We start from the raw sequence: 71,795 nt of genomic DNA, 5'->3' as shown, positions 1-71,795 counted from the left end.
CCACATAGTTCCAAAGGGTAGACAGCCCATGATCAAAGTGGTGTGTTGGTATAAGACCTTATTCACACACTGACGATAGTTCAAGCAATGAAACTATTTGTAAAGATACAAAAGCTGCAACCTCCCAAGGTCAGCACCTTAATTCCAAGGGGTTAAACAAAAACACCCAATTGTTGTATATTCAATTTAGCTCAAGATTCTGGGACCAAGTGGGTTATGTTAGAATCATATATCACCATACAATTCATGCACTTACGAAATTACAAAGAATCATGTGGCCTTAAAATATATATCTCATAATCAATATATTTATGAATAGCAGATAATACAAAATCCAAATACTATGCTCAGAGCGGTAATCCGCATAAGGAGAACTAATTTAGAGCCATGTTCACATATTCACGACTATATATATAGCTTTTTTGGCTTTTACACTTTATCTCATAGCCAATATATTCATGAAAAATAAATAGCACAAGGTCCAAATACTATATCTAAAACAATACATCAGAAGACTAGTCTAGAGCCATGTTCACATATTTGCGATTATATATATATATATATAATTTTGACTTTTAAGTTTTAATGAATTAAATAGCTCCCAATAATTCTCTATGTCTAAATAAAACCCTCTAAAGGTGTTAACATTATTTTAGGATATTTATTTTAGCAATGGTATGCACCATTGCTTTTTTTACTTTTAGCAAAGCAAAAAAAAAAAAAAAAAATAATAATTCTATTTTCCCTTTCTTTTTATTTCTTTACTTTTTTTAGGAAGCTAATAAATTAAAGCCAAATCATATTTGGAATTCATTCCTGCAGGATGTCTACTGCCGAATCTGAGGATCCAGAGGGCTTCTTTTTTGTGTAAAACTTTCTTAATATCCCCTCCTCTATGTCCTGCTTCTATTTTTTCAATTCCCCAAAATCGAAATGAATCTGTGCAGCCCTTGTGAACACTGGCAAAGTGCCTAGACGCACCTGAGATGTTGTCAGTAACTAACTTGGAACTATCCCTCACATGTTCCTGGATTCTGGTCTTAAGTAATCGGGTAGTGCTACCCACATATATTTATATTTATCTACCAGTTTTCCCTCATTTCCCAAAATATACACCAGGGCCATAATAGGACTTATTTCAGGTTTTATCAAAGATATTAAATCCATCAAGGTTGCACTGGACAATTTAGGATGGCATGAAACTATTTGTGGGTCTCTCTTACATCATAGTTTTAGAACATGTTCAGCAATTACACTAATACTAATACTGTCACCACTGTAAGGTCCATCTGTCTAGTGTAAATGTGAGCAGCACTTTCCATGAGATGCAGGTGGGTGCACAATTTCCATAGGTGGCTGATACCAACCCGGATAACTTCAATGTCTATAAATAAAGATGTACAGCACTCCAAACAGAAATTTGAGCTTTCTTATTAAGTTTATTAATAGAATACACATTCCTTGATTTGACACGTGGTTAAGTCTGCATTATAGGTCATAGAAATGTGTGTTTTGAGCGCAATGTTTTGGGCTTAGAAGCACTTCCTCAAGCTAGAAAAATACATAATATGCGTGTTAGTCTAATTGTATCAATGAACCAAAAACAAATAACACAAATAGTAAGGGGAAGGCCAATCAAAAGAAAAAAGAGTGTGTGTGTGTGTGTGGGGGGGGGGGGGTAGGGGAAGAAAACCGGGGACATATACAGGGAGTACATTCATACGAATAGGATATGTCTAGCAAAATGACTGCCAACAGATGGAAATTGATGAAGGGCCCAGGATAGATTTTTTGTTTGCATTTTTTGCAGGTCATTTGGTGTTCTGGATACACTATAACTTGTTAATTCAGGGTGGTGCAAATAATTGTAGTGGAACGTTATATCTGTTGCTGCTTTACAGTTGACATGTTAACATAGGGAAGCTTCTAGTGTGTATTTTTTTTTTGCCTCTTTAAGGCTGCCATGCCAACATAAGGATGCTTCCTCAGCAGGCCTTTATAAACAACTCCCTTATCATACAGCTTTATTGGCTAATTAGTTTGCAAATTGCTGGGCTCCTGACATTGATCAGACTGCTCTAATACTGACCTTTGGCTACGTTCTTTGATTCCTCTTTGCCTAGCAATTTTGTTGTGGCGATCCTGATTGGATTGACCTTGGCTTGTCTTTGGTCCCATCTTTGTCTCATGATTTGGTTTTGTTGCTCTCTTCAGTTCTTGACTTGTGATTAGACAATCACTCTGTGATCTTATCAACACAAGTACTCTTTGCTCCTTGCCTCTTCTATATGACCATCGAGCGCGGATCCCTGACTCCACTCCCTGTCCTAAGTGTGAGAAGGAACACTATTAGAAGTCTTTTCTCCCCACTGAAGTTAGGCTGTACATCCAACACCGAGCTAAGTGTAGATCATTCCATACAGAGAACTGAAAGATCTTTAAGTTGTGATATCCCTTCTACTACCTTTTTTTACCTTTACTTATTTTTTTTTATCTGTACCTACTGTTTCTGCAATGCCTCTATGTCGGAGCTTTTGTATTTGTATGCTGTTTTATCTATGCTGCTGTAACATACTGAATTTCCCCATGGTGGGACTTCTCTTACCAGGATTAGTTTTCATGGATGTTGAAGTAAACAGAGTTTTATGTTAGAGTTCCAGGAGCAAAATTCACAAAATAGCAGTATTTACCAGATAACAGAGAGAAGTTGAACAGATTCTCAGGAACCGAAACAACTTCACCAGCGGTAAGGTCAGATGGACTTTGCTGACTTTGGGGTTTGAGATATTACCACCAGAAACTGTATGAGATATAAACGCTCTACTAACTGAAATTAAACCAGAATCTACAATAAATTTACATAGCAGATCTGAAACAAGAGAATAGATGTCCAGGGACGCAATATACACCTGGTAAGGAATATTCTCTGGTTATTTCTTCAATATATTTCTTTGTCTGATCTGATGTTTTTGGCAACAAGTTAGGCCCGGTTCAGATCTGCATTTAATATTCCATTCAGGAAATCCACATGGGGACCCCCCGAACAGAATATCAAACGCATTAACAAGCGGTGAGCACTGAAAGCACACGGACCCCATAGACTATAATGGGCTCCGTGTGTTTTCCACACGCTGTCCACATGAGTCAAGTGGAAAGAAGAGTACTTCATGAAAGACTTTCCGCTCTGCATGACTCATGCGGACAGTGCGCGGAAAACACATGAACCCCATTACAGTCTATGGTGTCCGTGTGCTTTCAGTGCTCACTGTTTGTCAATGCGTTTGGTATTCTGTTTGGGGGTCCCCATGCGAATTTCACAAACGGAATATCGAATGTAGATGTGAATTGAGCCTTACTTTATTTTCTCCTTATTATGTTTATACTATGAATCATTACTTATTTATTACCTGCATTTGGTAATCATAATTATTATTATATCTGCTTTATGGGGACAACTGTTTATATATCTCTTCCTGCCATTTAGTCATCGGTTCTGAATATTGTTTATTCCATAGCCTAACATTATAGACAATTGGGATTTCCTCCAGGTATATAATTTAACTTGTGTGGATATATTTGTCTCCATATATGTCTTTTGGTGTACTTTTCAGTTTGGACATGGTTCCTCAGTAAATTTTCTACTTTTATAAATTTTGATTGTTGTTGTGGTATTTGCCTTTAGTAGCTTGTATTATATAAGGTATTACAAATGGTAAGGCCCCAGGCCCCGACCTATCTGTACAATAAGACTTTTCAGGCTACCCTCTACCTTCATCTATGGAACCTGTTTAACTCCTTTCTTGATGGTGCTCCACTCCCACATTACGTTAGTCCCCAAACCGAATAAAGATTGCTCCAACTACCTTCCAAGATTGTTCCAACTACTGACCAATAGCCCTACTCAATTCTGACCTTAAACTGTTTATGAAAATACTAGTTACCAGGTTAAATGCTTGGCTTCCTTCTCTCATTCACAAGGACCAGGTGCACTTAGTCCCTTGTCGTCAAGGAGGCAACAACAGCAGGACTGTGGACTCAATAGACGTCGCCAACCATACTGTCACCCGACTCTTCTCCTGAGCCTTGATGCTTAGAATGCCTTTGACCTCCTTGATTGGTCAATCATGTTTGTCACTCTTAAGAAATTTGGTTTCTTGGGGCCTTCCTCATGGTGGTCTCAGCACTTTACTCTGTCCCTTCTGCAGTGGTCAAGCTCCCGCACAGGACTTACTCAGCTTTCTCCACTTGCAATGGAACACTTCAGGGTTGTCTGTCCCCTCTTATTTTTGTCCTTTGTATCGAACCTTTGGCATCCCATCATACTCCAACCCTGATATTACGGGAGGCCCTGTCCGGGATCAGGATTTCAAAGTCAGCCTTTTTGCTGATGATGTCCTCCTGACCCTCTCTAATCCTCATATCTCACGTCCGAATCTTATGCTAACCCTGTGGGATTATGGTCATTTCTCCAGGTACAAAGTTAACCCCTCAAAAACGGAGGCTCTCCCTCTTAACATCCCCCATCCTGCCTTCCAACTCCTCCATCAGAACTATGACTTCTAGTGGAAAGACTGTTCTCTTCTCAACTTAATTATGGGGATAACGTCTATCCTTAGGGAGAGACTACCTATTCAGGTGTGTGGAGACTTATACAGCCATAGTCGCTCCACTGCAAGGGATCATGGGAGGAATATGCAAATCTGTCTCCCAAGATGTAAACAGGGAGACAGTGCCTCTGTTATGCTGCCCTCTATGGGAAGCACCCTGAACATCATGCCCGACTTTCCCAGAAGCCTTTATGCAGTAAAGGATCTTGGAAAGTTGGGCATGATGTTCAGGGTGCTTCCCATAGAGGGCAGCATAACAGAGGCACTGTCTCCCTGTTTACATCTTCTCAACTTAGGCATTCAGCTGTCCTCCTCCTATGCAACCTTGTACTCAGTCAATTACTCTAAGCTGTAGTATAGTACTTCAGCACACCAAAATTTAATGTATGAAAAACTTTATTCCATAATCTTCATATAAAAAATTAAACACACAGCCAATCAAAAATAGAGCATCTGGATATTTGATGTCAAAGTCCGAACGTTTCGGTCTCAAGGACCTTCATCTGCATGACATCTGATATGTGGTATATCATATAGAGCAAAAATGCTGTTTGGCTCATACAGTGTTTTTGCCATGCAGATGAAGGTCCTTGAGACCGAAACGTTCGGACTTTGACATCGAATATCCAGATGCTCTATTTTTGATTGGCTGTGTGTTTAATTTTTTTATATGAAGATTTTGGAGTAAATTTTTTCATACATTGAATTTTGGTGTGCTGAAGTATTATGCTACAATTTGTGACGGGACTCTCCAAATACTTTTTGGCACCCATTTACGGGAATAATTTATTCCCTTGTAAGGAGTGCATATCTTTTATATATACTTATGCTAAGCTGTTCTATGATCTTTGGGCTCTCTTGGATAAATGGCATCCTTCTCCATATCTCTTTGATAGGGCGGATCACTGCTGTTAAAATGACACTCCTCCCTAAAGTCCAATACTTTTTTGAAATGCTATGGGTAGCTATTCCTTGATCTGAACGTTCTCCAAAAGTTCATCTTTCAATTTATTTGGAATGGTAGGTGACAATGCATTCCATGTTCTGTTATGTTAGCTGGTATGGCGGAAGGGGTCTGGAGGTTCTTCACTTACTCCACAATTACTGCATTGTCCATTTACATTGTATTAATTATTGAGTGTCAGCCTGGGCTCACACTAAGTGGGTGGAGATAGAAAAGCGCTGGCTGACTCATATACATTCTAATGCCTTCTTGTGGGCCTGACTAATCCCCCCACCCCTCTTTTGGGTCCTATTCGCCTCACTAGCCATTCCTCTATGATCTCCTCTCTCAATAAACCTCTCCACCCTGGAGGAATGCACCCTGATATGGTGCAACCTTGGAGCAGATTAGGTCTGTTCCACATTTCTGACCTGATTGACCCGTTGCCCCTGGAGCTCAGGCCTTTTTACTACTTCACATCTAATCTGCACTTGCCATCCTCTGAGTGGTTCAGAGAAAAACATTGAAATCCCCAGCAAGCAGCCAAGCCAAGACTTTTCAGCTCTCTGATTTGCTTAGCAGCGCTCAGACATACCCCATCTTTTTCTCTTTATTGTTCTATGTGGTCCCAGGGCTGAGCTGCAGCTTCAATCAACATTAACTAGTGTACCCCTCTGGCTCGGGTTACACCACTCAGCAATACAATCCACGTCCAGTTGGGGCGCCACTGTCTTCCTACCATTTTCTCTGTTATTCTACATACAACAGGCAGCACAAAAGTGTTTGAGGCTCCACAGCATTAGGGACTCTGTGTGCCTCCATAAGTATCTATGCCCACTTCTTCCCTAGCATGCCAAATGCATATTGCCTAAAAGCACCTAAATTTTCTAAGAAATTAACTTTTCATTGCAAAAGTTATAGAAAAAGTATAAATATTTTATTTATACACGATAAAACGTCAGCAACATCAATATACTTTGAAGAAAAACGTAAGCAAAGGCAATAAATTTTATCATACATTGATTTCAGCAATTCCAAGGTTCAGCCTTCCATTGACTAAGTGTACCTTTTGTCAAAGAATAAAAAATCAATATCTTTCCGTTATCAGATTTAGTAAGTATGTTAAATTTAAAAATAATATATATGTTAATATGACTATTTAATTATATATTAACTAGATTTTTTAATTATTAAAACATTTTTCAAGAAAATATATTTACCATGCCAAGTTTATCATGATGACAACAAGGTACCATTGGAACTTGATTCTTAATGGTTTATGTATTCTGCCACTTACTAACCAAATACAGTAATAGCAAAACTTTCTATTTTTTTTTATCTTAAATTTAAATTACTATGTTACTATAAATGAACAATGTACAAACTCACTTCATATGAGTGGCTGAGTATTATTATTATTTATTTATAGAGCACTAGTAACATTATGGTTCTGTATATTTGAGGGTTTACATACAGTACACAAAATATAAAAAAACAAATATAATACTAACAATGACCAACTGGCACAGTGGGATAGAGGGCCCTGCCTGCAAGGACTTACAATCTATGAGGGAAGAGGGATAAAGACTGAAGGTGAGGGGAGAGGATGTTCAGATGCTGGTTTGGTGGTGGTAGTGTTGTAGGCCTTCCTGAATAGGTGAGTCTAAAGGGCCTTGTTGTGATTGTGGGATCAGTCTTATGTGTCTTGGAAATGATTTCCAGAGTATGGGGGATGCACAAGAGAAATCTTAGAGACGGTAGTGTGAAGAGTGGATAAGAGCAGAGCGGAGTAGGAGGTCTTTGGAGTATCAGAGGTTGCGTGTTGTCAGGTAGCTGGAGATTAGGTCAGAGATATATGGAGGGGACAGGTTGTGGATGACTTTGTATGTTAGCGTTAATATTTTTAACTCTATTAGCTGGCAAAAGGTAGCCAGTGAAGGGATTGGCAGAGGGTAGCGGCTGATGAAGAATGGGGCAATAGGTGAATTAAGCGAGCAGCATGGTTTAAGGTGGACTGGAAAGGGTCGAGAGTATTTTCTGGAGGCCATGGAAAAGGGTGTTACAGTAATCTAAGTGGGAGATTATGAAGATATGGACTAGCATCTTTGTAGTTTCAGGGGTGAGGAAGGAGCAAATTTGATGGATGTTCTTGAGTTTGAGGTGGCAGAAGGTGTTGAGGATTTGGATGTGTGAATTGAAGGATAGGTCAGAATCCAAGGTTAACTCAAGGCAACAAACCCGTGGGACTGGGGTAAATGTGATTCCATTAACTTTGATAGATGGTCAGGTAGTGGGGCCGTGCAAGATGGGGTGAAGATGATGAACTCTGTTTTCGCCATGTTGAGTTTGAGAAAGTGGGAGAAGTGAAAGGATGCTATGGCTGCTAGACACTCTGGAACTCTGAACAACAGAGATGCATTGTCTGGTCCAGAGAGATATATTTGAGTGTCGTCAGCATAGCAATGGTATTGAAAACCATGAGCCTCAATGAGTTGGCCAAGGCCAAAGGTGTTGATGGAGAACAGGAGGGATCCTAGCACAGAGCCTTTCAGGACACCTACAGAAAGAGGGTGTGGCGAGGAGGTGGTGTGCGAGTGACAGACTCTGAATGTGCGGTTGGTGAGGTATGAGGAGATCCAGGAAAGGGCCAAGTCTGTTATGCCAAGCGATGAGAGCACTTCTAATAAGAAGGAATGGTTGACTGTATCAAAGGCAGAGGAGAGATCGAGGAGGAGGAGGACAGAGTAGTGACACTTGGCTTTGGCTGTTAGAAGATCATTAGTGACTTTGGTTAGGGCAGTTTATATGGAGTGATGGGGTCTGAAGCCTGACTATAGTCTGTCAAAGAGTAAGTTGGACAAGAGATAGCAGGATAGTTCAGAGTGGACGTGTTGTTCAAGCAATTTTGAGGCATACGGGAGCAGTGAGATGGGGGGTCAAGTGATGGTTTGTTAAGTATAGGTGTGATGGTAGCATGTTTGAAAGCAGAAGGAAAGGATCCTCTGGTTACAGATAGGTTGAAGAGATGGGTTAGGGCAGGAGTAAAGACTTCAGTGAGGTTGGGGATGAGATGTGACTGGATCTGTTCAAGCGTGCAGGAGGTGAGGTGGGATTGAGAGGTTAGGGCAGAGAGCTTTTCATCAGTGATGGTGGAGAAACAGGTTAAAGATGAAGGGCAGTGAATAGTTGGGTAGAGTGTTTTTTGGAGGTGTAGGGTGGGATTGTCTCTGATGGTGTCAATTTTGCTTTTGAAATAAGAGGCAAAGTAATCAGGTGAGATAAGTGATGTTGCAGGGAGCATGGAAGGATAGAGAAGGGAGTTGAAGGTAATAAAAAGCTGTTTGGGGTTGCAGGATAGAGAAGATATGAGTGTGGTGAAATAGACCTTCTTTGCACAGTTGAGTGCGTTATCGAAGGTGAGAACTGCCTCTTTATACCTGATGAAGTCCTCTTGGGAGTAGCTTTACTTCCAGAGGTGTTCTGCAAAACATGAGTTATGTCTCAATGTCTCAGTTTTTTAGTCAGGCGAGTGTGCCAGGATTGCTTGTTGATCAGTTGAGCTCTGGTGTTTGTAAAGGAGGCCACTTAGTCAAGCTGAAGGTGGGAATAATGTCAGAATTCTGGTATATTTTGCTAAGGGCTCGTTCACATCTGCGTCGTCGGTCCTTATTGCAGGTTTCCGTTTCCTGCATAAAACAGATGCAGGAGACGGAAGCCTGCAGGAGACTATCTCACCCATTCATTTGAATGGGTGAGAAAGCTGTCTGGCCGTGCGCGGCAGTGAGCGTTTTGCGCTCTCCGCCGCGAAACCGGGTTTTATAATCCGGACACAGAGTCGGACATGCAGTACTCTGTGTCCGGATAAAAAAATCCGGTTTCGCGGCGGAGAGCCTAAAACGCTCACCGCCACGCACGGCCGGACCCGATCTATGGTTTCCGTCTTCTGCCATGCAGAAGACGGAAACCATAGTACGGAGACCCCAGACGCAGGTGTGAACCCAGCGTAATCTACCAAAAGTGGCTGCTGTTTCTCTCACTCTGAACTATTGTGTTGCTCTTGCACTCCTCACCACTGGAGGCTGCTGTGTTTATCCTATGAATTGCCTTTAACAAAGATGACCGATCCTTGAAGCCTACTTGTTTGCTGTTTGGGCCTATTTATACATATGAGGCAGTTCAGTCATTTCTTGAGTATTGTGACTTGTTTCAGTCTCCTGCTCCTGAGAACTGTCTTTCCCAGACTGTTCTACTCTACACAAAATTATCAGCTTGCGATCCACACTTAAAGCTGCAGCCCAGACTTCAACTTTAGTATTCCTAACTGTGCCTGGCCTATTCCATCTGGCTACTGGATTCCAGCTGTGTCTATTAGAATCGTAACACACATATTATGACCCCCTGCTGGTAGGCACTCCAGGAACGAGTCATGCTAAAACATTCCTTTTCACTCACTGCTCTTGAGTCCCTGTCCTTTCTTTGCTCCAGAGACAGCACATGACCTTGTCAGCATTGGCACTAAAGAATGGAGGAGTTGCAGAGTCCAAAATGGTGAGTAATCCTGTGGCACTACTTGCTCACCGGGCTGTTCACAAAGACAGTAAATACTTCCATCTGTACTGAAGAAACAGGTCAACACCAGGAGACCTTGAACAATCATAGGGAACAAAATGATGGGAAAATGTGTAAGTTAGCAAGCTAGATGCTTAGGAAAAAAGTGAAAACTAAGGTAAAAAAGACATTTGATCAATCAATTTCTTCTTAAAGGGATTCTACCATTGGCTATAGTGATTTTTAACTAAGCATAAATTTGCATAGCCTTTAGAAAGGCTATTATAGACATGCCTTTTATTCAGTAATCCTCTCAGCCATTTTTGAATTAGCCCACTTTTATTGATATGCTAATTAGCCTCCACGGTGCACCCGGAAGTGTCTGTGATGCTCTCTGAACATTGCTTGTGTGATCTGTGTAAATGGGGGGGGGGGGGGGGGGTTGAGAGCAGGGAGGCTGATGAGTCATCAGAAGCAGCAGCAGCCTTGCCTGCTCTCACCTCCCCCCTGTTTACACAGATCACACAGTTCTCAGAGAGCATCACAGAGAATTCCGGGTGCACCGTGGAGGCTAATTAGCATATCAATAAAAGTGGGCTAATTCAAAAATGGCTGAGGGGATTAATGAATAAAAGGTATGTCCGGAATAGCCTTTCTAAAGGCTATGCAAATATATGCTTAGTTAAAATTCACTATAGCCAATAATAAAATCCCTTTAAAATGGCAGCCACCGCTCTTCTGCTTCTTCTTCATTGAGGAAGCTAGTTTGAATTGAATGATGGCCTGGAACACCAAAATACCTTGTCCTGTCCTTGGAGATTGAAACATCTGATTTCTCAGATAAGATGAAAGAGACCACACACCTCTGAAAAAAGTAGCAATCAGTATGATAATAGAATGCAACCAAACACCTTGATTACCCCACTTTGCTGCAAGATGCAAAATTATGATTCTTGTAATGTAGTGAAGGTTTTACTGTACAAAAAATCTATGCATACAATATCTGGTATAGACATAAACATAAAACACCACAGTAAAAAGTTAAAATGTTATTTTCATTATACAATGAATGCTATAAAATAACACATATGACCATCTTAACTCTTGGTTAGTCTGGAAGAAGCTTAATCAAGTGTTGATTCAGTCGTATGGTAATTTGTCATACAGTTAGTTCTTGGTCTTCGTTAAGCTTTATGAGTTTGATGCACAGTAAGCAACTACAGTTCATAATGTAAAACAGGGGTGCTCACACTTTTTCAGTGTGTGAGCTATTTTGTTAGCTGACCAAGGCAAAAGATCTACTAGGGCGGTGCCAGGGTGGGCATGTGGGCGGGGCCGGGCGGGCTTATGGACAGGGCGGGCGTATCTGTGGGCGGGGCCGGGCATGTGGGCGGGGCCGGATGGATCGTGAGAGCAGGAGACAGCGGCGTTCTGTGGCCGCCCAGGGATCCCAGCTGTCTGCTTGCTCACAGTGCAGGCTGAGAGTTATCTCTGGACACTGGCAGGCTGGGGCTGATGCTGCCCCGCCTGCCAGTGTCAGGAGATGACTCTCAGCCTGCACTGTGAGCAAGCAGACACCGGGATCCCTGCATCCCGCGATCGGCCCAGTAGATCGCGATCGACGTATTGGGCACCCCTGATGTAAAATATGCAAGCAAATAAAATTTGAAAGACAATCAAATCCAGTTTCGCTGGGGCTTCCCCTTTGCTTTGCAGGTAGGAGCTGAAATGACCCTATCCTATTTCAATCTTCCTTCGGTACTCCCAGACTCCGTGTACATTCTAATCTCTGACTCCAGGCCACCTCCCCATACTGGGGGCTCCTTTTGGTTTTAGTACCAGTTATGTGGATATACCCTTCTTACTGGTGCATATTGTTCACCAGACTTTGCCTGGCCTGTGCGAAGTCTCTTGCTGGTTTTCATGGTTATGGGTAAGCCTGCTATTACAGACGCTGTTTCTTTCATTTGTAATTCCCAATGGATAGGATGTGTGACTAAATGTGAAAAGCAGAGCTCCAACTCCAATCGTCACCTAGTCTTGAAGGAACTTCGTTCCTTATATGCGAACATCATATTTCTTCAGGAATCCCAATATAACCACTTGGGGATGTTTAATTTTGCTAAGCACTGTTATCTTGCCTCCTACTCAGTTTTCCATGATCATCGGGTGTTGTCATCCTCCTCTCCTGTACCTGTCTGATTTCTGTCACTGCCTAACACCTAGACCCAAACGGCTGGGCACTCTAGACCCAAAAGCTGAGGCTCTTCTCCACAGTTGACCTATCGTGTTAGGTAATGTATGCACTCGTAAAACTTCGCTGATTTCATTTTTTGTTTTGAGCCACCTCCTCTCTTACTCCTTGACAGTGACTTTAAAATGATTTTCTTAGAACACAGCTGTCAGTCCCAGATAAGCCTCTTTACCCAGCACAGATCTGCCCGGCACGAGAGTTCCTACGCCTTCCTCAGCCTTCCAGGCCTATTACACTAATTTGTACAAACTAAGACTCCTCCCTGAGCTCTGTACCCCTTGGGTAACCATCCCTAACTATTTCCGGCGATCTATCTCCAGAATTGCCATTTACCTCAGCTTTCTTCAGAATCCCAATCCTCCATCAATGTTCTGGTTACAGATTATGGAATTGGAGGAGTTCTGAAGGACCTCCTCAATGGCAAAGCAAGCTGTGAGGCCACCTTAAAGGCCTATATAACTTTTTCCTCAACTGCTCCTTCATCACCCTTGTCCCCAAACCAAATAAGGCTCTCCAAGATTACTCCAACTATCACCCTATTGCCCTCCTGAACACTGACCTGAAACAATTTATGAAGATATTAGCTAAACGCCTGAATGCTTGTCTCTCTACACTTATCAACAAGAACTAGGTGGATTTTGTTCCTTGCCATCAAGGAAGCAACAACACCAAAAGGAAGTAGTTGAGGTCGCCAGCCAACAGTTTATACCTGTACTCCTCCTTAGCTTGGATGCCGAGAAGGCTTTTGACTGCCTTGACCGGTCTTTTTTATGGTAACTACGTTGAAAATCTTTGGGAGCCTTTCTTGCGGCATTCTGAGCCCACATAGCAGTGGTAATGATGACATTCCTTCTAAAATTACTCTATTTTTTTGAGATGCTTCTGGTGATGGTCCCCCATGCAGAACTCCAAGGCCTTCAGAAAGCTATCTTTCAGTTTATAAGTAAAGTGAAACATCATTGCATCCCTCGATTGGTAATGTTGGCTGGGAGGCGTTTGAGGGGTTGGTGTCGCACACATCTTACATTACTATTGGGCAACCCAATTGAGATGCATCTCATTTTGGAGCAACCCAGCCTGCCTTTACTTTGGGTGGAAATAGAGAAGTTGTGGTTTGCCCCTGTACATCCTAATGCCAGCCAGCCTCCCTTCTTCGTCGCCCCCCCCCCCAAAAAAAAAAACAAAAAAACAAAACACCACCACCACCACACACTTTTAGATCCTGTGAGCTTTTGCTTCCCAATGCTCCTCAATGGCATGGTCCACATATGGTCTACGGCAGGTTTACTCTGGACAGCCGGTGTGGTTAACCCCACTACCTTGGAGCTCAGACCCTTTGATTATCCCAACTCTACCCTTGGTCTCCCCAGAATGGAATGGCTACATTACCAGCAGGTCACACATTTTGTCCACTCCCTACATGGTTCCCTAACAAACTCTCTCTCCACCTCATTTGAGAAACTTGTCCAGACCCATCCACGCATAAGTATATGTTGTGATGGGAAGAGGCACCAGACAGACTAATTTCACCTGGGCAGTGGAAAATTGTGAGTCATCAAGGGTTATGAAATCCTCCACATCAGTGACATTCAAGTAAACCCAGTACAAACTATTGATGAACTGGTACCATACTCCTGCCCCACTCCACTCCCTGAATAGAGCACTCCCCTCTGAGTACTGGCTCTTTCATAATGCTGTAGGCTCTTTGTTTCATATTTTTTGGGAGTGTCCTATCATTCAGAATTTCTAGGAGGAGGGGAAGTTCTAACTGACGCCCTCTTCATTCAAGGAGTCCATCTAGACCCATTGATCTATTTCTTAAACTTGCCCCCCAGATACTTTGGTAAAAAGGGTTCCTGACTTTTCCTCTGTCTTTGCACTGCTTCGAAGACCCTCATCACCAAACACTGAAGGAGTGTGGCTCCTCCTTTTAGTCCCAACCTACTTGCTAGAATAAAAGACGATTGTAGCCTTGAACACCTTTAGGCTACTTGAATAATACTCTTAAGGCGTTTCTTTCTAAAAATCCTGTGTGATACTTCTGCATATTGCAGGGCTTTCTGATCTTAGCCAACTCCCCCCCTTTTTCCTTCACCTTTGTTTTTTTTTCCTTTGCTGTCTGTCTCCTCCCCCTACAGATTTAACTTTTCACTTGATTGTATACTTTTTAGTTACACCTACTGTTCATATGTCTGATGCTGTTCCAATAATATTTGTTTGTTATTTCTTCAATTAAAATTAAGTTTAATTGAACAAACTGTAACAGGTTGTAGACCCACTTTGCCACCTTACTAGGTTGGTTAAGATCACTTCCAAGGACCTTATTTAACCCTCCTGTTCTGATCGCATTTACTATACACTTGTACTGTTTAGGATCAATATGACCCAATCTATTAAAATGTTGAATTAGCTACTGTGTCTTTTTTTTTGAATACCTATGTAATTATTAAACTGTATGTGAACATGGTTGATCATTGAAAAATGAAATTAAAACTAGAGATGAGCGAACAGTGAAATATTCAATATTCGATATTTGTTTCGAATAGCCCCTCAATATTCGACTATTCGAACGAATATCAAACCCCATTATAGTCTATGGGGAAAAATACAGAGTACAGCATTTGGCCAATCAACGCTGGGTCTGCTGGAGGCTCGTCTGTGAGGAGGCGGAGTCTAAGAACGGTCCACAGCAGTCTCCATTGTGGTCCGATCTCAGGTATAGCAGATTTGACACAGCTCTGCTCCATCTGAGATGCAGCAGAGCTGACTGTGTGCTGAACCCTGTTGCATCTAAGATGTAGCAGTGCTGACTGTGCGATGAACCCTGCTACATCTGAGATGCAACAGGGTTCAGCACACAGTCAGCTCTGCTGCATCTCAGATGGAGCAGAGCTGTGTGCTACCTGAGATCGGACCACAATGGAGACTGCTGTGGACCGTTCTTAGACTCCGCCTCCAAACAGACGAGCCTCCGGCAGAACCAGTGTTGATTGGAAAAATGCTGTACTCTTTATGGCAGGGTTTAGCACACAGTCAGCACTGCTACATATGAGATGGAGCAGGGTCGGGGCACAGTCAGCACTGCTAGATCTGAGATGCAACAGGGTGGAGCACACAGTCAGCTCTGCTGCATCTCAGATGGAGCAGGGTTCAGCACACAGTCAGCTCTGCTGCATCTGAGATGCAACAGGGTTCAGCACACAGTCAGCTCTGCTGCATTTCAGGTGTAGCAGAGCTCAGCGCATGGCCAGCTCTGCTACATCTGAGATCGGACAACAATGGAGACTGCTGTGGACCGATCTTAGACTCCACCTCCTCCGGCAGAACCAGCGTTGATTGGCCGAATGCTGTACATTGTATGGCATTCGGCCAATCAATGCTGGTTAATGCATTCCTATGAGAAAAAGTCAGCTCTCGCATAACGCAAGCTGACAGGGATCCCGACGAGATAGAGCCTCAAAGAGCTGTTTGAGTAACATTCTCACCTAAATAAAGCTAATCCCTAGCTAACCCTGCCAGTACATGTATCCCTGTCTCACAGTCACATAGTTCACAGTCTCAGATGACCCGGATATTAAATCCACTATTCGTATAAATTGGAGGTCACCTGATTTAGCCAGCCAATTACTTTTTCTGATTTTTTTCGATGCCTCCGTTGTCATAGTTCCTGTCCCACCTCCCCTGCGCAGCTATTTGTGCAAAAAAAGCACCAGGGAAGGTGGGAGGGGAATCAAATTTTTAGTGAGTTTGCCACGTGGTGTTTGACTGGAATCGAACATCTCGAACAGCCTGATATCCGATTGAACATGTACTTGGTCGAATGCTGTTCACTCATCTCTAATGACATGTCATTGTAGCTGCACAGTGAACGCCGTAAAAACAAAGCCTGTAGGAAAGAGATGCAGAGATGTAGCATAACGGAGTATGCAGAGATGTATCAGGGCTGGGTATGCTGTGCATATGTAGAGATGTAGCAGAGCTGGGTATACTGTGCATATGTAGAGCTGTAGCAGAGCTGGGTATGCTGTCCATATGCAGAGATGTAGCAGAGCTGGGTATACTGTGCATATGTAGAGCTGTAGCAGAGCTCGGTATGCTGTCCATATGCAGAGATGTAGATGGAGCTGGGTATGCTGTGCATATGCAGAGATGTAGCAGAGCCGGAGCAGGTGGATCATCGACAGCAGCAATTTGCTGAATATAGGTGGATCATCAACACCAACAACACGCAGACGAAGTTGTAGGCAGAGGCTAGTATATATATATATAGGGGTCAAGTGCATAGAGAAGTGAGGAGTCAAAGATGTCTGTGTTGCAAACTTTACACAGTCATATCACGCTGAAAGAAGTGGTCGTGGCGGTCCAAAGGGAAGAGATGGGAAATTTCATAGTTCACAGTCTCATATGACCTGGATCTGAAATCCACTATTCGTATAAATTGGAGGTCACCTGATTTAGCCAGCCAATTACTTTTTCCAATTTTTTTTTCGATGCCTACATTGTTTTAGTTCCTGTCCCACCTTCTCTGCATAGTTATTGGTGCAAAAAAAGCGCTAGGGAAGGTGAGAGGGGATACAAATTTTTAGTGTGTTTGCCGCGTGGTATTCGATTGGAATTGAATATCTTGAGCAGCCTGATATTCGATCGAATATCAATTCGATCGAACGCCGTTCTCTCATCTCTAATTAAAACTTAATTTTTATTTATTTTTTTCAGATAAAGGTGACAGGGGCTGTTTGCAATTCTGTTCGCTTTATAGCATTCTGCGCACAAATAACAAACATGCTTTAGATTTCTATTACTATAACATGAAATCTAAAAATAACTTTGTGTTAACATTTTATAAAACAACAAATGAAAAATAATGAAATCTTCAGTTTTTCTTAGATATTTTGCACACCCAGCACATGTCAGATTTGTTTTATTGTTACAAGAAGACGGACAGAAGCTTCATCTCTTCCTTTTTTGGCTGGTTGCTGTTCCGGTGGAGGCTGCAGTCTCTTTCTTGAGCTGCTGGACACTGTTCACAATGGCTGCACCTCCTGCTGCTCTTCCATGCAGCTTATTTCCATTCCAATTGGGGTTGATTTATCTCCATAAAACAAATGCGTTGTATGCCGAAAACATCCAGAGTGTTGTAAAATATTTTCATTGGCCAACGATTTGTTTTGCGTTTGCGTGTGTATGTTGATATTGCTTGATCTAGTAGTGTATCAACTGCCCCTTTTGTGGCATCATAATCTAATATCATGTCCGGCTTTCTGTCTTCTCGATTACTTATTGCATTGTCATGGTGCATTGTGCTCATTAGAATTACATGTTTATTTTTGGGGGGAAGGTAAGACACAACTGTTGTATCTCCAGTAAAGTAAAAAGTAGAATTATACACATCTCTTTTACTAAGGATACCTTGTGGCAATTCTGGCTTGTTTTTCCTTATAGTACCCAGCAGGGTAAGTTATCTTTTTCACAACATCTGGCCCAGTTGGTAGGATGTGAAAAAGTTGTCACATCTGAGATTTTGTCCTTTTAGTCCATGAGTCAAATCGAGAACAGCTCGCATACCCTGATTTTTTTCAGCTCTTTCTCCGGGGTTTCTTCCTCTATACACTTTAGCATTTGAAAGAGAAATGACTGGATGAGTACCTGCTCACTGGTAAGAACAGAGAAACCTCCATCCTTTTGAATAATGAAATGAATTTCACAGGAAAACAAATACATTTAGCAGGCAGAAATAATTAGTGACCTGTTGAACAGTATAAAATATTATTGGCTTGGGGTAAGATGGTGGCTCAGTGGTTAGCACTGCAGCCTTGCAGCTCTGGAGTCCTGGGTTTGTATTCCGCAAGGAACAACATGTTTTCGTGGATTTCCTCCTATTCTACAAAAATCAAAAAATAAGTACATTGTGAACCCTATATGAGGCTCACAATCTACATTTACAAAAAAAAAAAAGTTATTGGGTCATATTGACCCGAACAGTTCAAGTGTAACAATCAAATAAAGTAAACAAAAAAAAAAACACAACACTCATAATAAGAACCCCTCAAATGAGGAAAAGTCAATTAATCTGAAATTTCAGATCTGCATAATACAGTAAATAATCTGCAGGATCTCAAATTTCATTTCAGGTCATATGAAGCCGAGCAGAACAGCAGGGTTAAGTAGTCTTACCGATTTTTCAACCTTTAACCCCATATGGGGATCTAGTGTTCACTGTGGGGAGACTACAAGTCGTTACCTCTCAGACAAGTCCCGGTATTAGTGACTGCTATCTACAGGCCAGAGAGATGCTGATAGGAAGCAGGCAAAAAGCAGTCAAGCACAGGCTGTGCCAGGCAGCAAGAGAGCAAGATCATAAACAAGCCTAAAGGTCATAGAACGGCAGCTCAGGTTCACAGGGTAAGGACATGCAGAGGTTATACACAGGAAGACAGTGGAACAGGATCTGAATCAATAGCAAAGTTATTAAACAGACCAAGGTCAGTAAACGAGAATCAAGCAGAAATGTAGTTGCACTTTGATACATCAGGGATACATCAGTGTGAAAGGCATTAAAGACAATGTATCATCAGGATGGAGCACATTAAACCAGCAACAACGTTAAATAGATCAAGCATACCTTTTTCTCCAAGAAAATTTTCACCTTTGTTGCCAGATATAAATTTTTTTCACGATACAAATTAACAATCTGGAACACAGACGGCGGCTTCATTGCTCCAAGCTGTTATTCCCCACACTGCTATAATACACCAGGGTGAATGGCAAATACAGGGTTGGGCAAGGTTTCAGGATAGCTCCATGTCACTGTCTTTCAAAGAAGATAGAGGGGCCAGAGGGTGTTCAAGAACAGAGTGGGGCATAGCAGGTTGGAGCAACTGAGCCGTCCTCTGTCTTCCAGGCTAATTTGCATATTGTGAAATAAATTAATATTTCTGCAACAGAGACACAGGAAAAAGTGTTTCATTCAGGTTAACCTGAACTATCTAACTGTGTTGCTGATTTAATATCATTCACCTTGCTGACAGTCATTTAAGCAGAGCCGCTTTCCCATCTACTTTTCAAAATTGACATAAGTAGAGTAAAAATGTAAAATATTTGTGAAAATAAGCCCAAAAATTAGCAAGCGGAATGGAATACCGAACGCAGATGTGAACTGGGTCTTAGGCTTACAGGATAGATAACAGGCTACCAGTGTACAAAATTGGGCACTAAATCTACAGCACCCTCCTACATCCTAAATCTGCAGCACCCTCCAGCCCCTCCTTGTCCATAGTGAGTATGTGAGGCCAAATAAAGACCCAGAATCTTATGTAAACAGTCTGATTATAGATATGGAGTAGGAGAATAGCTTATACAGTGTTGGCCAAAAGTATTGGCACCCCTGCAATTCTGTCAGATAATACTCCTTTTCTTCCAGAAAATGATTGCAAGCACAAACTCTTTGGTATTAATATCTTCATTTATTTTGCTTGCAATGAAAAAACACAAAAGTGAATGAAAAAAAGTCAAATCATCGATCATTTTACACAAAACTCCAAAAATGGGCCAGACAAAAGTATTGGCACCCTCAGCCTAATACTTGGTAGCACAACCTTTAGACACAATAACTGTGAACAACCGCTTCCGGTAACCATCAATGAGTTTCTTACAATGCTCTGCTGGAATTTTAGACCATTCTTCTTTGGCAAACTGCTCCAGGTCCCTGAGATTTGAAGGGTGCCTTCTCCAAACTGCCATTTTGAGATCTCTCCACAGGTGTTCTATGGGATTCAGGTCTGGACTCATTGCTGGCCACTTTAGAAGTCTCCAGTGCTTTCTCTCAAACCATTTTCTAGTGCTTTTTGAAGTGTGTTTTGGGTCACTGTCCTGCTGGAAGACCCATGACCTCTGAGGGAGACCCAGCTTTCTCACACTGGGCCCTACATTATGCTGCAAAATTTGTTGGTAGTCTTCAGACTTCATAATGCCATGCACTCGGTCAAGCAGTCCAGTGTCAGAGACAGCAAAGCAACGCCAAAACATCAGGGAACCTCTGCCATGTTTGACTGTAGGGACCGTGTTCTTTTCTTTGAAGGCCTCTTTTTTTTCCCTGTAAACTCTATGTTGATGCCTTTTCCCAAAAAGCTCTACTTTTGTCTCATCTGACCAGAGAACATTCTTCCAAAACGTTTTTGGCTTTCTCAGTTAAGTTTTGGCAAACTCCAGCCTGGCTTTTTTATGTTCCTGGGTAAGAAGTGGGGTCTTCCTGGGTATCCTACCATACAGTCCCTTTTCATTCAGACGCCGACAGATAGTACGGGTTGACACTGTTGTACCCTCGGATATCAGGGCAGCTTGAACTTGTTTGGATGTTAGTTGAGGTTCTTTATCCACCATCCGCACAATCTTGCGTTGAAATCTCTCATCAATTTTTCTTTTCCATCCACATCTAGGGAGGTTATCCACAGTGCCATGGGCTTTAAACTTCTTGACCACTGCGCACGGTAGACACAGGAACATTCAGGTCTTTGGAGATGGTCTTGTAGCCTTGAGATTGCTCATGCTTCCTCACAATTTTGCTTCTCAGGTCCTCAGACAGTTCTTTGGTCTTCTTTCTTTTCTCCATACTCAATGTGGTACACACAAGGACACAGGACAGAGGTTGAGTCAACTTTAACTGTTAGGTGCCTCAGGTAAGTAACAGGTGCTGTAAATTACACAAATTAGAGAAGCATCACATGAGTTTTCAAACAGTGCCAATACTTTTGTCCACCCCCTTTTTATGTTTGGTGTTGAATTATATCCAATTTGGCTTTTTGACAATTCTTTTTGTGGTTTTCCATTGAAGACAAATTAAATGAAGATAATAATACCAAAGAATTTGTGATTGCAATCATTTTCTGAAAGAAAATTAGTATTATCTGACCTCATTCATGTGAAGCTTTTTAGAGTTTCTAAACATGACTCTAAGTTACCTCCAGTATATATATAAAAGGTGACCTGTCTTGTATGTCACTTGAAAAATAATAATACCATGAGCACTTCAGTTGGCCAGACAGTTCGGTCATCATGACCATGCATAAAGTGATCCTTGGGAGCAAAAATAGCTAGGCCGTGTTATTTAAACAGCTGTATTCCAAACTGCAGTAAATGAACTGTTAGTCAACACGTAACTAATCCAGTGCATTGTGATTATTTTCATTCACATATACCACGTCCATAGATTGCACAATACTGAGGATGGATATGAAATCCAAGTCGGATATTAACTCTACTGTGCTCAGCTGTAGCATGCACGAGGAAAATCTAGACAAGAAGGAATCCTGCACTTGGCAGTGGGATGACTTAACAGTAGAAAGCAGACCAAGAGACAGGTGAGAAATGTGGATAATGTAATGTGTTTGTAAATGAATATTTATATCATACTTCCAGTATTAATGTAGTGCATATTATTATATAATTTGTTATGAATGCAAATAAGGCAATTATATTTACAAATGTTATTTATTGTCTGAATTTAACGTGCATAAAAATACCTATAAAAAATAAAGGCACTAGCAATTATAACATTAACAGAAGACCTTTCAGGACTACGCGTCATTGATGCCACAATGTTTAGCACTTTTGTATACCTTGCTTTACACAGCAATATTTTTAATGTCTGGATATCTCAATGATATTTGCCAAGTTTTTTTTTCAGGACAAATGTGAAAATAATATAAATTATGCTTCTTTTACCTAAAACAAAATTGGTTTTATATATACACATGGCTGGTTTTAGACAAACTGGGGCCCTGGGCAAAATTAAAAGCGGGGGCCTCAAATGCTGATATGCGAACAACACTAACATGTTGCCAGTGGCAGCCCATTAATAATGCCCCCTCTCTGCCCCTAAAACAGTAACAACCATCCCCCTTATAATCACACACAATTCAAATAACCACTTTTCCCTGTCATCATACCAGCAGCACAATATGGGGTATTTCTGCCCCTGTGTGCTGGTTGGACAGGAATTTTTAATCAACAATTCATTAATATGCATGACTAGGCCATATAAGAGGGCACAGAGACCTCCCCCCGCGTGTTTTTTTCTGTCCTGTGGACGGATCAGTTGAGTTAAGGTATTACCATATCAGGAAAATGGTCTCTCAGTCCAGAGGTGTTCCAACAAATTGTCCAGAAATTAGGCCTTCCAGAAGTCGACCTCATGGCAGCCCGACTCAACACCAAGGTAGAGAAGTTCTGCTCTCTATATCAGGAGGACAATCCCTTGGCAGTGGATGCGCTGTCCATCCCTTGGAGGTTCAGGTTGGTATACATATTCCCTCCATTTCCCATCATACCCAAGATATTGATGAAAATAAAACAGGACCTAGTACAGGCGATTGCCATAATCCCGTTCTGGCCCGAAAAGGACTTGGTTCGCCCAGCTCATACAGATGAATCAAGGCATATACTGGAGGCTTCCCCCTCCCAGATCCTGGTCACTCAAGGAGGAAAGACGTGCCAGGATCTGGTGAGATTCAATCTGACAGCCTGGAGGTTGACCAGTCCCTATTACTGAATAGGCAGAGGCCATCCTGAGGACCCTTGCCTGTGCCAGGGCAGATTCTACAAACAGGAATTATTGAAGAATTTGGAAAATATTCAAGTCTTGGTGCCTTGGACGCAATATGTTTTTTTCTAACCCTTCGGTGGGGACAGTGTTGGATTTCCTACAGGACGGCCTAGACAAGGGGCTGTCTCCTTCTCCTCTGAAGATACATGTTGCCACCCTGTCCGCCTATCTGAGGAGGCGTTTGACTCAACACCTTTTGGTCAGTGGATTCTTAAAAGGTGCAACGAGGATTAGACCCTCTGTATCAGCTCCAATACAGCAGTGGGATCTTGGTACGGTCCTGTCAGGACTCTGCAACTCCCCATTTGAGCAGTTAGAAGAAGTGGACCTAAAGTTAATGACCTATAAAACAACTTTTCTTTTGGCCATCACTTCGGCCAAAAGAGTGGGGGAATGTCAGGCTCTATCTTCGGAAGAGCCTTACATCTCCTTCTTAGAAGATAGGGTGCATTTCCTACCAGAGTTTAGGCCTAAAGTGCCTTCCCTGGCAAACCTAAATCAGCTGATTTCATTGCCAGTCTTCTTTCCTGCTCCCTCCTCCTCGGAGGAAGTAATCCTTCATACACTGAACTTAGGTAGATTTCTGCGAATGTATATGGAGTGTACAAGAACTGACAGTCTTCTGATTAACTTGGCTGCAAGGCTTAGAGGCCAAAAAGCCTCTAAAGCATCTATTTCTCGGTGGGTCAGGGAAGTCATTAAGGTGGATTTTTCTTCTCAAGGTTTTTCTCCTCCAGCTTGCCTTAGGGCGCACTCTACGAGGGCAGTCTCGATTTCATGGGCAGAGAGGAGGGCAGTGCCATTGGAACAAATCTGCGCGGCAGCTTCTTGGTCCTCTCATAACACATGTGTGAGGCACTACAGACTAAGCTCTCGTGCTTTGTACACTACTGCTTTCTGGTGGTCGGTTTTGAGCTCTGTAAGTCGAGGAAACCCTCCCTAAGGGGATTACTTGACATCTCCCCATATTGTGCTGCTGGTATGATGACAGGGAATGGTGGATTATGTAGATAATCTGTTTTTCCTTAGTCATAACAACAGCACAAGGCTTCCCTCCCTATTGTATTATTATTGTACTTTTGTATTAATACGCAAGTTCACACTGGGTTTTTCGGTCAGGATTTTGAGGCCGTATTCAATTTGATTTGATTCCATATGGAATCAATGGGAGCCGGTCAGGAGTTTTTTCCAGTAGCCGTTTCTCCAGGAAAAAAAGAAGCGAGGTGTTCATTCTTCAGGCCGAGTCGCCTTGCGATTCGGCCTGAAGACACTCCCTCTTCTGGACTAGGCCCATTCATTGGGCCTAATCCGGAGCGGAGTGTGCAACTGAATGTTGGTGTAGTGCACCGGCATTCAGTCGCGCCAACCTTTATTTGATCTGGAACCTGAGGCAGCCTCCACCTCAGGTTCCGGACCAAAAAACCCCGTGTGAACCCAGCCTGATAGTTCCCCATTGACAGTAACAGCCCCTCTCATAAATGATAGCCCTCTTTCCCTTATAGAAAAAAGCAACCACATTATAATAGCTGCCTTTATACAGTACTGTTGCCCCCCTCCCCCCTTATTATAGGCCAATTATAAATAGTTCTTCCCTTATAAATAGGAGATTATATATAGGGGGAGCTATTATTTATAACAGCCCTCTTATATTTAAGTCTCCCTCTTATAACAAGCCACCTTATAGTTTTTTTCCTATAATAACCCCCTTATAAATAATAGTTTGTCTCCTATAATAGCTTCCTTATATATACTTTCTATCCTATAATAGCTTCCTTATATATAATAGTTTCTCTTATATAATATTGCTCTTATATATAATAGTCACCCCTTAAAAATAACAGTTCCCCATTTATATATAACATACTCCTCCTTAAGAATAATTGTTCCTCCCTTATATATAATAGACCCTTATATATAAGGGTTTTCCTCTTATAACAGCCCCCCCTTATAAGTGCCCACACATAGTATTATATGCCCAGCAGTGCCACCCACACAAGGTATTACATGCCCAGCAGTGTCCCCCACACAGTATTGTATGCCCGGCAGTGCCCCCCACAGTATTACTTACCCAGCAGTGTCCCCCCCACAGTATTACTTACTCAGCAGTGCCCCCCCCCATACAGAAATATATGGCCAGCAGTGCCCCCATCCCACAGTATTTCTTACCCAGCAGTGTCCCCCCATACAGAAATATATGCCCAGCAGTGCCACCCATCCCACAGTATTACTTACCCAGTAGTGTCCCCCCATACAGAAATATATGTCTAGCAGTGCCCTCCCCCCGTCCCACAGTATTACATGCTCCCAACAGCCCCCTCTGCTCCGGTGCTGTTATTATACTCTGGGTTCTCTTCAGACCCCAGAGTATAATAACACTACACAACAAAAAAAAAACTTGCGGATATCTTGCGAAACAATAATCGATCTTAGTCGATTTCTACATGCTGATTTCGAATATATAAACCATTTTTATTTACCATTTTATATTTCAGTTAATTACTTCAAAACATAAGAAATGTAATTTTTGCACAAAAACTTGTATTTTAAAAGTTATTGCTACATGAATTTCAAACATAAACATGAACGTGGCTATAGCTACTGAAATTATATATAACATACATAATTATATGATAAACAAAAATTCAGTTTGAAGTCTAATATCTGTAAAATATGTGCAAAAATTCGGTAAAAATGTTCATGGTTTAAATTTCTTGTCTGTGGACTTCCACTTATACTTATGAGTTGACAAATCACGCTGAAGCATCCAACAGTAGTCTGCCAACATCGCTACACTCCACCGACTCTGATAGCGTGACTCCATCACCGAAATGTCCTGGTGGAAGCGCTCGCCATGTTCATTGCTGACTGCGCCTAGGTTCTTTGCCTTTCTGATCCAACCATGTAAGTTGCACAAAGACGTCAAACAGATGAACTTCGGTGCCCACGACATATCACAATCCACTTTCGAATCAAAGTACAGTTCGTATGCTTTTTATAGTAACGGCGTGAAAGTCTTCTCATGTGACTTGTCTGTTACAAAGCCGCACACATCGCAAAAATGATCAGGTGAATTTATGCATCCTCTGGTCGTCATATTTTTAACGACTCACCACATTAAAAGGGTTTTGTCATATGTTAATGAGCCTTCTCCATGCACCCTGGAAGTCTCTTCGTGCACTGTTTCCTGTATATACAGCACAGGCTGCTGCTGACTCCTCCTCCCTGCTCTCACACATAGTACACAGCAAGGAGAGGAGAGCTGTCTGACAACTTCCTGTGCACCGAGAAGCTAATTAGCATATGAATAAAAATGGGCTCATTCAAACAATAATGAGGCGATTTACATACAGAAGGTATGTGTGGAATAGTCATTCTAAAGGCTATGCAAGGATGTGATTAGTTAAAAATTACTGTTGATAGATGATAGAGCCCCTGTCAGAAACTTGTAGTCCTATTTAACCACTTCAGTACCGCGCCAATTTGTGGTCCAGGACCAGACACATTTTAGGTTTATTTTGTATGTGCGGTTTTGAGGTCTGTAACATTTTTCCCGTATGTCTCAGTCAACTAATTTTTGCGTCTTTTTTCGGGGACACATAGGGCTTTATTTTTATGTTATCTTTATTTTCGAATGTGTTTTAATTTTTTTTATATCTGGGAAAATATAAACAAAATAGGAGGGAAATTGTGTCTGGTTTTCAAATTTTTTTTTTTTAAAATTTAATAACACAAAGTGTCACTGAAAAACTTTATAAAATAGTTTTTCCTCTCCGTTACGGTAATTTTTATTTTGTATGGTGTCGTCAGGGGTGGGGCTATAACCTTTAATAACGGCGTTTTATTAGCGTATTATTTATTTATTTTTTATTATTATTTTATTTACATTTTTTTTAAAACTTTTTTATTATATTTTTATTTTATTTTTTTTCCAGATTGTGTCCCCATAAAGTCATAAGAGACCTTTGGGGACATCTGATCACTTTTTTTTTTTTTGTACTGGAGGCTGATTTCTCCTATAACTGGGGCTGGTACATTTAACCTCAGATACAGGAGAAATCCAACCTCTTGCACACTGCTACATGGTAAACAGAGCTGATCTGAGTCCTGTAGGACCCAGCAGCTCTGGTAAGACTCTGCTCCCGGCGGATCACGTGTCCACCGGGTCAGAGGGCAGCTGAATTATGGCTGCGTCCATAGCTCACAGCGATCGAGAAGGCAGGGGAGGTAATAAATCTGCCCTGTCTTCTCTCTGGGAGCTCCGGCTGAAGTTACAGCCGGCTCCTATTGAAAGCAGCTACACGATCTCTGTGCAGCTGCTGGGTTCTGCTGGACGTACAGGTACGTCCTGGCAGAACTAGGCAACCACTTCCCGGACGTATATAGTCTATGGGCGGTCCGGAAGTGGTTAAGCAAAATAAAAACATTTATTCGACAATATCTTAACAATTTGACCTGATAGAGCAAAACGGTTTTCAGATTTGAAATCGGCATAAAAACTGGTTAAGAAACACTTAATGACATTTAAGATATCTACAGCGTGTTTTCCACTGTAATTGGAGGCCCAGGGAAGGTGAATAAAAATAACAAACACTGATACTGACCTTGCCTCACCTTTCCTGGGCATTGTGGCTCTGGCTGTCTGCAGCATCCTCAACATCTTCGGCCATCTTCCCGACTTCTCTGCTGATGCCTATGATTGGTCCTCAGTGGTCACGTGGGTACACACTGACGTCATTACAATGCTGCATCCCATGTGACCAGTGGGGCCTGATCACAGACCTCAGTCACATGACGGAAGCCGTCGGAGAGGACTGTGAGGTTGAATAGAAGTGAGAAATTTTGGGCCTATTGCAACATTTTTTGGGAAAAAAATAATTTTGTATTTTCACATCCCATTGGCAGCAAATTCAATGAAGCAGCTGTGGGTTCAAAATGCTGAAGATACATCTTGTGTGGAAGGTAGTAGACGCAACCAGCCAGAGACAGGGGCACAAATCTTGCAGCAAAACAGGTTTATTTAAGAAAAACGGCAAAATAAATAAACCTTCACGTCAGGCACAAAAAAATGAGCAAAATAAAATACAGCTTTAACTTTAGGCAAAACAAAAGGAAACAAAATCCTGCTTGTGTGAAAGCTAATTAAACAAATAAATATTAACTGTACATGTGGCTTATGACCAGCCACATGGTTCAACCAAAAACACAATACCTTCTCATGAGATATACAATGTCAGGACAGACCCGGTCACTTCCTCTCCTCCGAGGATCTGCCCTGAACTGTAAGCTCTTCAGCCTTTTATGGGCCAATAATGGGCCCAGGATCTACACCTAGGCTGAGGCCTACTCCAGATCTGCCCTGGACCACACATATATCAGAAACCTGGGGCTGATATATCTGGACTCCAGCACTCTTCCTGTCACCTTCTCACACCATCAATAATAGATTCCAAAATGTGGTCATTTGTTAGGGCTTTCCACAGTGCTAGTACTTCTAGGTCTGCAAATGTTACATGGCACCTGAAACCAATTCCAGCAAAATCTGCCCCCAAAAAACCTTCAATAAAGAAATTTATATCCACATGTGGAGCATTTCCATAGTCAGGAGAAATTGCTTAACAAATCGTGGGGTGCATTTTCTCATTTAACCCCTTGTAAAAATGAAATATTTTTGGCTGTAGCAAAATTTTAATGATAAAAATGTAATTTTCCATTTTCATGGCTGTCAAACACCTGAAAGGTCAAAGTACTCACTATACTCCTTCATAAATTCCTTGCTGTGTCTGGTTTCTAAAATGGTTTCCAATGTTTTGGCATGTCAGGGTCTCTGCAAATGGAACATGGTGCCTGAAAACTATACCAGGAAAATCTGTCTTTCAGAAGCCAATTAGTGCTCTTTTCGTTTCAAGCTCTGCCATTTGCCACCGAGGTACCAGGGGTATTGTTGTTTTTAGGAGAAAAATGTTAGTTGGTTATTCTTCTTCAACCCTTTGTAAAGCAACATTTTATTTGAAAAAAAGGAATTTTTCATTTTCACGTCAAAATGGTAATAAATACAGTGAAAAACCTTTAGGATCAAAATACCTTGATAAATTCCTTCAGGGGTTAGATTCCAAAATGGGGCCACTTTCTGGGTGTTTCCACTGTTTCAGCCCTAAGGAGCTCTGCAAATGTGACATGATGCCTGAATGACAGCAAAACCTGCCCCCCCAAAATCTCATTAGTGCTCCTTCCCTTCAGTGTCTTGCCCATATATCAGTTTACTTTCACGTGGGGTATCAGGGTAAGTTCACACAGAGTTTTTTGGTCAGGGTTTTGGCATTGTCAAAACTGGACATGAAAACACGTGACGAGTTTCCTGAGTTTCCATTTTTGCCATTTGAAGCGTTTCCTGAAGCGGTTTTTGAGGCGTTTTTCGAGGGGCTTCCTGAAAAGCTGCCTGGTGTTTCCTGATCAGGTTTTTGCCAAAAACACTTCAGGTTCCGCTTCAGGTTTCTGACCAAAAAACATGAGCAGGAAAAACCGTCTCACATTGACTTACATTTGAAGCTGTCAGCTGGAAAACTCTCAGGCTTCAAAAAAGAATGAACATCTTGCTTCTTTTTGCCGCTAGTGGAAAAAAACGCTAGCGGAAAAGACTCAGAAGCGTTTTGTATATTTTGAATGGTGAGGCGTTTTTTGGTTCAGGGTTTGGAGGCGGATTTCTGTCAAAACCCTGAACAAAAAATTCAGTGTGAACTTACCCTTATGGTAGTTGGGAGACCTTGTATAACAAATTATGTGATGCATTTTTTCCTTTAACCCCTTGTGAATATATTCATTTAGACCTAGAATTTTCACATTAGTAAAAAAAATGAAATGTGCAAATTTCAACTCTATTTTCTCTTACTTCCTGTTAAACACTTATAGGTTTAAAATACTTTATATATGCTAGTTTGACTTGGGTGCAGTTTTGAAAATGGGGTGATTTATGAGGGTTTCTAATACAAAGGCCTTTCAAAACTACTTCCAAATTGAATTAGTCCCTTGAAAAATAGGTTTTGGAAATTAAAATCTGTAAAAAATTAAAGGGTGATTAAAGTTTCATGCCAAAATAAAGCAGAAATATGATAATTTAGATCTATTCACTAATTTGGGTGTTATGGCTGTGTGAAAAGTACTAACAGACATTTTTTGAAAAATGATTTTTTTTACCGAAAAACCTCTTTAAGGGGTTAAGAAGCACTTATGACACTTATGTCCCAAGTTTACTCACATGAGACGCAAATTTCGGATCTACAATAAAAGTGACACTTTCGGGAAGGCTTTTCTATATTTTAACCACTTCAGTACCAAGTCAATTTCTGGTCCAGGACCAGGCACATTTTAGTTTTTTTGTAAATGTGGTTTTGAGGGCTCTAACATTTTTTTTTTCAATGTAGATTGTGAGCCCCATCTATATACGATCACAATGTACATTTTTCCCTATCAGTATGTCTTTGGAGTATGGGAGGAAACCCACGCAAACATGGGGAGAACATACAAACTCCTTGCAGATGTTGTTCCTAACCACTGAGCCACCGCATCCCCCGGGCTATAACATTTTTATTATATGTTTTATTCAACTAATTTCTGCCTCTTTTTTTCGGTGACACATAGGGCCTTATTTTTATGTTATTTTTATTTCTGCATGTGTTTTAATTTTTTTATATTTGTGAAAATATAAACAAAATAGGAGGGAAATTCAGTCCGTTTTTCACTTTTAATTTTTTATTTTATTTACTAACACAAAGTGCTACTAAAAAAACTTTGCAAAATAGTTTGTCCTCTCCGTTACAGTAATTTTTATTTTGCATGGTGTCCTTGGAGGTGGAGCTATGACCTTTAATAGCCTTTAATATTTTTTATATATATATATTTTTTATGTTGTGTCCCCATAAGGTCACCTGATCACTTTTTTTTTGTAGGGGAGGCTGATTTCCTATATAACTGGGGCTGGTACCTTTAGGCCCAGTTGCCAGTTACCCCCAGCCAAATGTTAGTATAAGACTAATAGAGCTGATCTGGGTCTTATAGGACCCAGCAGCTCTTACAAGATGCTGATCCCGGTGGATCATGTGACCGCCAGGTCAGAGGGGACCCGCAACATGGCAGTGCCCATAGTGCTGTATACAGCATTCATTGAGCACTGTATACACAGTGACTGGGGATGGCAGGGAAGGTAATAAACCTTCCCTGCCTTCTCTCTGAGACCTCTGGCTGAAGTTACAGCCGGCTCCCTGTTTCAGTAGCTGCATGATTTTGTGCAGCTGCTGAGTTCTGCTTGGCCATATCGGTATGTCTTTGCAGAACTAGACAACCATCTAACAGATGTATATAGTTTATGAGCGGTCCAGAAGTGGTTAATAACTGTTAGGAGTTTAAAAGAAAAACAAAGTATAAATAACTTTAGTATACCTTTAATAAGTAGCTTAATTATAATATAGAAAGCTAATATTATTATCAATATCTAAAGCAATAACTGTACATTTCCAAAAAACTAACTTCCAATACCCATAAACCAATTTGTAGGTAACCCGGGGAAAAATGAAAAGAAACCATCATCAAGTGCATGTATCTTATGCCATTCTTGCTTAATCTGCTCTGCTTAGCCAATAGCTATTCTTACCTGCATTTTTCTTGTGACATTTATATTGTGGCAACCAATTATATTGGGACCAATTTGACACATAATCCTTTAGTGATGAACCACAGGGTGTTGATTTAAGACTAAAATGTGTTGTTCCTGTATCATTGATGTCTTGTTAAAGGGAGTCTATCCCAGCTACTTTAAACAGCTCCCATAGTGCTGTAGATGCTGTTAGTAGAATATATTGATACTTATGTTGATGCTCAGAAGCATAGAAAACCTCCACCTCAGGTTCCGGACCAAAAAACTCTGTGTGAACCCGGCCTAAGAGTAAAATTCTAACAACTAGATACTAACAAGTCCTGTTCAGCAAGAATCTGAACTAACTGGAGCTTGTGTGCACACCAACAATCTGTCAAACTTTGCCCCCTACTATTGCCTCATGGTGTTTGACAAATTTGTTATGCCACTCATCTTTGTTAAGACTTAATGCCAGACCCAAATTTATCAATAACTGTATCAAACTATGAGAGTAGATGAACATGCCATTTTCTAGACGGCATGTTTCAGCTCCTTTCAGAGATGCTCAATAGGATTTAGGTCATAGCTTATTGAAGGCCATTTCAGAATAGTCCAATGTTTCCCTCTTAACCATTCTTCGGTGTTTTTAGCTGTTTTTTGGCTCATTATCCTGTTGACCTGCGACTGAGACCAAGCTTTCTGACACTGGGCAGCACATTTCTCTCTAGAATCCCTTGATAGTCTTGAGATTTCATTGTACCCTGCACAGATTCAAGACACCCTGTGCCAGATGCAGCAAAGCAGCCACAGAACATAACAGAGCCTCCTCCATGTTTCACAGTAGGGACAGTGTTCTTTTCAAGATATGCTTCATTTTTCCGTCTGTGAACATTGAGCTGATGTGCCTTGTCAAAAAGTTTGATTTCTTTCTCATCTGTCCATAGGACATTCTTCCAGAAGTTTTGTGGCTTGTCAACATGTAGTTTGGTTATTATTACTTCTGTCAAATTCAATTTATTCCTGTGACTATTGTGGGTTTTTCTTTCATTAAACAAGGGGTACCAACAAGTTTGTCCACGTGTGTATATAGTCACTTTATTTGTTCAAAGGGGTGTCTTCATGGTGCTTCAAAACATGCATAGGGTATATAAGGAGTATGTAACATGTACGAAAGAACTAACCACAGTTTATATAAAAGCTAAATACTACTAAGGCTAGGTTCACACAAGGGCCTGTTTTCCGTATGGGGTTTCTGTCCCCGAAACTGGTTAAAAAATGTGGAGAGAGAGAGAGCTTTATATCTTCTGGCCAGAATACGCCTTTAAGCTGAGGCCCCATGTTGCGGAAACACAGCTTTTTTTGTTGCAGATTTTGTTGCGTTTTTTTAAGCCAAAACTAAGAATGGCTACAAAAGGAAAACAAATATATAGGAAGTTCTTATACTTCTATCTTCTGCTCAATCCACTTCTGGCTTTGGCTAAAAAAAAACTGCAACAAAAAAGCTGCGTTTCTGCAACGTGGGGTTTTAGCCTTAATGTCCAAGAAGGTTTGGAACTCTACAGTTATTGAGTCAAAAAAGAGTTGGTGACTTTTATAGATTGTGCTTCTCAGCACTCTGTGACCCGGATCTGTAACTTTTTGCCTGAAAATAAATGTTTTAGCACACTCAGATCAATTTTTTTATTTTTTATTTTTTAATTTTGAAATTGCTCCTCATTGTGACATAATGAAGTACAATTTGTCCTGCAAAAAATTGAGGTCTCATGTGAATGGGTACACAGTTGTAGCAGTTGGATAAACTTTTAAATTGTGAAATCTTATCACAAAATACATAGAAAAAACATTTTTTGAAGAACTTTTCATTTTTTTTGTTGTCTTCTGTGATAAGATATTACACTGGCTGCAGTCATTTTTCCAGTTACAGAAGGTTGGGTTAACTCTGCTACATCTATATTTACTACCTAATAAATTTGCAAATAGATGAATATCTAATAACAGTACTATTTTTTTTTTTCAGGAAAACCATATCTGAATTTGATGCTGTGAATAAAGAAGGATATAAACAAGCACAGCAAACTGTTTTTCTAGTTCAAAGATCTCCTCTACAGACCATCAAGGGAGGTATACTTGGTGGTTATATGCAGAGTTATAAATTGCCCTACAAAAATCTGTTGTCTGTCCCTCTGTTTGTGCCAAGCAGACTGCACGCAGCAGATAATCTGTCTCCAGCAGATCTCAGCTCCAAGCAGAAGATGACTCATACAAATGGACTGTATACTAACAAGCAAGATATTACTCGTCTTATTAATAGTTTACCAACGGTTATAAAACCAACTAAACTTCAGGTTGTAAGTTTAATAACGCCCCCACCAAGCTTATATAATGCAAACACACATTAATACATAGATTGGATTTTCAAAACTTACTATACAATTCTACCAAGTGGTACATGAGAATACTATAAGGAGACTTCAAGAGAGAAATATAATACCTTGGTCTAGGATCAGTAGTTGATTTTTAGTGTTTGTGACAGCTTTTTTTTCCCATTCATTCATTTTCTTTGTATTGCTTAGGGATTATGTCTTCCTAGTGAAGTTGTACATCAAAGCCTTAAAAACTTGTACATTATTATATTCTTCTAATGTTATTTGCTATGGATCTGCCGAAACTGATGTCAGACAATGTTAGTTTGAGATATTCGCATGGAATATTTAAAATATAGTTACATAACAGAATAGTCTTTCATTGTTATGCCTGGTTCACATCTGCGTTTGGTAATCCGTTCGGGGAGTCCACATAGGGACCCACCAAATGGACTATCAAACGCATTGGTAAGCGGTGTGCAGTGAGAGCACACGGACCCCATAGATGATAATGGGGTCTGTGTGCTCTCCGCGCGCTGCCCGCACGAGTCATGCGGACATGAAAGTTGATCACGAAGTACTTTTTTGTCTGTCTGTTCCGTGCAGACACTGCACGGAAAGCAAACGGACCCCATTATAGTCTATGGGGTCCATGTGTTCTCATACGCGCTCTGCTTGCCAATGCGTTCGGTATTCCGTTCGGGGGGATCCCCATGCGAATTCCCCAAATGAATTACCAAATGCAGATGTGAACCAGGCATTAGTCACTATGTTGATTGCTACAAAGCAAAATAACTTTAGGCTAAGGCCCCACTTTGCAGACACGCAGCCTTTTTTTGTTGCTTTCTTCTTTTTTTTTTTTAGCCAAAGCCAGAAGTGGATTGAGCAACAAAAATGTTGTGTTTCCGCAATGTGGGGCCTTAGCCTTAAACAGTAAATCATCATTTGTTATAATGATTGTCAGCTTTCCTGTATCATTATATGTACAAAGGCGGCTGTAAATCAGCTTGTATGGATGAAGGAAGTATTTGAGACTCTTACTGGAATCTTGTACTAATTTACTCTTTTTAATAATTCTACTTTAAATCCTATTTTAAAGAAAAGTATCTGACAGAACATTCTTCTTTTATCAGATAGGACAGCATAAATCACCTGACAGATGATGAAAAAAATAACTGCTCCTAAATCCTGACCCCAAGGGTGGGACCTACAGGGATAGCCAAAAAGCACTATTGCTTTAAAGCTGAGTGGACCCTATAGAAACAGGGTAACTCAACTGTGCTATGCTGTTTCCATAGCTTCACAGTTATGGAAACAACATAAATAAACATGAGGCACTGCTTCCATGAAGGTTATGGGTATATTGTAGAGCAGCACTGCTTTCTTTCAGCTTATGATCAGTTAAAAACATCTTAGTGGCCATTTGCCAAAATGGAAAGAATCTTTCAAAAGTGCCTTTGTATCTATAATAGTGCATATTCGGCATTTTGTTTGTTTTGGTACTTTAGTACAGTCAGTATATTTCCATTTGCTTGGTTGGAAATAATATCTTACCTTTCCTTATATTATTTTTTTTGCCTTTGACTTTAAACTTGCTAATTTGAACAATCTTTTGTCAGTAAATGCCTGACATGAGTGAAGCAAAACCAGGTACAAAGAACAAAAGTGGTGCGGATTCTGGAAGAATTGATGTGTTTCAAATTCATAAAATCCCTTAAGGGTAAGTTCACTAGGAGATTTTTGGTCAGGATTTTGAGGCTGTATCCACCTCAAAATCCTGACCAAAAGACATCTCCCATTGAAATCGATGGGAGCCACTCAGGTCTTTTTTCCAGGAGCTGTTTCTTCCGGCTCCCGGAAAAAAGAAGCGAGATGCTCATTCGCCGTTTTGCCTTGTGATTCGGCCTGAAGACACACCCTTCTCCAGACTAGGTCCATTCATTGGGCCTAATCGGGAGTGGAGAGTGTGGCTGGATGCCAGTGCAGTGCACCGGCTTTCAGTCGCGGCTACCCGGTTTTTGGTCTGGATCCTGAGGCAGCCTCCGCCTCAGGTTCTGGACCAAAAAACTCTGTGTGAACTTACCCTCAGTTGATGCCCCACATTGTGGAAATGCAGTGTTTTTGGGTGCTGCGGAAACACAGTGGGAAAGAGCATCGCATCTCATCCACACATTGAGATAAAAAGAGCCTCAAACACATTCACTTTATTGAAAGACATAGCATGTTCATTTTAGTTGCGGAATCACATTTTTGTGATATAATTCAAAAGGAGAAGAAGAAAAAAAAGCACAGAAAAATGTAGCAAAAAAATTGAAGAAAAAAAACACCTTAGACTAAGGGAAATATTGCAGGGAGTATGTGATGCATGTTAAAAAGCGGGTAAAAAAAGGTTTAGTTTTCAGAACCTGTCACCGGGAAAATGCAGTTATAAAGCAGTAGGAGCTGAGCAGCTCAATGTGTAGAGATTCAATTTAACCTGTTATTTATAGATTTCAATCTCTGCATTTTGCTTGCTACATAATCGAGTTGACAGATCTAATCGTGAATACCAGGCTACTCTCTATAACTGTTGTGGGGAAGTAAGCTCAGTAGAAGCAGTGGTGCGGACCCAAACAATCAAGACAGGGACACTAAATATGCAGCAAACTGGTTTATTTAGAAAAAAAAAACAGGAAAACAAATAAATCTCGACTTCAGGAACAAATAAGCAAAACAAAATACAGTACTTCAGGCCAAAACAAAATAAAAACCTGCTCGTCTGAGCAACTAACTAAACAGAACTGATAACCTACCTATATGTGTGACTTACTTCCAGTCACACGAACAAAACAGGAGTAACAGGGACTCAGGGTTACAGGATAGAACCATACGCCTCCTTTCACTCCATGGAACTGCCCTGCAATGCAAGAGCAGCAGCCTTTTCTGGCCCAGTAATGAGCCAAGGACCTACACCTGGGCTGAGGCCTACTCCAGATCCGCCCTGGACTACACATATGTCAGAGAACTAGGGCTGATATATCGGGACTCCAGCACTCTGCCTGTCACCTTCTCACACTTTGCATACAGAGATTGCTGTCAATCACTGATCTGATCTGACTTAGTTAATAAACATTATCTGAGTTTTAAAAAAAGTAAAAAAAAACAAACAAACCACAAGACAGGTTATACTGAATCTTTTCCATCAATCCCCATTAATCTGCTCAGTTACTCCTGCACTTTACTATGCTGCCTGCAGATTGCGCTGCACTTTCCTGGCGACTTGTTCTCTTTAAAAGTTACAGATGTAGCAGATCACGTTTTACATATTAACAATCTGGTTGCAGTGCTAACACTATTTTATCAAATACTTTCCATTGGAATTTTTGTTCTTCTGTGAAAAGATATGACAGTGAAACAAGTTATCACACTGCAGAAAGTGAAGTTAAAGGTGGTATTCCCACCTTAAAATTTCAAATTTGTAGATAATTAAAAGTTAAACATTTTTGTAAATATAAGTAATTAAACATTTTGCAGAGTTTTAAAGATTTTCTCTAACTTTCTTAGTGGTGACAGTCTGTTGTCTTGATCGGTTGCCAGTGGATACGACCATGAATGCAGGACCTTTCTAAGATCAGAAAATCAGCCATGATATCCTTATTGTGGCCAGGATATCTTCTGATACATGTAGTGTCCCTGCCTGATAACCCAGCTCCAATAATAAATTCATAGAAACTGAGTTCCTTACAAGTCCTAGAACATAAAAAGTTTCTGCATTAGTGGTCGTAACCATTGGAAACCGATCAAGACAACAGACTGTCAGGACTAAGAAAGTTAGAGAAACTCTTTAAATCTTTGCAGAATTTTAATTACTTATATTTTAAAAAATGTTTAACTTTTAATTATCTACCAATATAGATATGATTATGTACATGGGAATACCCCTTTAACTTACATCTGTAGAAATGGAATGTTACATGCTATGTGGGTTATTGTATGTGGACAATATAAAGCACCTGAAATGAGCTGTATGGTATTTGGCAATAGAAACAATGTAATAAACAGCATTTGTTTAGGCTCTATATGTTTCACGTTATTTATGAGTCATTGCTATTTTATTGTTTGTTAATGATTTTCTCATTATTATATTTATGGATGAAATTACATTCTCTACAAAGTCATCATCATACCAGCATAATTATTCAACACCCTTTCCAATTATTTCTAATTTAACCTTTGTCCATTTGTGACCTTGAAGTGGTTTTGTGGGCTAGAAACATGGAAGCCTTATACAAATGATAGGTCATTAATATGAGATTGGTGGTGGGGTTCAGCACCTGGCACCCCTCTTCATCAGCTATTGTCAGCAGAAAATACACAAAGAATGGGAGAATGAAAGTCAAGACAAAAAGCACAGCTCCTTGTATAGTGGCTGAACAGTTGTTCAGTGGGGTGCCAGGGGCCAGACCCTCATGATCTGATATTGATAATCTATCCTTAGGAATTAGTTATCAATATTTTTAGGATGGAGAATCTCTTCAAGGACCATGAGAACTTATGGTAAACATACCACAGTCCTACTCAGTAGTGGGCATCATTTGTGCTAGAAGCAGAGGCATTGCTATGATGAGGGATGGCAAACACATGCAACACTTTCAACTATACAATACAATGGTGCAGTGGCGTAACTAGGAGTAGCGAGACCCAAGGTGAGTATTTGACATTAAAAGACCCCAGAGTATAATGTTATCAGTATTTTTGGGGTTCGTGGGCCCACAGCCTTACTTACCGATCCCAGCTCCTGCTCACAGCCACCTCTACAGAAGGAGAAGCGCAGGCGGCCATGAGCTGGAGTGAGGATCAGTAAGTAAATACGGCCTATTACCTGCTGGAGTTACTTCAGCAGGTAACAGCCCATTTAAAAAAAAAACAAAAAAAACAACACACACATCAGGGGCCCGCCAGGCCCTGTGGCTACCGCTGCTACCCCGGTAGTTACGCCCATGCAATGGTGAATACAATGGTGAAGCAGGAGATCATTAGCTTCCTGCTCCACAATTCAGATTTGTATCTGCAAGTGTTGTCTGCAGCTCAGTGCAGACCTGCTGCACAAAAATGTGATCTAAAGCTCCAGGGCCTATGGCAAAATTTGTGCTATGTATAATTTCATACCTCCCAACCGTCCCGATTTCCGCGGGACATTCACGATTTGGGTGACATGTCCCGCGTTCTCGGTTGGAGGGAGGTATGTCCCGATTTCAACTCAGATCTGCGTCCAGAGGACGCAGATCTGAGTTGAACACATATGCGGCTGAAGCAAGGAGCTGACACAGGTCAGCTCCTCGCTTCGCCACTGCCGCTGGCTACTGGCTTGTAGACGCGATCATCACATCGCGTCTACAAGCCAGTAGCCGGCGGCAGCGGCGAAGCGAGGAGCTGACACAGGTCAGCTCCTCGCTTCAGCCGCATATGTGTCAGCGAGAGAGGCGCGCAGTGGCGAAGCGAGGAGCTGACCTGTGTCAGCTCCTCATATGTGTCAGCAAGAGAGGCGCGCAGAGAGCGGCGAGGGAGCGGAGGAGAAGGTAAGTTTAATGTGGAGGTGGAACGTGAAACTGGGGGCAGATGAAGGAGAGGACGGCATGACACTGGGGGCAGAGATGGAGAGGACGGCATGACACTGGGGGCAGAGATGGAGAGGACATGAATCTGGGGGCAGAGATGGAGGGACATGAATCTGGGGGCAGAGATGGGGGGGGACATGAAACTGGGGGCAGAGATGGAGAGGACATGAAACTGGGGGCAGAGATGGGGGACATGAATCTGGGGGCAGAGATGGAGGGGACATGAATCTGGGGGTAGATGAAGGGTGTATATGAAACTGGGGAGAGATAGAGGGGGGACATATAATTTACGGGTGACTGTAGGAGGATTATACTGTGTGCAGGCACATGAAAAATTAACGAGTGGGCGGAGTCAACACAAAAGTGGGTGGGGCAAAATTTGCCGCGGTGCGCTCCAGGGCTTGGTAGCAATGGCTACAACTGCACTCCTTATAGCTACACCCCTGCTTCTGCAATGAGCTGCAGAGAAGAAGAGAACAAAAGAGAGCACCAGGGAGGAAGACCTGGCAAGTCTTTATTATTTATATGGCGCAACTACTGTGTGGAGGGGCCATTGGGGTATGTCATACTCTGTGGAGCAATGAAAGATCAGTGGAAGTCTGGCTCCTGGTATAGCTGCAGATCAGCTGTTTGAAGGGGCTACAGTGCCATGGCCCTCTTCAACATTTTATCAACAAGGGCAACCCCTTTAATTAGGAGGCAATATTAATGAAATGGGGACACGAGGCATTATTTTAATGAAACACACAAGAGGTATTAATGGGGAGCCATGCAGGGGCATTATTAATTTAAAGATGCCTACAGGGGTTATTAGAATAAAAAACAAAAGAGACACCAAGCACACTATGTACACTCACCGGCCACTTTATTAGGTACACCATGCTAGTAACGGGTTGGACCCCCTTTTTCCTTCAGAACTGCCTCAATTCTTCATGGCATAGATTCAACAAGGTGCTGGAAGCATTCTTCAGAGATTTTGGTCCATATTGAAATGATGGCATCACACAGTTGCCGCAGATTTGTCGGCTGCACATCCATGATGCGAATCTCCCGTTCCACCACATCCCAAAGATGCTCTATTGGATTGAGATCTGGTGACTGTGGAGGCCATTGGAGTACAGTGAACTCATTGTCATGTTCAAGAAACCAGTCTGAGATGATTCCAGCTTTATGACATGGCGCATTATCCTGCTGAAAGTAGCCATCAGATGTTGGGTACATTGTGGTCATAAAGGGATGGACATGGTCAGCAACAATACTCAGGTAGGCTTTGGCGTTGCAACGATGCTCAATTGGTACCAAGGGGCCCAAAGAGTGCCAAGAAAATATTCCCCACACCATGACACCACCACCACCAGCCTGAACCGTTGATACAAGGCAGGATGGATCCATGCTTTCATGTTGTTGACGCCAAATTCTGACCCTACCATCCGAATGTCGCAGCAGAAATCGAGACTCATCAGACCAGGCAACGTTTTTCCAATCTTCAATTGTCCAATTTCGATGAGCTTGTGCAAATTGTAGCCTCAGTTTCCTGTTCTTAGCTGAAAGGAGTGGCACCCGGTGTGGTCTTCTGCTGCTGTAGCCCATCTGCCTCAAAGTTCGACGTACTGTGCGTTCAGAGATGCTCTTCTGGCTACCTTGGTTGTAACGGGTGGCTATTTGAGTCACTGTTGCCTTTCTATCAACTCGAACCAGTCTGGCCATTCTCCTCTGACCTCTGGCATCAACAACGCATTTCCGCCCACAGAACTGCCGCTCACTGGATGTTTTTTCTTTTTCAGACCATTTTCTGTAAACCCTAGAGATGGTTGTGCGTGAAAATCCCAGTAGATCAGCAGTTTCTGAAATACTCAGACCAGCCCTTCTGGCACCAACAACCATGCCACGTTCAAAGGCACTCAAATCACCTTTCTTCCCCATACTGATGCTCGGTTTGAACTGCAGGAGATTGTCTTGACCATGTCTACATGCCTAAATGCACTGAGTTGCCGCCATGTGATTGGCTGATTAGAAATTAAGTGTTAACGAGCAGTTGGACAGGTGTACCTAATAAAGTGGCCGGTGAGTGTAGTGTAGAATGTCTGATAAATTTTGGTGGAAATAACCAGAAGATTTAAAAGGACCAAATGGCCTCTCACCTGATGAGGTTGTGACAATCGCTCACAACTACGTTTGGGGTTTACCGTCAGGTGGAGGAGGCAGCACGTCTGATGGACACCGGCCAAGGCCGGGGAAGATAGCGTTTTCAATGAAATGGAAAGACGGCGCTCTCAGGTCACAACAGGATTTTATTCAATAAGACAATGATGCACAACGCTAAAAAATCGCCGCGTTTCGGGCACACCTGCCCTTTCTCAAGTGCGTAACTTCACACAAAGCTCGGTCAGTCTGGAAGATGTATACAAATTGTATACATCTTCCAGACTGACCGAGCTTTGTGTGAAGTTACGCACTTGAGAAAGGGCAGGTGTGCCCGAAACGCGGCGATTTTTTAGCGTTGTGCATCATTGTCTTATTGAATAAAATCCTGTTGTGACCTGAGAGCGCCGTCTTTCCATTTCATTGAAAACGCTACAGGGGTTATTATTCGTTTCTAGGGTATATAGTACTGTATTATAATTGTGGGTAGCAGCAGGACTAGAGATGGACAAACTAATTCACCACAAGCCACATTGTACCCAAATATTCCAAATTGTTAAATTTTTAATGAAACCGAACAAACGGTGACTCATTTCAGAAAAACTAAAATCATACCTTCCAACTTTCAAAGGACAGAAAGATGGATGGAATGTGCGGTGGCTACGCGTGCTGCAATAGCTCCAATTGCCCCACAGTATGCAGTCCCTCTCCTGGTACCCCAGTTTAAACTGCGGGAAACTAGAGGAGGACATTGAACTGTTATAAAGAGGGAGCCCTAACCAAAGTTTCGAATGACCTAACTGCTAAAGACAGGCGTCTCTACTCTGTCCTCCTCCTTGACCTCTCCTCTGCCTTTGACACAGTTGAACACTCTAGTTTAGAAACACTCTCATTCCCTGGCATCTCAGACCCGACCCTTTCCTGGATCTCCTCATACCTCACATTCACCATCTCCAACTCACGTACCACCTCCTCCTCACAATGCCCTCTTTCTGTAGGTGTCCCCCAAGGCTCTGTCCTAGGACCCCTCCTGTTCTCTATCAACACCCTCAGCCTGGGCCAATTCATAGAATTTTATGGTTTTCATTACCATTGCTATGCTGACGACACTCAAATATATCTCTCTGGACTAGATGCTACCTCTGTTGGCCAGAGTTCCAAAGTGTTTAGCGGCTGTAGCCTCCTTCCTCTACTCCCGCTTTCTCAAACTCAACATGGAAAAAAAAAACTGAGTTTATCATCTTCGCCCCACCTTGTACGGCACTTCTACCCGATCCACCTTTAAAAGTTAATGGAACCACACTTACCCCTGTCCCATGGGTCCATTGCCTTGAGATAACCTTGGACTCTAACCTATCCTTCAAGTCCTTTTTTTTTTGGAGGCCGATTTTGAGGCAGAGTCAGCGCCAAAAAACTTTGTGTGCACTGACCCTTATATTTGTGTGTTGTATATAAACCCACACATTTACAGAACCATGGCATTGATGGTACTATATAAATAAATAATAATGACAGTTTGCAGGCTTAAATAGTGGCCTCTGCTTTTTTTTTTTTTTTTCTGAGGCCGAGACTGGAATGATTACCTGCAGGCCCAGCAGCTTGTCAGTGACTATAAACTTTGAAGGTGGATCTGCTGAAAATTCTACCCTGTGACCAAGATGAACTGTATTCAAAATGCACTTGTTTGGGGTTATTTTCCGCCACTCCTGCAAGTCACCTCTTGTCCTGGCTCTCAACTAGGGGTAACAAAGATATTACCTACTCGTATCCCCTTGGAATCTCTCCAACTTCCTGTCCTCCCTTTTCCTGGTTTTGAAACAGTAAAGGATGACAGAAACTAAACTTTTTAATAGTTTAAGGGTGCATTCACACTTTGGATACGCTGACTGATTCTGAACATGAAAACACATTCAGAATCAGCGCGTATAATGCAGATTCCATTCCTTTCAATGGGAGCCGGTATACGAGCGCTCCCCATTGAAATGAATGTGCTGCTTTTTTTCTCTATGGGCCCCTTCATACCGCGTAAACGCTCGGCTCATTCCGAGCTGTACACGCGAGCGCTTCTAAACACTTCCCATTCACTTCAATGGGAGCGCGCTCGTATGCCGGCTCCCATTGAAATGAATGGGATCAGCTTTATATCAGAATCAGTCAGCGTATCCGAAGTATGAATGCACCCTATGGCTAAGTGTTCAAGGACCGGTTCTAAAGTTGGACAAAATATATTGTCTCCTAAAAATGGGATAGCTCAGAGTCTGTCCTTAGACTGCTTGTCCATTGTTGGAATAATGTTTATTATTGCCTGTATTGCAACAACTACTGTGTATATGTTTATTACTGCATGAGCTTCTGTCTCCAAGGATAGTGTTTATATTGTTAATAAAGCACTGTTAAAAATGTGGGGCCACAGGAGCAGAGTAGGAAGTTCCTGTTTGTAGAGCAGAGCACAAAGATCACAGACAAGATGCTGAGATACTAAGCTACTGAATACAACTTGTAAAGTGTATTATCCTAGTTCCTGAATAAATAGATGTGTACTGTTGAATGCCTGGACAGTGCAAAGATTAATCCGCTGCAAACATCCATGAAGTCAGAAGGAGGAAAAAAAAAATACCAAAAAAACCCTCAAAAACATTTAGCTTGATTGTGTGATGAATGTGCAATTTTACTTTTCTCTAGGTCCACCTTAACTCCAGACGTCCAAGGAGTGTTTTTTTTTAAATATAAAAATATATATATATACACACACACACACACACACACACACACACACACACACACACACACACACACACACACACACACACACACACACACACACACACACACACTGCAGGAGAGGGTACAGGGACAACTAAGAAATCGTAAAGACCAACAAACCAACTGGAGAATCAGTGCCTTGATGTCATCCATTAAGGATGGCTGCTCCTCTAAGACTCTTTCAATGCAGCCTTGACATGACTATAACATTAGAGACCAATTTTGATGCAAATACACTAGACCAGCTGTGATCTCCCTTTGGGTTTATGGGTTTCCTGTCTCCCCGAAATAAAGGGACAGAGGGGGAACTTAGACATGCATTTTTACACCTCTACCAGGTGCTCACTTCACAGTGCCAGGGTTCATGTCAGGCTCAACAGACACCTTCGACACCTCTGGCAGCATGGTTACAATCCTACCCTAAGGAGGAGGCTCTCCAGGTTGGGCACCATTTTATAAACCTTGGAACCATAATGACGTAACTTCTTCCTCTAATAGGAAGGTATTTTCCTGTACTTGCAAAAGTAAGGCTCCGTTCCCACAGAGTAACGTGCCGCGCATTCAGACATGTATACACGTGTCAGTGTGAGCGCTTAAAACAGATCCCATTCACTTCAATGTGTGCCAGTTTACGGGTGCTACACATTGAAATCAATGGGAGGCTTTTTAACCCATTGATTTCAATGTGTAGCACGTGTGAGCCGGCACACATTGAAGTGAATGGGATCTGTTTTGAGCGCTCACACTCTGACACATTTATACGTGTCTGAATGCGCGGCGCATTACTCTGTGGGAATGGAGCCTTACTTTAAACTCAAAAAAAAAAATTTTTTTAAATGTTTTTTTCCACTTCATCTTATTTTGTCAAATCAGTTGCACTGTCTCACTCCACTCACTGGCCCTTGTAGAAATCCATGCATCTGCTGCAGAAACAATGCTATTTAAGAGGTATGGAACAAATTTGTAGTTGCAGAACTACCTGTAACAAATCTGCCATGTATGAACAGACCACTCAGAATAAAGGGGCTATACCCTAGTGAAAGGGTCTCTTATTTTCCTACTATGTATAGTGATGCTCTCGAACAATTTTGTAATTTACTTTATTAAACTTTTTTTTTTTTTTTTTAAATAGAAAGGGAGTCTGTCAGTAGGAAAATAGTAGCGAGAGACAAGTTTGATTACTTATGTTGTTGAAATCAAAATACAGTGTGCTTATACAGCACTTAAGGAGCAACACATGCTTAGTTTGGATAAAGGCTTTACTCACATTTTGACAAAGCAATAAAAGGCACTTAAGCCAAAAAGTGAGCATTGTGCAACACCATATTGATCTGAATAGGCCGCTTACTTTCCACATTTATTTTAATTGTTCTTTACAATGAAAGGTAGACAAAGAAAACAGACTACAGAGTTTACTATATAGAGCTTACATGTCAGCTAGGCTAGGTTCACACTAGCATCGGTTTCCGTTCTTTGGGTCCACTTGGGGACCCAAAAACCGGAAACTCAATCCACTTAAACAGTTACCCACAGAAACCCAGACTATAATGGGGTCTGCCAGGTTTCCACCCCAAAAATGCAGAGAGAAAAGTCCTGCTTGTTCCTGTGAAGACAGAGCACTAGTGTGAACCAAGCCTTACCCAGGAAACACCTTTACTTTCCTATCATATCTTCCAATCTTTTAAATTTCTTTAAGTCTACAATCAGTTCCCAGTATTTTAGGTAGATCCACATTAGTTTGCCATTTTCATACTTATTGGAGTTTGTCAGAACAGCACAATGGTTGTCATGTTTAAAGATGTCAATCAAACCATCCGTCATTCCCACCTCCACAGCTATTGGATTGCTGGCAGCTTTGATGAGCATATTTTTTTCTATTTTAAATCTATTTTTTCTATTTGTTGTCCAACTACAATAAATGTTCTGTCTCTCTTTTAGTGCATCTTCAAATTCTTTTAACAAGCTTTTAGCATTTGTCTGCCATTCTTCTTCCCTCTGCAGGTGACTTGTATACAAGGCCTGCACATTGCTACTCTTCCGAGCTTCCTTTATTTCCTGCTGCAACTGGTCTCGCTCACGTTCCATCTGCCTTCTCTCTTCAACAAGCTTCTTGCTTTGAGCAATGAGGGCTTGGCGATAACTAAGAGTTCGGTTTTGTTCTTTGTCAAGTTCAATTTCCAAGTGAGCCACTGCCCGTCTATTTTCCACAATAATATCGCGATACTTTGTTTCCAGTTCCTTCTCAGCCAGGTTCACTTTCTGAAGGTATTCAGATTTGGCTTTTGTAATTTCTTTCTCAGATTCCTTTGACCAAATCCATCCTAGAGAGAAGAACATTACATTTCAAATAAATAATGCTATATCATGCTTTCTAGGACAGCATAAAAAAGCGGATTAATGAATTATAACAATGAAACATAATTGGGGAAGAATCTAGTAAATTATTAATGAACTGTATACGTGACTCATACATTTACTAAAACAGTCTCAAGCATTGATCTTGGTTTTCCCAATTGCCCTCTCTCAGCAGCTTTGCCGGTTGTCTCTTCTTCTCAAAACCTATTAGTCAACAAGCTGGTGGATGAGTTTTGTTTGATGAACAGGACACTATGAATTACCTCATGGCAGTCTATGGCAGATTTCCTATGTAACTATTGAAATCGGCTACACACAGGCTTCAGTAGGTAGACTCCAGGCTGGACACATAAGAATAGAATTTTAGGTAGGAGGGTAGAAGGTTATTGGTAACAAGTAAACAATTCATCAGTTCCCAAGGTCCTTATCAGTTCAAAGAGTGGTCTTTTATGGCTGCTTCAGATCAAGGATTCCTGTAAGATGCCATAAACCCATGTGACAGCGATGCCTCCGCTCTGTGTTACTCACTACACTGACTGCCTATTCAATACAGGATACAATATAAACTTATCACCTTCATCCACAAGTCTCTCCATAATGTTGCACCTCCTTGCATTTCCTTCTCCATCCCAGTCTTTTGCCCAACACAAACAAACATTCTCTGTTATATACCTCCCATACCCGTATCCAAAATATCACCCGAGTTGTACTACTTCTCTGGAATGCACTACCCTAGACAACCAGGTTAACTCACAATTTTAACAGCTTCAAGTACAAACTAAATACACATCTTTTCAGACAAGCCTATCGCAATTCCTAATATAAACTTTTCCTCCTCTCCGGACATTTTCCTGCTTACAACTTCACCAGGGCAAGAAGTTGCTTCCACTGCTACTCCCATGGTTGTAAGGTGCTGCCATGCGGTTTTACAGCTAATAAGACTGCTATCAGAGGTTACACTACTTGTATACTACATCAAGCATCACGCTGGATAGGTCCTCTCCAAGTACAACAGGGCAGTTGCCAGGGACTTTTACACGAATATGGTTGCTGTGCTGTAGTTGGGTTGAACAAACACACTGTTCCTTCATTGTGTTCTTTCAGCAATTTATTTTTTATTTTTGCCTCTACAAGACCCCAAACCCAATAAACTATATATTAGCATAAAAGATATAACCACAAACGCTATAAAGCCCCAACTACCCAACCAGGTACCAGCATGATGTTGTCCACTTGTACCATAAGTGATTATATGCAGAAACCTATGGACTCCATAGATTTTAATAGGGTCCCCCCATTACAGGCTATGGAGTCCATGTGTTTTCATTGCTCACCGCTTTTTAAAACGGTCGGTATTCCATTCAGGGGGTCCCCAAGCGGACTCCCCAAAAGGAATACTAAACGCAACTGTGACCAGGCCTAAGATGTGAATGGAATTTAAGACATTTATTGTACTGTAATTCATTAAATTCGTTCCATGACAAAATTAACATTTGGACAATCTTACTGTATTATCTATTACATAAATCAAAATGTATTTCACTTTGTACATGCAGAGAGTATCCTGCACACAAAGTCAAAATTTACTAATTTTATTCTATTAATACAAAAATAAGTTTACCACATAATAAACAATTTTAACTTACGAAAAGCAGCAAGTGCCAACATCGGTACCAGCAAAGCATAGTTCCATTTATTCCCATCTCCGTCACCTCCATTTGGACGAATATTCCATTGGGGTGGATTGTTTAAATTATTCATTGGTGTTCACCTTAAAACCTTGAAGCAATAGGAGAGGAAAAATTAAAAGTTGTACCATACTAAGTTTACTACTTTTGCACTTTTTTCAGTTGATCTTAAAAGGGATTCTATCACTAGAATACCCTTTTTAAACTAAATACACATAGGAATAGCGTTTCTTCTCTTACCATTATCATTCTGATCCACGCCACCATTCCTTAAAAAACTAAATAAATAAAAATCTTCTCTCTTCCTTCTGCAAATGAGTTCTCTCGCCACACTGGGGGCGTCCCGTGTGCTGCTTAAAGACTCTCCAGTCACAGCCTCTGTTTCCTTCTCTGCCTCTTTTCTCCAAAAAGCGTTTGACTGCGCATGTCCCTCAGCTATTTTCCTGTGCCCTCTCCCATTCAACCACAAGGAAAATGGCCAACGGACATGCGCAGTTGGTGGAGGAGCGCGATAGAAGGGGCAGAGAAGAAGATAGGGGCAGTCACTGGAGAGTCTTCAAGCAGCACTAGAGCATTGGGAATGCCCCCAGTCCTGTGAGAAAATTTGCATAAGGAAGAAAGAAGATATTTCTAATGAACATAAGCATAGCCTTTCTTAAGGCTATCCCTACGTGTATTTAGTATAAAATGGTATTTTAGTGATAGAATCCCTTTAACTTAAAGAGGATCTTTATGTTAATCCCCACCAACTCGAGTAAAGGATGTGAGATTCAGAACTACAACCATAAAGTGTACAGTGTCAGAACTCCGAATAACATCCCTTTTCTGCTACTGCTTTACACCGCCTAACAATGCAGACCCTACAATGCATAAAAAGCACCACAACTTACAGAGATAATTGCTTGGTGGGTGCTTAAGAAAAAATTTCAGCTGTGCTGTTATAAATAAAAATATTTAAGTTGAACTTTGTGGAACTAGTGAAAGGTTCTCTTTAACCCCTTAAAGACACATCCTAAAAGTAACTTAAGGACCAGGCCTCATACCTTGCTAACGCCCCCTCTGTAGCTTGTGCTCCAAGTAGTCCTCCTCCTCTGTTCTAGTAACCGCCTCCAGCGTCTGTATTCTCGAGCATACGCAATGGAAATCGCAGGCATGCGCAGTAACTCTCCCTTCCTGAGCGCTTCTGCACATGCTCGAGCGCCATTTTCTTGTGGAGAACTGTGGAGTTCTCCACAAGCTAGAGGGGGCGAGAGCAAGGTATGACACAGGGGGGTGCACGGAGGCTTGTGGGAACGCTCAGGGTGCACTGAGGGGCTCATTTACAGATCGGTTTTACTGATATATAATAAAAATGGGTGGGTTTCTTTGGAAAAAAAAAAAAAAAAAGGGCAGCAGCACCTGAATAGGCTTTTTTATGGCTATTCAGTCATATGAATCTCTCAAATGACGAAATTATTTTGGAGCACAGTTTGGTTTTTAAACTTCAAGCCACTTTTGCAAAGCCCCTCAAATTGCCAGTAAAGTGAAATCCGTAGATTGACCCCCATTTTGGAAAGTACACCACTGAATGAATTTATCAAGTGGCAGAGCAAACATTTTTAACCCTTACGTGTTGCATTAATTTAGTTTTCACACATTACGGAAAAAGTGAAAATTGCGATTTTTCCAGAAATACGCAGTTTCAGTACCAGATATGTTGCGTCCACCTTGTGTCAGCAGAGACACACTCAAAACTTAAGCAGGTATCCTGGGCACAGCAGATTTTGGAACGTTCATCTCTGATACATATTACACATTGAAATGGAGTCTTTCTGGAAAAATTACCAATTTTCACCTTTCACTTTCAGCTGCATATTGATTTCTGGAAAATAAATAAATGCAACACTTGGTAGTTAAAATGCTCACTGTTCTCTGGGTAAATGCAGGGGTGTAGTCTCCAAAATGAGGTCACAAGGCATGGATTTGCACTTTATGAGAATTTCAGGGCTCTGAAAAAGTAGAATGATGTCCAAACACCAAACCATCTAAATCTGGGCTTCAAAAACCACATGATTTTCCTATGACATTAAGTAGGTTATCCTGGGTACTAGATATGAGCGAGTCTATTCGAAACGGCCGTTTCGAATAGCACGCACCCATACGAATGAATGAACAAAGCCATTTCATTCATTCCTATGGGTGCGTGCTATTTGAAACGGCCGTTTCGAATAGTACTCTCATCTCTACTGGGTACATCAATGTTATTCACGTGGTCATAAACTGCAGTTTGAGTTCACAGATGTGAAGGAGAACTATGACTTTTGGAGTGCAGATTTAGAGGTTTGGCATCTGGATGCCTTATTAGGTTTGCAGAGCCTCTAAGATATCAGAAAATTGAAATTCCCGTAGGGAGTGACCCCAATTTGAAAACTACACCCCTCAAAGAATTTACCAGATGGTGTAACGAGTATAAGTATCCTGGAACATGAATATACAGCAGATTGTGAAAAGTGAATATGTAAGTTGTGCAGAGTACATTGGGAACACCAAATTCCCTACTATTTCCCGGGTAGCTCCTATGATTTGGAAAGGGGGGAGGGGGTGTCACTTCTCCCTTGTAAGCTAAATTTAGGGTATACCCCGATATACGCTCACACAGTTTATGTATTCCCTTCCTGCCACAGCCAGTTGTGTTCAATGGTTTGTCTGGCAATTTTGGGGGTTATTGCCTTTACATTGTACAAGCTATTTGTATAGATTTTTACCTTTTAATGTTTTTCTGCATAGCATAAGTAACGAGTTACCTTTATTCTGAGGGTCAGTGCAATCCTGGCGATAACTGGGTCATATCCTACTAATATTATAAAGGTGAAAGTTTGTGTGTTTTGATGCTTGTTCCTCAATCAAGCAAAAACTGCTCAACGGATTTGGATGAAATTTGGCACATAGATATTTTGTAAACTCGATTAAAACATAGGCTACTTTTTATCCCGGTAAATGATATGGCTTCACGACTTATGCATTTTTGTTCACATACTATATTACACTCCTCTTATCTCACCTTTGAGAAAGTCACGCCGTTCCTTAAAAATACGATGCGCGAGTGAACTCATCCAGGCGTCAGAGGGCTGTACGGACCTTACTGACCATGCGCAGTACACTCTGTTTGGTGAAGACGTGAGTGTACTGCACATGCGCGCAATTGCAGCCTTGGAAATATGGCCGCCATGCGCAGTCTGCTCTAACAGAGTCTCGCTGTCAGAGCCGACTGCGCAGGCGTCAGACATGGCGAAGAAAGAAGACGACAGACAAGGGGAGGAGGCAGATGAAGAAGAAGGACGCCCCCATTGCTGCAGAGACCTCATTAGCATACCGGTAAGTACCGGTATTTCTAAGGAACAGCGTGACAGAGACCACATCTAAAGGTAGGAGACAAATAGCCTTTCTTAAGGCTATTCCGACGTGGTAATTAGAAAAAAATAAGTTTCTTTAATGGTAGAATCCCTTTAATCCAAATCGGCAGTTTGCCAATTTTCAACATGCCTGGAAAAAGAAAATCTAATTTGTTGCAAACAACAACAGCTATGAACATAGCCAGAAGTCACAGAGGTCTCCTCAATTGGAGCTGATGGGGATCATTGGTGCCAACAACACACTCATTATATGGTGTCCCAGCAAGCTGCTGAGATGCCAGAACAATCACAGGCATGGTGTGAGGAACAAGTTCAGCAGCAGGACAGCTGCTGAAATGCTGGAGCAGGCAAACCATCGACAGCAGCAATTTGCTAAATATAGGCAGATCATTGGCGCCAACAACCCGCAGACAATAGATAATGTTTTTGGGTTTTTTTTTGGTCTGGACAACTTCTTTAACCCTTTCCTGACATCCGCTGTAGTAGTATGGCACTGTCGAGAAGGACATCCCGCAAACCACCATAATACTGTGTGCGCATCCTGCCTTGCGAGTGTCATCCATATCTTATAAAGTCAATGCAATAGAAAAATCACAGCCCAGATTGGCCTAAAAATTGGTATAAACTAAAGCATCCAAGAGCATATTCATATCAAATTCAAATGCAATGTCCAAAAACACATATATATATATATATATATATATATATGGGTCACTCACTCTTCAAGGCGTGTAAGAAAATCGCAGCGAGACTTCTTGGTTCCTCCGGCTTGGAACACAGATACAAACAACATGGAAAGAGACGTGAAGTCCAGCGAAATCCTTATCGGTAAAAATTGTTCACTTTATTTAATCCATGATAAAAAATACATGCATCTCCATATATAGTGCGTGGCTCAAGGCGTATGGATGACTGAGACCACAGCAGATGTCAGTAACAGACTGTACGTTTCTTTGATAAATTGAGATATGCAATCTACTCAGTTTAGATTTCAGCTGCTTTTTTGTACAACCCTTTCCGCCATATAAGGGTGTGGGCCGATTAGACATACCAAGCTATGAGTAAGAAACGATCTGTTTCGAAACGCGTCAGCTGGTCAGTCTAAGTCTGTTACTGACATCTGCTGTGGTCTCAGTCATCCATACGCCTTGAGCCACGCACTATATATGGAGATGCATGTATTTTTTATCATGGATTAAATAAAGTGAACAATTTTTACCGATAAGGATTTCGCTGGACTTCACGTCTCTTTCCATGTTATCCATATCTTATGGCTGATACTGTCCTGTAACACCCGCGGTCAGAACTTTACGAGCGCTCCCATTGAAGTGAATGGGAAGTGCTCGGCAGCCCTGCTGTAATGCCGGCGTGTACGGCTCTCATACACGCCCGGCGTTACGTAGTGTGCATGCACCCTTATATATTATATATTAATACATATATACTTGTATAGTAAAGCAAGCACTGACCACAGGCATTAAAGGTTTTCTTTTCCTGGACAGAATTTATTTATTTATTTTTAAAAGGTCTGTTAGTGCAAATAATGGGTTAATAAGTATACCTTTAATAGTGTTTGGAGTGATTTCTGGGTGTCTGTGGTTGCTGCTGATCGCTATCATAGTGCTGAGAGGTCCCAGCCATCTCCAGCTGGCCCCGTACCACTCCAGGCAACCCTGCACTACCGCGCCGACCCCTTTCCCCCGTGTGTGTCTTAAAGTCCGAAAAATACAGTAAATAAAGTGCCATTTTTTTCTGTTTCACCTCTAATAAAAGTTGTAATAAAAAGTGATCAAAGCAATAGACCTTCTTGAAAATGGTATAACTAAAAAGTATACCTGGTCGCAGGGAAGTCTGTTAGTGCTATTAATAAGTGCACTCAAATACCTATAGCAATTTGAATGATTTCTGGGAGCTACTGCATCCTCCGCACTTTCCTCCACCTACCCCTTCATGGTATATAATGCTCCACAGTGTCCCCTGCACAGTATATTATGCACATGCGCAGTCCATATTATACGGCACTACATGCCGACAGGACTCCCCTCTTCTTACTCTATGCCCACGCTTTTGCTTGCTTTCACGTCCAGACCCGGGAGAACATGCCAGACCAGCACCTCCTCTAAGTGGTTGGCGGGCACATGCAATGAAGAGGTGGCCTTCCAGAGATGACGTCCCAGGATCCATATATCCACAGGAGGTACAGGTAAGTATTATGGGACTGGATGGTGGGCCTTAAAGGGATTCGATCATTGGATTTTTAGTGTTCTAACAGGGGGCAGAGGAAAAACAAAAAAACTACATGCATACCAGTCCCTGTAGCTCCCTGGCAGGACTAAGGCCCTTCACCAATTGCCTCATCAGTTCCATCAGAATACCATAAGAGACCCGCCCAAGCAGAAAAACCTTCAGGGCACGGGAAGACACCGAAGCAACAGGCTTTATTTTTCCCCACTGCTCCCATCTCATTTAAAAGAGTTGTACTTTTTTTTTTTTTTTGCCTGGACAACCCCTTTAAGCTCTCATAAGGTTCTGTGAATGGAAAAACAAAAAAAACCACTATGCAGTTTGGAAGGCGGGTACTCAAAAACAGAAACTTAAAAATGCCTCTGCTGGGAAGGGGTTAATAGCAAAAAGTGATACTTAAAAAAAAAAACCAAAAACATAAGTTCACACTCTCCAGTGCAGTCAATTTCACATAAGCAACATTTATTGTCACCAGGTGAGGCTAGAACCCCTCTCCCATCCCCCCTTCACACATTATTCCCCCCATATGACCCATACTGGGGTGATTGCTCCTAGAACTGATCTTAGTACATTAGCCCCAGTTACAGGAGGAACTCTTCACCCTGCGACCCCAGTAGTCATGTGATCACCAGAGGGGAGGCTGCCATAGCTGTATACCCCACATATACCTCCCCTATTGGAGCTCTGGCCTGAGGTAGAAGGAGCATTAGTGCACATGCGCGTATACAGCGAGGCACGGCACAGTCTATTTCATATGTAGGACTTTACAACGGAGGACGAAGCTTCATAAAGAACAGTAACAATACATTCCGAGAACCCTGCTGGGGCCATTACATAGAGCACAAAGCTACTTCATGAGGGGACAGCACATGACCTTAGTCAGCCAGTCCATGTAGAAGATCCTAAAGAAATACGATCTTAGTAAATATTACCTGACAGTGAGCAAGTTGTCACATCAGGCTGTGATCGCATGATGAAATGAAGATGGCCGCCAAGCAGGAAGTGTCTGCTGAGCAGCCTGTAATAGAGCACTACAATGATCAGCTGACCAGTGGTCATGTGATACTATAGGGGAGGGGCAGTATGAGACCATGCGGGGGGCGTATAAAGAAGACTTGGAAGTGCTGCTACACAGGGAAACAGTGGATCCATATAATGGACACTAGATGACAGCAATGCAAAGTCCAGCAAATTCTACACTATGTATGGGTGATGATGTAGAGTAGATCTGCACACATAGCAACAGAGATACTGGAGGAATAAGACAAAATAGGAATTCCCACCTGTTAATGTCCATTGCTGTCATCCTTCATAGGATGCTACTGTAGCAATGGACATCGGAGTCCCCGACTCTGCCACAGAATCTGCCTAAATCAGTTTCAGTGTAAAATCAGCGGAAACCAGGTGGACCCCATTGCAATCTATAGTCCTCGGGATTCTATGTATAATTGCTTTTTAAGTGCATAGGGTCTTCAACTGCTAGTGTGAACCTACGTAAGATTCTATTCAAATCATGTTTTTTTTACACCCATTTAAGGAGGATCTTTCATCACTTCCACCAATTCTAGTTCTTAGCATCCGTTAGTAGGCACCGTTCCACCAATTCTAGTTCTTAGCATCCGTTAGTAGGCACCGCTCCACCAATTTGAGTTCAGTTGGTATATTTTTCTCTTAATCCCACCATTCCTAAACAATAACAGTTAGTTTGGAGCTTTTTAGCTAAGCACATACTTGCATAGCCTTTAGAAAGGCTATTCCAGACATGTCTTTTGTATGTAAATCACCGCAGTAGTTTTTGAATAAGTCAGTTTTTATTCATATGCTAATTAGCCTTCTTCGTGCACTCCGGAAGTGTCTGTGATCACAGTGTGCAGGGAGATGAGTCTGTGAGAGCAGGGAGATGAGTAATCAGTAGCAGCAGCAGCCTCTCTGCTCTCACACACATAGAGAATAGCAGACGGTGCTCACAGACACTTCCGGGTGCAAGTGTAATGAACAGAGATCAATTTATACAGATATCCACAGATTAATGAGATGACGTTTTGGTTATATCAGACCTTGAAAGCCGAATCTATAAGGAAAATGTCCTTATAGACAGACCTCAAAATAATACTCAATGATAATACTCGTCTATGGACGAGCTGTGTGAGCAGAGAGAGAGGGCGTTCCTCCCCGCTCCACAGTACAGCGCGATAGGCGCCGCGAGGCAGAAGGACGTTCCTGGCTAACTGTCAGAAACGACCTTCTGACACTAAAGCGCTACGGTCCCGGGACCGATAGTGCTTTACACCGGGCACAGATCGGGAAAGCCGACAGTGCGCTGAATTCAGCGCACTGTCAGCTTTCCAGCAGTATATAAAACTGCATGTGCCCGATTTGATGAAAGGTCCTCTTTAAAGAGCACGATGGAAGCTTTCTTCTATCATGTGTTTTCCTTTTCTGACACAAGAAAAAGATGTGAATGAAGGACTTTTTCTTCCCTTACTAAAGTAAACATACATAACAGAAGACAGGCTTCCATCAGGTCATTTAACTCCTTAACGACCAGACTAAAGACTAAAGACTAAACTAATTTTTAGGTACCACTTCAGTTCTGAAGGAGATTATGAAGGCCTACATATTAGAAACACCCATAAAGCACCTCATTTTCAGTACGGCACCCCTCAAATAGTCCACACCTTGCCTTATTTTTTTGTCGTTTCCAGCCTATCCAGTTCAACCTAATATATTAGCCTGCAATCCTCCCCCCGCTCCAGAGAATGGTAAATCCTCATAAGGTACAGTGCAAGTCAATTCTCCATCCTTTTCTGCACCAAACTGACAGTCAGAATAAAGGCCTGAATCAGATTCCCAACACCAAATATCTATTAAGAGCTGGAAGGTGTAGCATTGCTGTTCTCAAGGGAAGCCTCCCGGGGAGGGGGTCTATCTTCTCACCATTAGCAGAGTCGATACTTCTACACAATCATTCTGTGGCTTTTTACTTAGTCATGACAATATGGCAGTGCAAAACCAAATGATTGCTATCCAAAAAGTGCTCCAATAAAGGAAACATCCTTTCAAAATTGAGTTTAAATGATAGGATCCCTTTAAAAGAAAAAACAAAAACAAAAAAAGCTTGTGACAAGCAACTGTACGTTAATTTTTGCTGCAGAATCACGAGTGTTTTTTCATTGTGTTTTATAAGGGAAAGAAAAAAGCAGAGAAAATCAAACAGGCACCAAATACTCAATGGAGAACATTACGGAAATCGAACAAAAAACGTAACACGTCTGCGCTTCTTTTTTTTTATTCCAAAGGCCATGTTTTTTAAGCAGTGTTTGTCTACGTGGGACCTTACCCAGAATCTGCTTTGGAACGGGCCACTTCACCCATCCTGATTTTTTCATACAACTTTGGATGACAGTGCATGCACACAACCTCATCTTTTGCTGTCATGCATGACTGTAACACTTGAAGGAGCCATTAAACTGTCATGGCAGCCATCAGAGATAAGCCTGTTGCAATGAGCTTGCCTAGCCGTCAGGTTTGCAGCTGAAATCCAAGATGGCAGCCCCCAGAGAAAGGTAAGGTTGATTTGCATATATTAGAACATTGAGCAGCATCACAGTAAAGTTGCCTAGCAACCAGAGGGCTGGCAGCAGACATCTAAGATGGCAGCTCCCAGAGATAAAGTCAGTCTTAGGGCTAGTTCACAAGGGCAAAGGAGGCGGATTATGGCACCGAATCCACGTCATAATCCGTCCTTTCACAATGGAGGTCTATGTAGACCGCCAGGTTACTTTTTTCCGTGAGCAGCAACAGACACCGAGTATAATGATCAGAGGCCCGGGAGAAGTAAAAGAACATAATAATCATTGTTACTTACCTCTCTGCGCTCTAGACAGGCTTTGGGCCTACTTCATGTGACATCTCGCACGTCATCAATCATGGCCCACACCACCGAGGACTGCAGCAGAGCCGGGGATAGGTAAGTATCCGTGTTTTTTTTATGTTGGTACTCACCCCCCCCCCCTCAAATTATTATACTCAATAAACTTGCGGTTTACAAGTTGCTGGAAGTATTTTAACTAGATCAGTTTCTGCACTGGTCCCATTATAGTCTATGGGGTTTGCGGGTTTCCATAGGTAACCGCTTTTTTAAGTAGATTAGGTTTCCGTTTAGGGGGGTCCCCAAGCAGATTCCCCTAACGGAAACATGATTGCAGGTGTAAACCTAATGTAAGTACCCAGAATACGACATTGGGGAGCAGGGAGGGGTAGGGACAGGTGGTCATTACTCTCAGAAGGTCTCTGAGGTCATGGGGGCACATACTGTACATATGGAGCTGAGAAGGGGCTGGAGGTGCACCATCAGAGGTCTTTGAGGATGGTGATGGGGAGGGAGATTACATGGGGAACTTAGGCTCGTTTCACATCTGCATTCAACATTCCGTTCGGGGAGTTCGCTTGGGGACCCTCTGAACAGAAACATATACGCATTAAAAAGCAGTTAGCTAAGAAACCACACGGACCCCTTAGGCTATAATGGGGTCTGTGTGTTTTCCGCACAAATCATGCAGAGAGAAAAATACAGCAAGCAGCACTTTTCTCTCCTCATGTTTTGTGCAGAAACCGAGTGGTAAAAAACACGGAGTCCATTATAGTCTATGGGGTCCGTGTGGTTTCTTATCTAACTACTTTTTAATGTGCATAGGTTTCTGTTCAGGGGGTCCCCAAGTGAACTCCCCGAACGGAATACTGAACGCAGATGTGAACCGGGAACTTGTGGGGGGGGGGCACCTACCTGGGGACATAAGATTGAGGAGTGGGTGCAGCAGCAGCAGGCACTGAGTAGACATAGCACTGGGTGTATAAAATGATGATGATGATGAAGCCAGTTAGGGCCTCACTCCTCACCTCACACAGTCAAGTAGCAGGGGAAGGGAGCAGGGCAGTATGATCACTCCCCCCAAAAAACTCCTGACCCTGGGACTATATTTACTCAGTCATATCTCAATGCCACCATATACACTTTTACACCATTTTATAGCCTGTAGCAGGTCCTCACAGTCATCTCGGTCACAGGCTTCTGGGAACAGATCCTTTTATAGGGGCGGGGCTAGATACACTGGAGGGCGGAGCCAAACACTGAGGGGAGGGGAAAGCTATGGAGCAGCTGCATTGAGAGGCAACTCCTGGGAAGTCACAGCAGCCCATGCAGACATTGTAACTGCATCCTGGTGTCTTGGAGTTAAAACTGGGGTTAAATAAGAAGCAAAGTGTAAGAGTCAGCAATCGGCAGCCAAATGGGCCCCTTCAGTAGCCTGGGGCCCCGGCACTTGCCCGGGTATGCCAGCTGCTGACGCTGGCCCTGGCACACCTATATGTCACATATACTGTCATCATTCTGTGCACTAAAATGTATGATCTCAACTATGTTAAGGTAGTGGATACCTGGCTTAGAACTATTATGAAACACTCTTTTAGGTCACTAGACATCGCCTTTATGGTGGACTAGCCCTGATAGACTTCAAACGCTTTGCCACTCTATGAGAACAGACATCACAAATTTATTGTCCATAGGAATGTCATTTAGGATAAGGCAAAAATTAAAATAGTCTATGTACAATAAAGAAAATTTATTTTGGTGCACAAAAAAGGTAATAGATTCTTACAAACTAAGGCCCCGGTTCACATCTGCGTTTGGGTTTCCGCTTGGGGATCTCCTGAACGGTAACTGATACAGATAAAAAAGCAGTTACCTAAGAAAACCCGCAGATCCCATAGACAAACCATGCGGAGAGAAAATGCTACTTGCAGTCCTCTTAAGTGCCCTAGTGAGAGTAAAAATAAATAAATATTTTAGAATTTTTTTGCAAAAAATCACAGTGTTATTTCCATAAAAAGAGATTTTATTCCGTAAAACAACCCCTATAATACATTTAACATGCTACCTGAATATTTGGGGAAAAAAAAAATGGAATTTCTTTTTCCTCCTCCCCGAGAATGATAAAAGCTAATCATAACAACAAACATACGGCTCTGGAATTGGGGTGACATAAAAAGCCATTCTTTTCCATTGGATGAGCTGTTATTTTGCAAAAGCAGAAACAAAAATCTCTCTCTATATATTTAGCATAAATGTGATTGTAGTAACACATGGAATAAAGGTAAGATCTTAGTTATAAACCATTGCAGATGATGCTAAATTAATAGAGGACTTCCTGTTGCATCTTATTCACCTTCCTATAGTCATATAGCAATAAATGATAGAAATAAAAATTATGATAAAAATATTAATAACAAAACAGTACTGGCACTTAAACAGTTAAATCCTGAGTTGTTTATGTCACCATGGTAACTGCAGCCACTTACAGCCAATAGGATTGCTGGATCTGAGTTTGAAAAATCAGTTGGCCGGCAACAGTTACTACTAGGCAGTGATGGGAGACGGAGGTGAGCACTTGGCCCTGTCAGCGAGGTGGTAACTATGAGGGGAAATGTTTGGTAAGAGAGTGGGGTCTAATCCTAGTACTGAAAACCTTACCATATATTACACATATTATACATAATGTCTGGGGAGGATGGGGTGACACGTCAGTAATGAATGGTATCGGCCTCTGTTCACATGAACCTGTCTGTACGTTATTCTCCATCATTTATAGAACAAATAAGAATTATGTCCATTAATGTCTTCCCATTTTAAGAATTTTTTTCTGCTATGGTCAATGCCATCAGTACAGTCAGGCTTGGGTTGTTATGGGGCAGGCAGAATAACACAGTCAGCTCTGCTATTCCATATATTCCGTATTTTTCGGACTATAAGACGCACTGGACTATAAGACGCACCCAGGTTTTAGAGGAGAAAAATAGGGAAAAAAAATTTTCAGGCAAAAAATGGTAAAATATTTAATATATGGGAGTTGTAGTTTTGGAACAGCTGCAAGGCCACATTGACAGGTGACCCTGCAGCTGTACGGGGATGTATAGGGTGTTTTTTTTGTGGGGCCAGCTGTAGACCGGGCATTTTCAGACACAGGGATACCTAATGTATATGTTTCACAGTAATGTTATACTTTTATATGTATTCTAGGGAAAGGAGGTGAACTTTTATTTATTTTATTTTTTATTATATTTTTTTTAAGTGTTTTTTTTTTTTTTTTTACTATCTTAATATCCCCCGCCTAGGGGGCTTGAACCTGCAATCATTTGATTGCAAGTCCCATAGACGGCAATACAAGTGTATGTATGAGGCCGGGGGGGGGGGGGGGGGGCGGCTAACTAACTGTCGGGACCTGCGGAGGAGCAGTGGGTTTGCAGCATGGCCGTGCTACTGCCACCGCTGTTTTTCTTCAGCGGCAGTAGCGCGGCAATCCGCAGGCCCCGGCAGCTAAGACAGTCCCCGGCATCTGCTGTAATAGACCGGCGGATGCCGGGGAGTGTCTTAGCTGCCGGGGCCTGCAGTATTGTCACACTCCTGCCGCTGAAGAAAACCAGCGGTGGCAGTAGCGCGGCAATCTGCAGGCCCCGGCAGCTAAGACACTCCCCGGCATCCGCCGGTCTATTACAGCAGATGCCGGGGAGTGTCTTAGCTGCCGGGGCCTGCGGATTGCCGCGCTACTGCCGCTGAAGAAAACCAGCGGTGGCAGTAGCGCGGCCATGCTGCAAACCCACATTCAGACTATAAGACGCACCCTCATTTTCCTCCGAAATTTTGGGGAAAAAAAGTGCGTCTTATAGTCCGAAAAATACGGTAGTTATATATAGGCGAGAGCTCGACCTTGTGATCTTATATTTCTACCAGTAAAACTAATGTCTCTTCTGCCTTCAATTTTCATCCTTTAGAAACTTTCATCTTCATTTGTCTTCATGTAGTATTTGTGGAAGGAAATGCACCCTGGGGCCTACAGATACTAAACGTATAGCTGCTATATACTTGTAGTCAGTATATAGACAGTAGGACTATTTTACGGTATAAAAAAGTGTGAATTGCAGTTGAAATGTAAACTGCACAATATTTGTTGTTACAAGGGTGGCCTATATGTATATATGCACCTGAGCACTATATACTGTATATGCACCTTATTGATGGTATATAACTGACACAATATTATCCAATATTATCCTTGTTTCCATATAGAAAAAAGAAAGCTACAGAGGTATTACGGTACCTTATGTGTGATGTTATATATATGTGTATATAAATTGCATATATTCTGTACATAAAAATCTTATAAAAGTCCACTTATGTAACACACACACACACACACACACACATATATATATATATATATATATACTGTGTATACATTTCTGTGTAAATACTTGAATATGTCTGTAAGAAGTGCTTCCCATTGATAGATAGATAGAATAGATACATAGATAGATAGAATAGATAGACAGATAAAATCACATTAATAGGTAAGTAATAGAGATGAGCGAACAGTGTTCTATCGAACTCATGTTCGATCGGATATTAGGCTGTTCGGCATGTTCGAATCGAATCGAACACCGCGTGGTAAAGTGCGCCATTACTCGATTCCCCTCCCACCTTCCCTGGCACCTTTTTTGCTCCAATAACAGCGCAGGGTAGGTGGGACAGGAACTACGACACCGGTGACGTTGAAAAAAGTAGGAAAAACCCATTGGCTGCCGAAAACATGTGACCTCTAATTTAAAAGAACAGCGACGCCCAGGTTCGCGTCATTCTGAGCTTGCAATTCACCGGGGACGGAGGTTTCCGTCCAGTTAGCTAGGGCTTAGATTCTGAGTAGGCAGGGACAGGCTAGGATAGGAAGGAGAAGACAACCAACAGCTCTTATAAGAGCTAAATTCCAGGGAGAAGCTTGTCAGTGTAACGTGGCACTGACGGGCTCAATCGCCGCAACCCAGCTTTCCCAGCATCCTGAATGGAATACACTGACAGTGTATTCCCGTATACCCCATATATACACCCCAAATCCCCGTTCCAACGGTGTGCCCCCCACCTTCACTTCAGAAATACCCTGCAAGTCCCCTAGCAATAGAATTGGGGCTATATACACCCACTATTTTTGCTACTGCCATATAGTGCCATTGTCTGACTGGGAATTCAAAGAATATATTGGGGTTACATATAACTTCAATTCCAGGGAGAAGCTTGTCAGTGTAACGTGGCACTGACAGGCTCAATCGCCGCAACCCAGCTTTCCCAGGATCCTGAATGGAATACACTGACAGTGTATTCCCGTATACCCTATATATACACCCCAAATCCCCGTTCCAACGGTGTGCCCCCCCCACCTTCACCTCAGAAATACCCTGCAAGTCCCCTAGCAATAGAATTGGGGCTATATACACCCACTATTTTTGCTACTGCCATATAGTGCCATTGTCTGACTGGGAATTCAAAGAATATATTGGGGTTACATATAACTTCAATTCCAGGGAGAAGCTTGTCAGTGTAACGTGGCACTGACGGGCTCAATCGCCGCAACCCAGCTTTCCCAGGATCCTGAATGGAATACACTGACAGTGTATTCCCGTATACCCCATATATACACCCCAAATCCCCGTTCCAACGGTGTGCCCCCCCACCTTCACCTCAGAAATACCCTGCAAGTCCCCTAGCAATAGAATTGGGGCTATATACACCCACTATATTTGCTACTGCCATATAGTGCCATTGTCTGACTGGGAATTCAAAGAATATATTGGGGTTACAAATACCTTCAAGTCCTGCCACTGCCATATAGTGCCATTGTCTGACTGGGAATTCAAAGAATATATTGGGGTTACAAATACCTTCAAGTCCTGCCACTGCCATATAGTGCCAGTTTCTCACTGGGAATTCAAAGAATATATTGGGGTTACAAATACCTTCAAGTCCTGCCACTGCCATATAGTGCCAGTTTCTCACTGGGAATTCAAAGAATATATTGGGGTTATAAATACCTTCAAGTCCTGCCACTGCCATATAGTGCCATTGTCTGACTGGGAATTCAAAGAATATATTGGGGTTACGTGCACCCACAATTTTTGCTACTGGTATATAGTGCCAGTTTCTGAGTGGAAATTCCCCAAATAATTTGGGGATTCATTCACCCTACATCTCAGGCTCTTGCCATATTCACCCAGGTTGTCAGTGCTGCACCAGCTCGTTCCCAGATAGCTCGGCCCGAAAAACACATTACCTATATAGAGGATTTGGACAATGAAGACAACATGTTCTAAATCTAATGTCTGCACCTTCTCCAGAATTAAAATAAAGGCAGCGTTTAACTTTCAAATAACACTGCACAAAGGAAGATCTTATCAGCTTGTCTCATGACATGCTACTAAAAAGTGTCATTTGTGTATCTTAAAGGGATTCTACCACTAAAACACTTTTTTTTCTAGTTACCACATCGGAATAGCCTTTAAAAAGGCTATTCGTCTCTTACCTGTAGAAGTGCTCTCCGCCGCGCCGTTCGTTCAAAATACCGGTTTGTACCGGTATGCTAATGAGTTCTCTCGCAGCGATGGGGGCGTCCCCATCGCAGGAGCAGCGATGGGGGCGTCCCCATTGCAGCTCGAAAACTCACCGCAGCGCCGCCTCTCCGGTCTTCGGTGTCCTCCCCTTGCCTCTTCAGCGTCTGTCAGACGCCTGCGCAGTATGCTCTCTGTTCGACGAAGATTGCCGAACGTACTGCGCATGCGCGAAATTGCGATCCCAGCCATAGTGCGGGCACCGAACTTTCGCGCATGCGCAGTACGTACGTGACATTTGTCTTGCTCTCTGTCGGTACCAGCTGTCTTTTTGGATACCATAAAGTTATGTTGACTTTATTAACAGCTATAGAAGCTTTAGCCAGGTTGTGACAGTGTGTAACCCTAACAACACTAAGTGGGATACACATTAATAGTCAGTCTATGTACGCTAAACGTATCACTGAAGTAATTTTTTTTCCCTCTCCCCTAATATAAGAAAGGAACAGACATTAGACCTAGACCGGGGTTCGAGGCTCGTAAAAATCCAGTATTATTTGTTCTTCATGATGTGAAATATGTGTTGAAAAGCAACCCAAGATGAAGTCAGCCATGTGTGCCAGTGTGTTACTTAGCATGCCTTTGCTGGCCCCAACTGTAAGGGTCACTCTCCATTTCCTCCATTTTCCACTCCCTTTCACACCATTTGTGGTGAAGCAATGGGATGCACTGAAGTGCACCCTCTAGCCTCGTGTGGGACAGGGACATCAGATGCCACTCCAACCCCCTCGTCTTCCTCCGCCAGCCAACGGTGCGAAGATGAGAGGAGTGTGCTCTGAATGTTTTCTGCCTAGCAGAGGCTAGTTCTCACTTACGAAAATGGCCCCACTTTGACCTGTATATCAGGCACAATGGTGTAGGTTTCAAAGAAACATGGCACCAACAAGTTGAAAAACGTGGGCCATGCGTGGACCGTGTTTGAGTCTGGCAAGCTCCAGATCTGCTACCAGGTTCCAGCCATTATCACAGGCGCAAAAATGCCAGGCCCCAGGTGTAGCAGGGAAAAAAAAATGCCATCTCAGCCAGGATGGCATCCCTGACCTCGGAGGCACTGTGCTGTCTGTCCCCCAAGCTGATCAGTTTCAGCACGGCCTGCTGACATCTCCCCACGCCAGTGTTACAGCGTTTGCTGCTAGTAGCTGGGGTGGAGGTTGCAGCATCGTAGAGTTTCAGTCTACTCCTGCCATGAATTTTGGCCTGGGAGAGGAGATAGGGTACCTCAGTTTGCACCCCGGGACCAGACTCCACCACATTCACCCTGCCTGTCCTTAAAGATAAGCAGCATCCCTGACCACAGGCGCTTGTCCAAGTGTTGGTGGTCAAGTGGACCTTGCAGCAAAGCGCGGAACTAAGGGCCCACCTGATGTTGAGTGACATGTGCTGGTGCAAGGCGGGGACGCCACACCGGGAGAAGTTGTGACGGCTAGGGACGGCATAGTGAGGTGCCACAGTTGCCATCAGGTCCAGGAAGGCGGGAGTTTCAACAAGCCGGAACGCCAACATCTCCTGGGCCAGCAGTTTAGCGATGTTGGCGTTCTAGGCTTGCGTGGGTGGGTGGTTAGCGGTGTATTTCTGCCGGCGCTCCAATGTCTGAGAGATGGTGGGTTGTTGTAAAGAAGCGCCTGATGGTGCCTTTGATGGTGCAGGAGAAGGAGATAAGACAGAAACAGGGGAGGATGAGGGAGAAGTCAACAAAGTGGCGGAGGCAGATGAAGTGATGTCCTGGCTCGTCCTCTGGAGTGCATCGCCAGCACTGTGAGCAGAGGCAGTGGCATGAACGGCGGGCGACGTTTGTCCTGCCGTTGCTGCCTGCCACTGATTCCAGTGCTTGGATTCCAAATGACGGTGCATTGAAGTGGTGGACAGGTTGCTCTTCTCAGGTCCCCTACTCGATTTCGAGAGGCAAATTGTGTAGACGACACTATATCTGTCCTTGGCGCATTCCTTGAAAAAACTCTACACCTTCGAGAAACGTGCCCTCGATGGGGGAGTTTTTCTGGGCTGGGTACAAAAGGGAACATCTTCGGACATTCCGGGTCTGGCCTGGCTTCGGCAAAGCTGTTGACCTCTGCCTCTAGCTACCCTTTTTGGTGCTGCACCTGCCTCAACATCCACACTACTTTCCCAGCTTGACATCCGCCTTGTCCAGGTGGGGTCGGTGTCCTCGTCGTCCACCACCTCCTCTTCCAACTCCTGTCTCGCCTCCTCCTCCTGCACAATGCGCATGTCAACTGGCTGCCCTGACAGCAACTGCATCTCATCGTCGTCGATGAGGGTGGGTTGCTGGTCATCCGCCACCAAATCGACCGGAGATGGAGGAAACTCTAGTGTTTGAGCATCTGGACACAGATACTCGTCTGTTAGGTCCGTGGAATCGCGAAATGGAGGGGCAGGTTGCGGGACAATGAAAGGAGCGGAGAACAGCTCTGGGGAGCAGGGACAGTTGGGGTTATTGTTCTGGGAAGATTGGGAATTTTGGGTGGAAGGAGGACAAGACTGTTGGGTAAGAGGAGGTAGAGGCTGACTGGCTGGTGGACAATGTGCTTTAATCGTTATCCGACAGCCATTGCAAGACCTGTTCCTGGTTCTCGGGCCTACTAAGGTTTGTACCATTCAGCCAAGTTAATGTGGAACTTTTGTGCAAAGCGCAGAACTTAGGGCCCACCTGATGTTAAGGGACACACGCTGGTACAAGGCTCAACTCACCCTAAGTGCCAAAAACACTGCTGGTGCAAGGCTCTACTCATGCCAAGGGCCTCAATCTCTGCTGGTAGCTCAGCTTAAGGTCCTGTAACTTTGTTTGGAAGGGCTCATGTTAAGGGCTAGAAAAGTGAATTTTGGAAGGTCTTACCACATCACACACACACACACACACACACACACACACACTCAAAATGACAGTTAAGGGTGAGGGCTTTTGGATTTCCCATTGTCTATTCCATCCGTGGTTGTCATGGGGAACGTGATTTAAAGGGGTGGTTGTTACTGTTTGTTGAGCTTAAATTGGGGTTTGTGTCCATCCATTTGGGGAGTAAAGAAGGTTTCCAGGTATTTTCCCACTTTGATAGAGTTTTTTTTGAATGTGTAAAGTGTGTAGTTGTTAGGCTGTGATGTTGGGGTAATAGAGGGTCTTTGGTGTGTTAGATGCCCCCAGACATGCTTCCCCTGCTGTCCCAGTGTCATTCCAGAGCTGTTGGCATCATTTCCTGGGGTGTCATAGTGGACTTGGTGACCCTCCAGACACGGATTTGGGTTTCCCCCTTAACGAGTATATGTTCCCCATAGACTATAATGGGGTTCGAAACCCGTTCGAACACACGAACAGTGAGCGGCTGTTCGATTTGAATTTCGAACCTCGAACATTTTACTGTTTGCTCATCTCTAGTAAGTAATAGATATGTCCACATATGAATGTATGCAAAATTTATATAGTTACAGAAAATTCAGGGGTGCAAATCTGAATGAATAATTTGTTTTTACAAAGGTGGCCTATGTGTATATATGCACCTGAGCACTATATATGTGCACCTTATTGTTGGTATATAACTGACACAATATTATCTATTATCCTTGTTTCCATATAAAAAAAAAACAGCACAATGAAAGCTATAGAGGTATTACGGTACCATATGTGTGATATATTGCATATATTCTGTATATAAAAATCTATACACTGTATTTATATACTATACATATTGAGTCATGTTTGTGATTAATGTCTAATTATGTAACATATATATATATATATACTTATATATATATATATATAAGTAGTGAGGCTTCTATATGTTTCGTCAAACGCCCCTTTTTTGAGGTTTGACAGGTGCCACGCCCCTAACCACGCCCTAACCACACCCCTTTTGGGCCATTCAACACGCCCAGTTACACCCCTTTTCTTTGTCTATGGACGGGTTTCCCCGCCCAACCACGCCCCTAGCCCGCCTACAGGGTGTGTCTGGACAAGCCCCTTTTCACCCCTCCCTTCAGAATGCGCAGATTCCTGAGGTTGAGGAATGCGAGGCGATCAAGAATGTTAATTTGAGACAGGTTTGATAAGGTTTTATTGATAAGGTTTTATATCGATCGAGGTTGAGGAATGCGATCAAGAATGTTAATTGATACAGGTTTGATAAGGTTTTATATCTAGATGCGTCGTTATAGGCTTATTGAATGAGAATGATATTGATTGTGATCAAGAATGTTAATTGATACGTGTTTGATAAGGTTTTATATCTAGATGCGTCGTTATAGGCTTATTGAATGAGAATGATATTGATTGTGATCATGAATGTTAATTTGATACGACCCTGAGATCAAGAATGTTAATTTGATACGTCCCTGAGAATGTGCGACGCTTTTATAGAAAGCTGTGTTGTTATAGGTCGCCGGAATGAGAATGATATTGACTGAGAGGAGTATACAGCGACAAGGGGTGTATACGGATTAAACACAGTAAAACAGGCAAAGTTTCAATAACTTTATTCAACAAATCCGAGGTACATTATATAATAACATCTACAGGCCGCATAAAGACTTAATAAAGTAATATCAAGCGCTAATACATCACACCAAACAATGAAGGGACAGCTTGCCCCTTCATTGTATCATCCAAAATATTAGCTAAAGCAGCCTACATAATACTATCTCACAGCCCTGATAGCACGCTACTGTTGTATTTACATTCCTCCGCCCGCAGGGGGGCCATCAGCTAAATCCTATGCAACAACATAGGGATCCTTTAACTAATAACGCAGCTGTTATAATTGGATAGTTAATCTATTGACATTCCACCACAGCGTGTGGGCTCATGTAAATACCACGCAACAACATAATTAGAGGCTACCTTTCACTAATGTGACATCTGTTACAATCGAATAGATAGAGGCAAGGGCATTCCTAAGTGGCTTTCTTTAATCCCTCATAACTGCATCGTGAGAAATACAACATTGGTAGTACATACACGGCGTATCGCAGATAGCTATACCCTGTAGCTTAGAGACTACAAAACTTTCAACTAATTTATCATTATGGTCGCTGTCCTTATTAAACAAATCTAACACTTTCTTATAAGCGACGCCCCTGGCTAAATGGTATAAAAAAAACAAGGTGTAGGCGCCACAGACAGTACTTTTAAATGATTGCAATTGATTACTTTGATAGATATATCTCTTACAATTCCTTTCTATAAACTCAACAAAGCTCCGAGGATACATTTCAAAAGCCGGTGAAAATCCATAAGAGTCCAAAAATATAGCGACATCACGATACAATACAATTAACACCCAGTGTGAACCGCGTTTACACGAATCATCCGTATTAACGATGTATGCCGCCGGTCTTTGTAACACACGTTCGTCCGGTAGAAAGTCACAGGGGAATACGCCGGCAAATATACGGTTCATATACGGGTCAGATTTAGCGATAATTGTAAGTTGTAGACTATTCATTTCTGAAAATGACGGGGTTTGTTTAATCAAAAATCGCATACGATTTCTCTGCGATTGCTAATTTCCACAATATTTGTATGAATAGAGTAAACTATCATATTCACCGTGTGGGGTGTTGGCACCGCAAAGTGCACTTCGGCTCTAAGATTTCCTGTTTTAATGAGTGAAAAATGTCCGCCCGGTTCTTGATCCGGTGACAAATCAAATGCAAAAAATGTATACCCGTTTATAAATTCATCTCTGTCTATGGCCGAACCACTATCACTTCTCTGCTTGCCTGAAATATGGAGAAGGGCCGCGTACTCCCTGACGGCAGAATCTGTTTCAAAATCCGGTTGAAACGGTCTTGCGGGTATCTGCTGGCCGTCCAGGTAAAGCGACGCTTGATTCACATTATAGTGGTGGAAGCATAAAGGATTGCGGGTATACGAGCCGCTAAAGGCTTCATTTTCAACAAAACCTATGATCACCGTTTTAGGCACTTGTCCCAGAAACAGGTTTTCTTGGTTCGTAAGACGCGTACCCGCAGGTATACTATAAACTTTGAGGCACGCCCTATCGATCGGATACTTCGCCGTTGCCGATAGAAGGGCCTGGCTGTGACCGATTCGGACAGCCGGCGAAACCTGAACCCTCTTCACATACAGGCAGGCTTGTAAGATTTGCACCTTAAATTGTTCAGCATCCGCAGACATCAGGCAAAAAGAGTCTTTATTTCTGGTGAGCTTAATTTTCAGATCCAGACCATTCAGTATGAGTTTCGGCTGATTAAATATGTCGCCAAATATAGGACCCAATAACTGCACGGCTCGAGATCGCGAAGTATAGCGAGCTCTTTTAGCAAACCCAAGATTATTACCCGCGAGGGTCCTTTCATGATGTTGGCCGGCTGTGTCTTTATAGAACAGGCCCGACGTGAACTGCGACGACAGAGCTTGGGGGGAGTAATTCAATATCGTTTCTATATAGGCCCTATAAGTATATAAATTATCACTGCGCGATATAAGTCTGTCGCCGAGCGTCACGTCCGTCTGGCTGAAAAGCGTAGCTATCGGGTAATTAACCAAACTTGTTTTTTTATACCATTTAGCCAGGGGCGTCGCTTATAAGAAAGTGTTAGATTTGTTTAATAAGGACAGCGACCATAATGATAAATTAGTTGAAAGTTTTGTAGTCTCTAAGCTACAGGGTATAGCTATCTGCGATACGCCGTGTATGTACTACCAATGTTGTATTTCTCACGATGCAGTTATGAGGGATTAAAGAAAGCCACTTAGGAATGCCCTTGCCTCTATCTATTCGATTGTAACAGATGTCACATTAGTGAAAGGTAGCCTCTAATTATGTTGTTGCGTGGTATTTACATGAGCCCACACGCTGTGGTGGAATGTCAATAGATTAACTATCCAATTATAACAGCTGCGTTATTAGTTAAAGGATCCCTATGTTGTTGCATAGGATTTAGCTGATGGCCCCCCTGCGGGCGGAGGAATGTAAATACAACAGTAGCGTGCTATCAGGGCTGTGAGATAGTATTATGTAGGCTGCTTTAGCTAATATTTTGGATGATACAATGAAGGGGCAAGCTGTCCCTTCATTGTTTGGTGTGATGTATTAGCGCTTGATATTACTTTATTAAGTCTTTATGCGGCCTGTAGATGTTATTATATAATGTACCTCGGATTTGTTGAATAAAGTTATTGAAACTTTGCCTGTTTTACTGTGTTTAATCCGTATA

The 71,795-nt window shown here is 42.2% G+C and overlaps 2 protein-coding genes across 2 annotated transcripts; one reads left to right on the top strand and one right to left on the bottom strand.

Moving 5' to 3' along the window:
• Positions 1 to 21,461: 21,461 nt before the first annotated feature.
• LOC142200595 (telethonin-like) lies at positions 21,462 to 37,999 on the top strand. The gene is made up of 2 exons (XM_075271048.1): positions 21,462 to 21,708; positions 33,596 to 37,999. The coding sequence occupies exons 1-2, from the start codon at positions 21,575 to 21,577 to the stop codon at positions 33,975 to 33,977; spliced, it is 516 nt and encodes a 171-aa protein (XP_075127149.1). The 5' UTR covers positions 21,462 to 21,574; the 3' UTR covers positions 33,978 to 37,999.
• Positions 38,000 to 45,787: 7,788 nt separating this feature from the next.
• Positions 45,788 to 55,114, bottom strand: CCDC127 (coiled-coil domain containing 127). Its single transcript, XM_075271161.1, has 3 exons — positions 55,055 to 55,114; positions 48,445 to 48,577; positions 45,788 to 46,764 (listed from the first exon to the last, which is right to left on the bottom strand). Exons 2-3 carry the CDS (start codon positions 48,557 to 48,559, stop codon positions 46,097 to 46,099), a joined length of 783 nt encoding a protein of 260 aa, XP_075127262.1. The 5' UTR covers positions 48,560 to 48,577; positions 55,055 to 55,114; the 3' UTR covers positions 45,788 to 46,096.
• Positions 55,115 to 71,795: the final 16,681 nt, after the last annotated feature.

The sequence above is a fragment of the Leptodactylus fuscus genome, chromosome 4 (assembly GCF_031893055.1).
Source record: "Leptodactylus fuscus isolate aLepFus1 chromosome 4, aLepFus1.hap2, whole genome shotgun sequence".
Taxonomy (NCBI): domain Eukaryota; kingdom Metazoa; phylum Chordata; class Amphibia; order Anura; family Leptodactylidae; genus Leptodactylus; species Leptodactylus fuscus.
This window is presented reverse-complemented; position numbering and strand designations above follow the sequence as displayed.

Coding starts and splice junctions, on each gene's coding strand:
- LOC142200595 (XM_075271048.1), top strand. CDS start 21,575: ATGGATATGAAATCCAAGTCGGATATTAACTCTACTGTGCTCAGCTGT. Junction 21,709..33,595: donor GAAAGCAGACCAAGAGACAG/GTGAGAAATGTG, acceptor TTTTTTTTTCAG/GAAAACCATATCTGAATTTG.
- CCDC127 (XM_075271161.1), bottom strand. CDS start 48,559: ATGAATAATTTAAACAATCCACCCCAATGGAATATTCGTCCAAATGGA. Junction 46,765..48,444: donor GTTGGCACTTGCTGCTTTTC/GTAAGTTAAAAT, acceptor TCTTCTCTCTAG/GATGGATTTGGTCAAAGGAA.